This window comes from Cajanus cajan, chromosome 8, assembly GCF_000230855.2.
Source record: "Cajanus cajan strain Asha chromosome 8, NIPB_CcT2T_4, whole genome shotgun sequence".
NCBI lineage: Eukaryota > Viridiplantae > Streptophyta > Magnoliopsida > Fabales > Fabaceae > Cajanus > Cajanus cajan.
This window is the reverse complement of record NC_138524.1, coordinates 33,442,060-33,514,148: the sequence shown is the minus strand read 5'-3', so window position 1 is coordinate 33,514,148 and position 72,089 is coordinate 33,442,060. Positions and strand designations below refer to the sequence as shown.

Here is a 72,089-nt window from a genome sequence, read left to right as displayed (position 1 = left end):
ATGTAGATATCTTATTCATAGCCGTTTATAATAAATAGGGGTAATTTAGTAATTTTACACTGTTATTTATGAAATAATCCGTCATAGGGAACCCGAAAGGGGCGTTGTGGGGTGCTAACACCTTCCCCGCACGTAACCGACTCCCTTACCCGACTCTGGTTGTAATGGCCAAAGTTGATTTATGAAATCAATTGCCTTATATCTTTTTCCAATGTTTTGAGTAAAACATTGGTGGCGACTCCAAGAACCCTTCTTTTTGTGAAAACCACTAATCCATGGAGGGTCCCGCTTGGGATTAATATGGATTGGTGAATCATTTAAAATTGTTAGTTCGATGAGGTCTCAGTTTGAGAATAAGTCGTTCTAACAATCCACCACTTTTCAAAACTTAAAACGAGTCCGACCATCGTCGCGAATGCCAAGGTCCGTTTCGGCGGGTGGCGACAGATGGCGACTCCACTGGGGAAGTCTCGAGAGTCAGTCCCATTTAGTGATGGATTATTTCTAAAATAATAGTTTAAAATTACTTCATTACCCCTCGCTTGTATGATAACATGTTTTATTTATTTGGCTTTAATAACTGTTGTATGTTTAAATTTTTGCAATTGTTTGAAATAAAACTGCACACAAACCTTTGCACACAACAGTTCCCTCTATACCCGGGGGCATGAGTGGAAAGCCATAGGGAGTGGATGTTAGTACGGCCGGTTGTCGAATGGGTCTATAGGTGCCCGTAGACCGTTGTCGGAAAGCATCACTCAAGGTGATAACCATGAACTCAAGTCCGACAGTGCGTTGGAACTTTCCATCGACTTACGACGAGAGGAATTGGGTCCCTATAATGGGGGCACCTTGGGGGCCTCAGACCAGTGAGAACAGTTAGAACCTCCTTGAATATGCACTTTTCTGCAAGATACCCCTACCTCGTGATTCGCTCGTGACTGTTCGTGGATGAGTGAATTGTTTGTGTAAATGTTTATGTGACATTGTTTGTGCATTAACAATAAACCTCGTGATAAGGTCTAAGAATAATCCCCATGCATAAAAAAAATAATAATAATAATAATAATAATAATAAAAAAAAAGGTCATGACATGAGAGGAAAGACCATGTGTGAAAATATAATAAAAGTGAGAAGCATGTGCATCATTACTAATAAGACATCATGCATCCTCATTACCATTCATTTTAGGCCCACCAATACCTCTTGACATGAGTGAAAGAGACCCATAACTATTGAGACTCTCCGTTAGGGGAGAGATCATAGGTCGAGGAGGGTGGTAAACCTCCGTCTTAAAAAGGCAGCGCCTTAAAGATGGAAGAATACCAAGCTCGTGTCAAGAGTGTATTCATTCCATAAATAAACTAATTAGATTAAGCATTCATTTTAGAAAGTGGCTGGTCATCTCTCTGTCCTCACGCACGCGCAGAAACTCAAGAAGATGGAAGCGTTGGAGGAACAAAATAGGAAGCTTACAGCCGAGCTCTCACAGCTCAAGGAGCAAATGGCGCAAATGATGGAACTCATGCGTCACCACAACATACACGGGGCTGAGCACAGTAACCATGAGTCCCATCATGAGGAGGAACACGAGCAAGATCCTCCGCTAGCTGTACCCCTTGGGGCGGAGGTTACGATTAAAAAGCCCGAGATTTCAAAAGATCAAGACCACACTCTCGAGGACTGGCTGAGGGCTATGAAGGGGCATGTTGGAGGAAGAGTGGAACAAGGGCTGAAAAGTGGGAAGCTAGCTAAGCCTTCCCAATCATTTAAAGCTAAGAAGACCTTTGGGAAGAAGAAGGAGAGAGGAGTCAGCGCCATAACCATTTCCTCATCTTCCTCTGCTTCGAAGTCGGGAAAGTCGCAGTACAACCCTGTGAAGAAGTTTGATAAACTTCCGACCACATATAGCGACCTCCTACCGAAGCTAGTGCAAGATCATCTTCTAGCTTACATTCCACCAAGGAAAATTGATACACCTTACCCCGATTGGTACAATCCGCAAGACAAATGTCTATACCATTCGGGGGCACCGGGGCATTCAACGGAGAACTGTAAAGCTCTCAAATATAAGGTCCAAGACCTTATCGATGCTGGGTGGATCACCTTTGATTCGACAGCGCCCGACGTGAGTAAGAATCCTCGGCCAAAGCAGGAATAGAGAGAAGAACAAGCCATGATAGGGCCCCTCCACATTTTTCTTTTCTTTTGGGACTCATGATCAGTACCCGAGATCATGAGATCCTTTTCATGTAAATAAGGGTTTTTTGTACAGTTTTTATACATATCAATAAAGAGGCATTTTTCACGCATCATTCTCTCATTTATTCTTTTCTCTTTTTCTCTCATTAACATTAATAATTCTAAACCTAAACAGAACCAATAAAATAATTATGTCTGTAATTGTTCGCTCCGACCGGGATCCGAAAGTTGAGGATGGATGGGTTGAGTAAGACAGTGATAAGGAAACCATCTCTCCGGATCTGCAAAGACTGCTAGATCAAGAAGCTCGCCTACTCCAACCGTATTAAGAGAAATTGGAGACCGTGAATTTGGGGCAGGGCCAAGAGATAAAAGGGGTCAACATTGGGACCCATATCAGTGATAAAATAAGGGCACATGTTTCCGCTAGAATTATAATAAAATCATTCATTATTATTTCTTATTGCTTCTTTTCTTGCTTACAATAAACTTCTAGACCACATTATTCTAACCCTGTTTGAATAAGCACGAATGAGGTTAAAATCGTCTTGATAACAATAAACACGCATCATTTTTATGTGGAAGTGTGTGTGACAACTTGGAGCACCTTTCCTTGGCCTCGACAAGTGCCATCATGGATAAAAAAGAAATCCTTAAGAGCAAAGAACCCGCTAGGAATCCCACGAAAGGGTGACCTAGGCAAAAATTAGGGTTGCAAAAAAAAAAAACAAAAAAACAAAAAACAAAAAAAAAACAAAAAAAAACAAAAAAAAAACAAAAACAAAAACAAAAACAAAAACAAAGGTCCGCTGAGACGCCACAAAGGGGTGTTTTAGGCAAGAATAAGGACAATCAAAAAAGAAAAAAGCAAAAGAAATCCATGATGGTACCATGAGCTGAATTCGAAAAGAAGGGTTCAAGGGAAGCTATCTAAGTTGTCGAATCACAACGTCAAGACCTTCTTAACTCCATAAGTGTTTAATCAAACAAGCCTAAACACATGAGCCTACCTTGGCCATCCATTCTTACAAAAAAAAATGTTTTCAAAACAATAATAATCCCCTCTAAAACACAAACTTCTGAACAAAAATATCTTTCCTTTCTTTTCTCTCTTGTCCCAAACGATTTTAGAATAATCTAGTGGAAGCATGGAGAAATAAATCATCACTGATAATGGATCTAATCTGAATAACAAAAGGGTGGAAGAACTGTGCCAAGAATTCAAGATCCAACACCACAACTCTTCCCCATATTGGCCAAAAGATGAATGGGGCAGTCGAGGCAGCCAATAAAAACATCAAGAAAATAGTGCAAAAGATGGTTGTTTCATTTAAAGACTGGCATAAGATGTTACCCTTCGCTCCTCATGGCTATAGGACTTCAGTACGTACATCTACAGGAGCTACTCCATTCTCTCTCGTCTATGGGATGGAGGCAGTTCTACCCGTCGAAGTCGAGATACCTTCTCTAAGGGTAATCATGGAAGCAAAACTTTCCGAGGCAGAATGGGTTCAAAGCCGATACGACCAGTTGAACCTTATCAAAGAGAAACGGCTGAACGCCATATGCCATGGTCAAGCCTATCAGAGGAAGATCAAAAAAGGCTTTTGACAAGGAAGTCCACCCTCGAGTCTACCATGAGGGAGAGTTGGTAATGAAGAAGTTGCTACCAGTTCAAAAGGACAAAATCGGAAAGTGGGCCCCGAATTACGAAGGACCATACGTGGTGAAGCGAGCCTTCTCAGGAGGAGCATTGATCCTCACAGACATGGATGGAGAAGAACTTCGATACCTAGTCAACGCTGACGTGGTAAAGAAGTGCTACGCTTGAAGACGTTGCTTGCATAGGCCCGCTAGGATGAAAACTCGAAAAGGGCGTCCTAGGCAAAAGTTAGGGCAAAATAAAAAGCCCGCCAGTACAAGGGTGCTAGGCAAAACAAAGGCGAATTTATCCCCGCTAGGATACGTCCTAGGCAAAAATTAGGGGCAAAAGAATAAGACACAAAAACAAAGCAAGCAACGATCACTTGAACCGAAAACCGAAAGGCGGTTCAAGTGATTATCTTCTAGAAGCAAGCGTCTTGCAGAGTCTACACTCCTGGCTCAGGCATCTCACCCGAAGCAATTAGGGGAACGTAAGAGCAACAATTACAGATATAATTGTTAAGCCTGATGTATATAGCCTACCCTGGCCAGCCATTCTTCAGAAATTCCTTTTGTATATCTTTCTGTAAAAACATTTGTGAATATCAATAAAATATCTATTCATTTCTCTTCTCTCTTGACCATGTGATTATGCCTCTAAATTGGTGTTTCTTAAAAATTGTATGAAATTCCTTTAATAATCGGTCAATAAAGAAAGTTGGAGGGGTTCCTATAAAATCCGTAATCTCCTGCGAAAAAGGCTCACAAAAATCTTCCCTCACGTCGACGACAGAAATTCCTCCAAGAAAAGGAGGATAGGGAGAGCCATTCATCTTTCTAAAAACATTAACAAAATAATTAAACTTGCATTTTATGCATCACACACACATTAGTTGCACATTCAAAGACCTTATCATGAGGCAATCGCATAAAATAGAAAAATAGAAAAATTGCTTGTGTATGACAGCAGTCAACAGGAAAAGTCAAAAAAATCGACAGAAAAAGGCAAAGATTCAGAAAACCAACCGCATTATACAGAATAACTGAGCCTGGAGAGGCTTGCCGAAATAATACTCCCACAGAATAACTGAGCCTGGAGAGGCTTGCCGAAATAATACTCCCCAGAGATATCTCAGCTTCCACTCTTGGACCAAATTCCCCAGTGAAAGCTATTAAAGCAAGATCAGCAAGATCCCCAAAGGGAAGCTTGATCATCCAAATAAGAATATCTGAGTCAAAGGACTTTAATTTCCTCAGTGGAAGATAGCTTTCCAACTCAAGCGATGAGTGAAGCTAAGCCTGAAGAGGCTTTCTAAATAATACTCTGGGATACATAGGATCTTTCAAATCGCCATTTGCCTGTTCAGAGGCACCCTTTCAAAAAGGAAAATTATAAAGATCAATAAATCATTCCCCATGTGGAATTCGGCTTTCAGTCGATCATTGAACATCAAAGAAGATCTGCCTAACAGAAGAGGCTAATCAAAATCAATGACAAAATCCTCCAGCGGATAACAGCCTACATAGAGGCAACAAAATCAGAAAATCAAAAAGAGTCACCCGAACAAGGATAATCGGGATACTCCACCAACGTCGAAAGGACGTCAGCCAATCATAAGGCATCGCTCATCTCAGAAAGAGCATCTTTGTGTCTACACCCCAAGGAATCAGAAATTCCCCAATGGGCACCAACTACGCAATGGAAAGTTGGGACACAAGAACCTATGAGTAACTGCACATCCCCTAGACGAATCCCTGCGTTATCCAGCCCTCAGCGGCACCAAAATCAAAAACAAACCGTCGAAGCAGCATCGTGGACTGTGGAGACAAAATCATCACAAATCCCTGGAGAGGAGATACTCACGCTACCCCGTCGTCACAAACACGGAGGTATGCAGCTTCCGGCTCGAAGGCCGAGCGAAGCTAAGCCTGGAGAGGCGGTACTCACGCTACCCCGTCGTCACAAACACGGAGGTATGCAGCTTCCGGCTCGAAGGCCGAGCGAAGCTAAGCCTGGAGAGGCGGTACTCACGCTACCCCCGTCGTCACAAACACGGAGGTATGTAGCTTCCGGCTCGAAGGCCGAGCGAAGCTAAGCCTGGAGAGGCGGTACTCACGCTACCCCGTCGTCACAAACACGGAGGTATGCAGCTTCCGGCTCGAAGGCCGAGCGAAGCTAAGCCTGGAGAGGCGGTACTCAACTACCGAGGTTGTCAGAAGCATCGAGGTATGCACGAGCCTGGAGAGGCGAAGACTAATACTCTACCTGGAGAGGCTACTCAACAATTTTCCACCGGAAGACACTACAAGTCGGAAGGATGGCTTATTCCCCGGACAATTGGGTCAACTCCTTTACTTGTCAACCGGTACACCAAAAAGCCGTTTGACTAAGTAAAGGGGGGGCAGCTGTAGACCCCTAAAATTGTCCGGGTCGGAAATAAGACTCGAAGACTCTCAAAGACCGAAGGAAAGTCAACCAGAAGGACTCTTGGAAGACCCTAGGATGATTATCTGTAGGTTTAGAGGTCTTAGAGTAGCTTAAAATAAGGATGTGGGAGAATTGAAGCTCAATACGGCCTCTTAGAAGTTCAGTACGGCCGTACTAAATAATTTGAACTACAATACGGTCGTACTGAACCCAATACGGCCATACTGAAGTTTTTGAACTTCAGTACGGCCGTACTGAAACCAATACGGCCGTACTGAAGTTTTTGAAACTTCAGTACGGCCGTACTGAATTCAATACGGCCGTACTGTAGTTCAAATCTTCAGTACGGGCCGTATTGATGTCAGAGGCCGTACTGCGCCTCACTCCTATATATAGGACGTCATTTGGACGTCATTCTACACTTTTCCACACTTCTTGGACTCTCTTCTTGAGTATTCTGGGGTTTTTGAGCAGTGTTCTGCCCTAGAATTCTCTCCGAGAGCCGATTCGACGAAGTTCTTGAGTTCTGAGCATTTAGCTTGAGAATTCGAACTAGTCGAAGGGAAATCTTTTTGATTTCCATAGTAAAGATTAATTTTTAGGGAAGGAGCGAGCGAGCGTGTAGTGGGAGGGAGCGCCAAAAAGCCTCCTAACATTTGAATATATATAAAAGCACGCTTCAAAGGTTTCTTCTTCAAAATCCTTTCTTTTACTGCTTTCTGATTGTTGCATCGCATGTTTAATTTATTCATCATGTAGATATCTTATTCATAGCCGTTTATAATAAATAGGGGTAATTTAGTAATTTTACACTGTTATTTATGAAATAATCCGTCATAGGGAACCCGAAAGGGGCGTTGTGGGGTGCTAACACCTTCCCCGCACGTAACCGACTCCCTTACCCGACTCTGGTTGTAATGGCCAAAGTTGATTTATGAAATCAATTGCCTTATATCTTTTTCCAATGTTTTGAGTAAAACATTGGTGGCGACTCCAAGAACCCTTCTTTTTGTGAAAACCACTAATCCATGGAGGGTCCCGCTTGGGATTAATATGGATTGGTGAATCATTTAAAATTGTTAGTTCGATGAGGTCTCAGTTTGAGAATAAGTCGTTCTAACAATCCACCACTTTTCAAAACTTAAAACGAGTCCGACCATCGTCGCGAATGCCAAGGTCCGTTTCGGCGGGTGGCGACAAGGGTTTTTAAACAAATTGGTTTAATTTTGGCATCGTTGTCGGGGACTTGTGTCTCAATACAAGGCAATTGTGCAATTATAGTTATACTAGACTCCATTCTTTATTCTTGAATTTTCTTTCTTGTAAACCAATATTTTATTTTACTTTATCTTATTTGTGGGCTAACTTGTTGCTCTAGTATCTGGTGTGTTGTTGTGTATGCAGGGTACTATCCGAACAAGACTGGTTATTTCTTCGGAACCTTTGCTTAGTGATCTAGAGATTGAGAAAACAGCCAGGAGAAACAATAGCAACACAAGAAGACAATGGCTACTAAATCAACAAGTCACCCACCAAACTTCATCCTCTCAAACTATCACTACTCAACATTTTGATCTAGCTGTAGAAGGAGAAATGGATGAAGAAGAGCATCATAATCCATTTAATCAACCTCCAAGGAGAACTATTGGGGATTCTATTCTATATACCAGCCCCCGAAATTTCTCTAGCATGGTGAGGCCTGCTATGAATGAGAAGATTGCTGAAATGAAGCCAGGCCTCTTACAACTTATAAGCTCTCATCAGTTTGCCGGGTTGGATCATGAAGACCCACATACTCATTTGTACACCTTCTATGAGTTGTGTGGCTCAGTTGGAATTTCTGGGGATGACGAAGAGGCTTTGTTCATGAGGCTATTTCCATTCTCTCTCACTGGGAAGGCCAAGGCTTGGCTCCAATCACAGCCCAACCAAAGTCTAACCAGTTGGAGGGATGTGGAGATAAAATTTTTGGCTCGATTCTTCCCACCATCCAAGAATACGGAGGCCAAGGCCACTATTGCTACATTTGTGCAAGGAGTTGATGAACCCTTATGTGAGGCATGGGAGAGATAAAGCTTTGCTTAGGAAGTGTCCCAATCATGGTTTTGATATAGAGATGCAAGTTTAGAATTTTTGTAATGGTTTACAACCACAAACAAAGATGATTTTGGATGCTTCTTTTGGTGGCTCTGTTTTGTTCAAGACTGCCGATGAAGCTATCACAATCATTGAGTCTATGGCATCTACTGACTTGTGAAGCCAACATGGGAGGGGTCAAGCACAAAGGAGGGGGGTATTAGAATTAAGCACTCAAGACGCCCTCTTAGCTCAACATAAGCTTCTTACTCAACAAATCGAAACTCTCAATCAACAAATGGCTAAATTACCTCAACAACTCCAAGCCATGCATGCTAACCCTTGCCAAACTCAAAAAGTTATGCGGTGTTATTTTTGTGGAGGTGATCATTCCAATGGCTATTGTCAAGCTCCTAGTGGCTCCCAAGGTGAAGAAGTCAACTATATGGGGAACCAAGGACGTTAAAATTTATCTAGCAATCCTTATCCTAGCTCGTACAACCAAGGGTGGAGAAACAATAATGCTCAATTTGGAGGGAAACATGACATAGGTGCATCAAGTAGTAGACTTCACTCTCCACAACAACAACACCCACCGTTGTATGAAAGAACTACCAAGCTAGAAGATACCTTGGAGAAATTTATGCAATTATCCCTCCAAAACCAAAAGAATACAGATGCTTCAATTAAAAATTTGGAAGTGCAAGTGGGACAATTGGCCAAACAGTTAGCAGACCAGCAGAGTGGATCGTTCTCCGCTAATACACAAACAAATCCCAAGGAGCATTGTAAGGCTGTGTCTACAAGAAGTGGGAAGAAGTTTGGAGAGAATAAGCAAAATGATAGACAAGAAAATATGATGAAAGAAAATAGCAGGGCAGAAGACAATGAGGAGAGTGTAGTGGAAGAGGTGGAGAATAAGAGAGTGAGTGGAGAAATAGAGAAAAAGAAAAAAGAGATTAAGAAGGAAGTTGGGAAAGCCCCACCTGCAAAGAATCTTCCATACCCACATGCCCCTTCAAGAAAAGACAAAGAAAGGCAATTTGCAAGGTTTCTAGACATTTTTAAGAGGTTGCAAATTAATATTCCGTTTTTAGAAGCCTTAGAGAAAATGCCAACTTATGCTAAATTTATGAAGGAGTTATTATCAAAGAAAAGAAGATTCATTGAAGAAGAAACTATTGAGTTGGAGGCCGGTTGTAGCGCAATCATTCAGAAGTCCTTACCTTAGAAATCTAAGGATCCAGGCAATTTCACAATCTCTGTAACCATAGGTACACTACCTGTGGGTAAAGCCTTGTTGGACTTAGGGGCCAACATTAACTTGATGCCCTTGTCTATGATAAGAAGGATAGGAGATTTGGAGGCTAGACCTACTCGGATGACATTACAGTTAGCTGACAAATCAATTAAGTATCCTCATGGAGTGGTGGAGGACGTGTTGGTCAAGGTGGACAAGTTCATGTTCCTGGTGGATTTTGTGGTAATGGACATGGAAGAGGACATAGAGGTTCCTCTAATACTTGGTAGGCCTTTCATGAAAACCGCCAAGGTTATTATTGATGTGGATGATGGAAAGTTAAAAGTGAGAGTCCAAGATGAGGAAGTAAATTTCAATGTCTTTAAAGCCATGCAATACCCCAATGATAAAAATGATTGTATGAGGGTGGATATACTTGATGATGTGATCTTTGCCGCTTCAAGTCAAATACATAGTCAAAGCTCTTTGGAGAAATCCGTCATTGAAGCTTTCGAGTTTTTGAATGATGAAGAGGAGAAAGAAATTGAGGCCTGCTTAAGGAACTTGAACTCAACCAAAGAAGTTCTTGAAAGAAATATAAAATTTGAAGAATTTCATGAGAGTTTGAGGTCTGAAGAGAAAAAGTTAGAATTGAAAGTTCTGCCTTCACATCTTAAATATGTTTTTCTTGAAGAGGGTAACAATAAACCAGTCATCATCAGTAGCTCCCTTTCTGACAATGAGGAGAAGAGGTTAATTGAGGTGTTACAGCTGAACCGAGAAGCCATAGGTTGGACCCTATCTGATTTGAAAGGAATTAATCCCTCTTATTGCATGCACAAAATTCATATGGAGCAGGACTATAGGCCTGTGGCTCAACCTCAGAGGCGTTTGAACCCAACCATGAAAGAAGTTGTAAAGAAGGAGGTTCAAAAATTGTTGGAGGCAGGGATGATCTATCCTATCTCAGACAGTGCGTGGGTCAGTCCTGTGCAAGTAGTTCCCAAGAAGGGTGGAATGACTTTAATCCATAATGAAAAGAATGAATTGATCCCCACAAGGACTGTCACAGGTTGGAGGATGTGTATAGACTACAGGAAATTGAACAAGGCCACAAGAAAAGATCATTTCCCTTTGCCCTTCATGGATCAAATGTTGGAACGGTTAGCGGGGCAAGCATACTATTGTTTTTTGGATGGATATTCAGTTTATAATCAGATTGTAGTGGATCCAGAAGATCAAGAGAAAACAGCCTTCACATGCCCTTTTGGTGTTTTTGCTTACAGGAAAATGCCATTTGGGTTGTGTAATGCTCTAGCTACGTTTCAACGGTGCATGCTTGCTATCTTCTCTGACTTGGTGGAAAAATGCATTGAAGTTTTCATGGATGACTTCTCAGTTTTTGGGTCTTCTTTTGATACTTGCTTGGGAAATTTAGACACCGTACTGAAGCGGTGTGTGGAAACCAATTTGGTGCTCAATTGGGAGAAATGTCACTTCATGGTGACTGAAGGCATTGTCTTAGGCCACAAGATTTTTTGCAGGGGGATTAAGGTGGACAAAGCCAAAATTGAAGTCATTGAGAAATTACCCCTACCAGTCAATGTTAAAGGAATCAGAAGCTTCTTAGGACATGCTGGGTTCTACAGAAGATTCATCAAGGATTTCTCCAAGATTGCAAAACCATTGAGCAACTTGCTAAATAAGGATACCCCGTTTAATTTGATGCAAACTGTTTATATGCTTTTGAGACCTTGAAAAATAAACTCACTTCTGCACTAGTGATCACTGCTCCTAACTGGCAATTTGGTTTTGAACTTATGTGTGATGCCAGTGAATATGCTATAGGAGCAGTGCTAGGTCAAAGAAAATAGAAAGTTTTCCATGTGATACACTATGCAAGTAAAGTTTTAAATGACACTTAAGCTAATTATGCTACAACTGAAAAAGAACTTCTTGCCATAGTATATGCACTGGAAAAATTTAGAGCGTATCTGATTGGTTCAAAAATTATTGTTTTCACTGATCATGCTGCAATTAAATATTTGTTAACTAAGTCTGACTCCAAACCTAGGCTAATAAGGTGGATACTGTTGTTGCAGGAGTTCGATTTAGAAATCAAGGACAAGAAAGGCTGTGAAAACAATGTAGCAGACCATCTCTCCCGACTAGTGAATAATGAGGTGACTACACTAGAACTAGAGCTATTAGAGGAATTCCCGGATGAAAAACTCCTGTCAATCCAAGAAAGGCCATGGTTTGCAGACATGGCTAATTTTAAAGCTGCTGAAGTCATCCCTGAAGATCTAAATTGGCACCAAAGAAAAAAATGATTAATGATGCCAAGTTGTATGTGTGGGATGATCCTCATTTGTTCAAGATTGGGGCTGACAATTTGTTGAGACGGTGTGTTACAAAAAAGGAGGCCAAAGACATTCTATGGCATTGCCACAACTCACAATACGGAGGTCATTTTAATGGTGAAAGGACAACAATTAAGTTCCTCCAGTCTGGGTTCTTTTGACCTACCTTATTCAAGGATGCCTATGGATATGTACAAAGATGTGATAGCTGTCAAAGGAGTGGAAATATCTCCAAGAGACATGAGATGCCATTGCAGAACATTCAAGAAGTGGAAGTCTTTGATTGCTGGGGGATTGACTTTATAGGCCCTTTAGCAACTTTATTTTCCAATGAGTACATCCTTCTGGCAGTGGAATATGTATCTAGATGGGTAGAGGCTATCCCAACATAAAAAACGGATGCTAAAATAGTAATCAAATTCCTTAAGAAGAATATTTTCTACAGGTTTGGTACGCCCAGAGTTCTGATCAGTGATGGAGTATCTCATTTTTGCAATGCTCAACTCAAGAAGGCCTTAGAAAATTATGGGGTGAGACATAAAGTGGCAACAACTTACCATCCTTAGACCAATGGGCAAGCAGAAGTGTCTAACAGAGAAATCAAGAGAATTCTAGAAAAGACAGTTGCCACTTCTAGAAAAGATTGGGCTAGCAAACTTGACGAGGCTTTATGGGCATATAGAACAACTTTTAAGACACCAACATCTGTATCACCATTCTAGTTGGTGTATGGTGAGGCATGTCACCTTCCGGTGGAGCTAGAACACAAAGCCTTCTAGGCATTGAAACTACTGAATTTTGACCCGAGGTCTTGTGGGGAGAAAAGGAAGTCACAGCTTCATGAATTAGAGGAAATGAGACTCAATGCTTATCAGTCCTCAAGGCAGTACAAAGAAAGGGTGAAAGCTTATCATGATAAGAAAATCTTAAAAAGGGATTTCCGACCAGGCCAATCTGTGCTTTTATTTAACTCCAGGTTGAAATTGTTCCTTGGAAAACTTCAATCTAAGTGGTCCGGACCCTTTGTTATCAAGGAGGTTAAGCCCTATGGAGCAGTTGAAATTGAAGACCCTGCTTCCAAAAGAAGTTGGATGGTTAATGGGAAGCGATTGAAGCCTTATCTTTGTGGAGATTTTGAAAGGTTGATTTCTAAGCGTGAGCTTAGCGACCCGTAGTAGACCAAAAAGGTCGTCAAGCTCGTGACGTTAAACAAGCGCTTCCTAGAAGGCAATCCAGATGATCTGAACTTTTATGTGTTTAAGTTTTCTTTTAGTTGCATGTCTGATAGTGTGTATGTTTATGTTTTGACTGCTGTTTTGCATTGTTAGGATGGTAGGTGTTAGTTAGATCGAGAAACTAATTATAGGTAGTTTGAGAGTAGGATTCAATTTTTCACAAAGAGAAAGGATGAGAAACTCAGTTTTGGGGACAGGGAAATTGGGCTAACCTAATTATATATGTTTCTTCTATTATTTTTCCTATATTTAAATATAAATGTGTAATTTGAGATCTCTATGGGTTCTTGTGGCTAACCCTAAGGGAATGCATTGGTAATTGTAAGAGACAAATTTTAAATGTTTCTATTTTACCTTCTGAGTTTTCTGTTGTGTTCCTTGATGTTTACTGAGTGTAAATATGTGTCTAATTTTGAAAATAAACAAGTTTTGATATGAATTAGAGTGCTCTGTGGGTTTCTGTGGAAACCTTACGAGAAATAGACATATTTTTAATATTTTCTGTTTTACCTTCTGATTGTTCTATTGTATTTCTTGTTGTAGGAGATGTATGAATATGTATTAATTTCGCAAATAAATGTTTTGATATGAATTAAAGTTCTCTGTGAAAATTGTGAATATGATGTGATAATGTGATATGATAATGAGATGTGATAATGTGATAATGTGAATATGATGATGAGATAGGACCATGTGATGTGATAATGAGACATGACAATGTGATATGAGAATGAAACATGATAACAAGATATGAGAAAAGCATCGAGTCTTGATTGACATGCATAATGTGCATAAATGTTTTTAAGGGTACGATATGGAATACACCGCCAAAGAATGCCCCCTAGTGTAAAAGCTTTGGGAATTATTCCTTCGGGATAGCTCAATTTGTAAGTCCCAGTCTCACCCATTGTGTGCATGGGATGTATCTTGCGCAGCTTAGCTATCCCGATGAGACTCTGGTAGTATGTCCTTCTAGTGAGAGTGCGTAGAGGGTGTGACCCGACATGTACTCCTAGCCTACTCTTTATGTATTGCTAGCGACAATATGCCATGTGATATGTTACTGGCGCCACATGCATGATAAAATGTAGTCTGTGTCCATACATGTGCATTTTAATGTTATATGAAAAATTGATGTCTTGGATGAGTGAGTTGTGATGTTCTTATTAATTTATCTATGTTATACCTGTTTTGTTTGTGTTTGGCTATCCGACATATATTTCTACACTGTGAGCCAGAGTGAGATGTTTCTCACTCCCTTTTTTTCTTGTGTTGTTTTCTTTGACTGTCATACAAGTGATTATCAGAATGAGGCTGAGGATGTTGATGATGAAGCTTGGGTTTCTATGTTGGGATTTGCTATGATAGGACATGTGACATCGGGGCGTAGATAGGATTAAATTAGAATGTTGTTTCTGTTAAATTATTTTGAAAACCTTAACCTTATTTCTTTTATAACTACCACTGATTATGTTATTTGTTTAAGTTATGAATGTGGTGCTCTCTGTCTGAACATGTTTAGTATTTTAAAAATGAAAGACTGTGGTATTCCAAATTTTATTATTTGTATTATGATATGCGGGGTAGAGGGTGTCACATCTTCTCCCAATGTTGCTAGGATTCAACAATATTTTTCATGGAAGTTAGGGAGATCCACTTTTACTTCTTTGGCTAAATTATACTTTTGGTCCCATTATTTGTTTTCAAAATTCAATTTGGTCACATTGTTTTTAAATGGTTAAATTTAGTCCTTTATATATTTTTTAAAAATATTCAACGTGATCTTTCTTTCTAAATTGAAACTAATGACATTAATGAATTAGACGAAAGGACAATCTTCAACGTTGTTTAAAAAGTAGATGATAAAATTTAATTATTTAAAAATAGTGGAACTAAATTGAACATTCATAAATAGAGGGATTAAATTGACAAAAAATTATCTAACATTTTTTTTGTCTAGACAAATTTGAATTTCCTTTTACCTTTATAATAATCACTTTTATTAGATAGCTCTTTCATTTTGTGATCATATTTCTTAATTCCAAGTACTCAATTTGTTGTCATTAATAATATTATTAGATAACACTTTCATTTTGTGATCATGTTTTAATTTTAAGGACTCAATTTGTTGTCATTCATGATACATAGTTTTTCATAAATAGGAATCTTACCTATATGATGCTGTATGTTTTTTTTTTTTATGATGGCTTAAACATGCATATAAGGGTATTGCTTAGCGTAACTCTAATTAACTACTATTTGTATTAACTCCAATTCAATCCTTCAAAAAAGATAAACAATACAAAAAAATAATAGACACATATGCTCAATCAACATACACTCACGAACATGAAGTTAGATGGAAAACACATAGAAGGCGGGGGTTGAATATGTGTGTGTATGAACAAAGGCATTTTAATTTATTTTCACAATAAGGCTCTCTTTCGTCTAGTAAAATGGTATAAGTGAATGCTAAATAGAAATTGCCCATGATTGGTTTGACAAAATCATTTTGCGATTGGGAGTTCCATTGTCTGCTTAGAGAAATTACTTCTTAAACGAAAGTCGTTCTTTTTAGGATAAACAGTTGAACAAGTATGATTTTCTTTTGAAGATAGTTTTAATAGACGATAAGCATTAGGCGAAGTTTTTAGTATATTAAATCTGTCAAATAAAAGTGCATCTGAAATATAAGGATAGTGCAAATATTTTTATACTAGTTCGCTCAAATTGAGCTATGTCCAGTCTCCTTCAGATGAAGGGTTCTATTAGATAAACAATAAAGTATAAGTATTGTTTGTTCAGCCTTTTCAGGCTCGCAATGAGTATTATAGACCACTCAGGTCACGACCACTCCTGGTCCCAAGTATTCTCAACCACTTTTGGCCCGTCTGCTTCACTCACAGATGCTAGTATTCTTAAACCACTTCTGGTTGTCCGAGTATTCGAGTATTCTCAACCACTCCTGGTTCGTCAACCTCTCTTACTGACACTAGTATTATTTGTTCAGCCACTTCTGGTTCTCAATGAGTATTATCGACCAACTCCTAACCCGTTGACTTCACTCATCAACGCTAGTATTCTTTACTTAGCCTCTTCTGGCTCTCAATGAGTATTATCGACCAACTCCTGACCTGTTGACTTCACTTATCAACACTAGTATTCTTTACTCAGCCACTTCTAACTTTACAAGTATTCTTTTCCTAGCCTTTTCAGGCTTTACATATATTGACTAGACAGGTTTAGTTTGAGTGTTTGGGTTACTCTCATAGAGAGGATACATAAGTTGGTACACTCACTAAGGTATACAACCTTAGTTTTTACAATGATTGAGTGTATGGTTTACTGTCACAGAGAGGATACATAGTTTGAATACACTCACTAAGGTTCATGTTTCTAAGATGTACAACTTGAAACTCCTTAGTCTATAGAGATAAATGCACTGTGGTATATTTGACTCTAGACACTCTATCTCTGGTTTCATTGTTGCATGGGATGAATATCACTTAGTGTTCGAATGCTCAAGCCCCACTTTCAAGATTTGAAGTAGTGATACATATATGATCTCGTAGATATTTGTCTGTTGCAAGTGTCTGTTTTAAGCAGATATAGTCGTTCATGACTAGTTCGATCTTCTTATTTAATGCCCAGGTTCTTGCATTAAATGTTGCTTCTCGTTCATGGACATTGTGTGTAGTTTTCTTCATTTGTTAGTTGCTGTGTCTGGCCTTAGCTAAGACCTAGGAACCTTTTGGTCCTTTTTTGGTCACGTAGCTGTAGAGTGTTATCCTTATATGAAAAAGTGATGTACTTTTTCTGACACATGCATGCTTTTGTTTCTGCGTGCTTTCCTTCTTCTTTTTCTTCTCTTCCCTTGATCACGCTATTACTTTGAGAGTACTTATGTGATTGTAGGCGATGCCTAAGTAGTCCTTTGAGACTTGATTCTTTAAGTGTTGGTATGGCAGTCTTCGTATGCACCTATTAATCTCATGCGTCTCACGTCTTGTTCTTTATCTGAGTATTTGACGTTGATTTTTTGACTTCTATTTTTGGTTATCATTTTGAATAAATAGAGTTGCTTTCGTCTAGAATGTCTTTTAGTTTGTGCTGTTCTTTGTCTGATTATGTGGTTGACTTTCTTCTGATCTTTGACCAACCTTCGTCTGATTTTCTTTTGATGTTGTCATTGATACACACCTTCGTCTTGATATTAGACTCATAGTCATCTAGTGCACACCTTATACTTTGTCTATTCTATTATCTCGAGTTGTGCCTTGCCTTGATTGTTCATTCGTTAGAGTTGACCATCTGGTTTTATCTGATGTTTAACCCATGTTTGCCTTGTTCCAGCTTTAGCTATTTTGGCTTTTCATCTTATACTTCAAGGTTTTGTCTTGTGGTAGGCCTCATCTAGTGTTTGTTAACCGTTCTTCTATTTTTTATCAGACCTAATCTTGATGCTTGATCAACCATTGTCTGATTTATTCAGTTTGTCCAGGCTTCATAGATCTTGTATTTAATGTATTTGATCTTGCATTAAATGTTTGCTTCGTGATTCTAGGTAATATGATGTCTTTTATATCGTTTGTTTACTTCTATGTCTGACTTTGGTCATAACCTAGGCATATATGTACTTTCCTGGCATTGTAGCTGTAGAGGCATTATCTTTTACTGACTTATAGGTGTACATGCTCCGACACATGTAGCCTTAACTTGTGTAAAAGCGCTAGTCCATTTTTATCTTTTTCTATTTTGATGATTTCATGTGTTCTTCTGAAGGTGTGGGTGATAGGTAGTTCTTCTTATTTTGACATAGTATACTTTAGACGCAATTCAACATTTCTTGTTTTTGTTTGGATATTTGAGTCTCCGTCTGAGAGATAGACTTTGAATTTTCTCTATGTCTGGTCAGCTGTGCGGCCTTTAATTCTGTCTAGGATGCTATTGTTCATCGTCTATAGTCTTGTATCATCTGAGGCTTCATTATCTTCTTTCTTATACTGGACTTGATTTTGTTTGATCTCCTCATCTATCATCTTGTTAGCTTTTACCCTTTATCTTGGTTGTTCGTGCTCTGTCTTTGTGGGTATGATGTATTTCCTTCTTTTGGTCACCCTTTATTCTTCAGCTTTCCGAAACTTATGTCTTTATCTAAAACACTAACACATTTGTTAGAGATAACAATATGCATTATATTTGTCTCATTCTAAACCTTACTGGGAATTGCTTCTTCTAACTTAAAAGAACAGTCACGTTCTTTCCATTTGTTGAGGTCCCTACAAAAAGGTGCATAGTATTTGGTAGTTCTAATTGTTCTCACCGGTCTCAAGCCCTTAAGATACCCCCATTATAGGGATCCAGTATCTCTTTCACCGTCAACTGGCAGATAGCAAGGTCCATCTAATACACTAGGCTAGAGTAATCAGTTAACATCTCAAACGAGGATTTTCGACAACGACCTGTGGGTAGCTAGACTCGTCTATGACTGGCCGCACGTCACCCACTCCCTATGGTTATCCCACTCTTGCCCTTGGGTATAAAGGGAATTGTTGTGTGCAATGGTTTGTGTGTAGTTTATATTTCAAACAATTGTGGAATTTAAACAAACAACAGTTATTAAAGCCAAACTAATAGTAGTTATTTACAAATATTTAAAAACAACGTAGGGTAAAAACGTTAATCAAGGCTTAGTTTTATTAATGAATACATCACTAAATGGACCTGACCTTGACATAAATCCCTAGTGGAGTCTCCATTTTTTGGAATCTGATTGAAGACGGTCAGACATCCAATTTAAAAATCTCACTAACGTTGGAATACCCGATGACTGGACTAAACCTCCATCGGTGGTTTTGAAGAGTTTATGGAGTCGCCACTGATATTTTGCTCAAAACATAAAAAAAAATCATTTTGAAACAGAGTTGGACATGAGGGTTGATTACACGTGGGGAAGGTGTTAGCCACCCCATAGCCCCTAGTATTAGTACCTTATGACGTATTCATTAGTAAAATTAAGCGAAGATTACCAGCTTTACCCTTCTTTTCACAGTTATATAATTATGTTATCTATATGATTTCTATTCTAAACATGCATTATTTAAAACAATAAATAAGAGAAATAATAGAGAAAAGAATCTTCGAAGAAAGCTTTTATATACATAAAATTTGAAGGTGCTTTGTGGAAGCCTCTTCAATCAATAGGACCTCCTTGACGCCCAAAAATTTAAACTAGAAACTTCAAAATCTTCGCCAAAGGGCTTAGAGATCTCTTAATCAGACACTGCACTGAGTTTATCTCACTCAAAGTAGTCTGAAGAGAGTAAGGGGGAGAAAGTGAAAGCTACGCAACTTGAGGTGTGTTCATTCCCTTGGCCAAATGGTTTCTTATATAGTCATCTAAGAGGCAAAAACATAAAAAAGTTGTCCAATGTTGAACTTAATCCTTTGGATTTCTTAAAAGTGGGACTAAATCTACAAAAAAGACAACCTTTTTTTAGTTGCAATGTTGGGCCTTTATAGAACTAGTTAATCGTTGGATCGCGCTGGTTATTTGGTGGTACCTTATCAATAGATATATCTTTAACTTCAATGGTCGGATCGTTGAAATTAGGTCTGTACCAAGAGATACTATCAAAACAAAAATGGTTTTCAGTATAAAGCTCCTCTTTTTTAGCTGTAGAACGGGGCTACTAAAGACTTTGTTAACCATTGGATCATGCTGAAATTTTAATGATATCTTCTAAATACATTGATCTTTAATTTCAATAATCAGATCGTTAAACTTAGGTCTGTAGCAAGAGATACAATTAGAACAAAATCGCTGTCCAATGAAGCTTCTCTCTTTATTTTCGGAAGGGGGGAACGACTGTTCCAAAGGGAGAACGATCATTCTCACCCAGTGTTTTTACGCATAATTTCATTTTAGGAATGACCATATTGGAATGGCCATACTCATTTTGCCATGAGTATGTCCATTTCCAATTGAGTATGCTCGTTCCAAGTGTCCAAAATCTTGATTTCTAGGTTGTTTTGACTCCTTGGAAAGTCTTTTACAGGTCCATTGAGGGTCACTTCCTTTGATTCCAAAGCTTCCTATCTCCGGTTTGCCTTGCTCGAATAGAAATTGGTTTCTACAAGTTCCACTATCTTAAAAATGATACAAGTATTGTTTCAACAAGCCACTTTTGGCTTAAACCTAATTGTTCTTTAAATTTCCTCTTCAAGAAATCTACCCAAGTATTCTTTTTCAGAAAAAGCCTCTCCAGGCTTCAACACAGAGTATTTTTTTACAATTAACCCTCTCTAGGCTCAAATAACAATTATTCTTTTATAGAAAAGTCTCTCCAATCTCAAACCTAATAACTTACAATTACTAAGGTTTACAAGGTTGTTTCATTTTCCTATCAAGATTCGATACAACAAATTAAGTACAAAAAGCTTTATGAAGAGATTATGTTTAATGAAATTCTTGCAAAAAGGTTCTTCTGTATTTCTTCTTCTTATTCTTGTGTATATTCTTTTTTTATCGAGGAACTTCTTTTATAGTAGCCTAGATGAAGATAATTGTTTCAAAAACCTTGAGGGTTCCTCACAAGCTTGCTTCATATGTCTTTGTTATAGGTTTCTTGAGGTGAGAAGTGTTCATTGATGCATTAAATGCATTTCACCAAATTGTCACTTCTTATCTAATAAAGGATGCTACTTATCAACTTTAGGATACCAGACGAACTATCTATAGTGTGTGTCGACAAGAAGCACGTCCTGTATCAACTTTTGATAACTTTCTCCATGATTTTAGGAATCTGTTTGTCCTTGGTTCTGGCGCAAAACATGGCTTCATTCTCTTTAACATATTTTTGAGATCCAAAGAGCTTTCTTAGTGTTATCTATTAAGGAATCACTTAGACATACAACAATTAATCTTGGTCATTATAAATGATAGGCATTAAAGACTTTATAGAGACAATCTGTATGCTTTATTTGATGACACATTATCTCTCTAACAAATTGTGTCTTATGTTTTGTCTAATGAGTATTTCACAAAAAACATTTTCTCTTGGAGAAAAATGTTCTATTTTTTATCATTAAAACTTTAGAGCTTGAGGGATCCAAGATTGTCTTTTGACTTAACATGTACCACTCTACGCACTATCACAAAAAAGGAACTAAAGTATAATACCATTTATAACATCCACGTATCAAATGTACTTTTTGAATGTTTGAATGAGTTTTAAGAGTGTGAAACATTCTGACAAGCATTGAACTTGTAAACACCTATAGGATACAGATGCTCGACACAATGCATTAGATGTTGGATGTAGATGCTAACTATCCTAATTACTATGTGTTACACTTGTCTCATTTTTGGATGCATACTTCCTGGAATGACTTAGTTAAATATTAGTTACTCAAGTTAATTAATTTGTTATCATTAAAACTAAGGTGTTGGATGTACATAAACAAATTTAGTCCAACAATCTCCCCCTTATTGACGATGACAAACTTATGACTTGATTCATTGAAATAAAGAAACATGTTTGTCATATGTATTCAAGATAAAGGAATATGTTGGTTATCATGTACGTATAAAAGCATCAAAGAATGTAGTACAACAAGAATATATATGTCAACAGAACATAATGAGCAACTCAAAGCATACAACTTTCTAAGCATATATATCAAAGCTTATTATTTCTATATGAAGATGCTCCCTGAGTCTATACATCATACAATCATACATTATGATCATAGTTTATTAGAGCATATGTTACCAAAAAGATCTTAGTAATGTGGTTAGTTATATCATAGCACAAAGCATCATATTATACAAGAGAAAAGGATAAGCATTAAAAGATTTAAAGTAATATCAAAATTATAGGAAAATAAAACATTGTACATATATTTGTGTGTGTGTATTAGATCAAATACATATTTATACAAATGAATAGAAATATTTCAACAATTTTTTTCTTTTCCTCCTTTTGTCATAACACTACAATAAATGAGCTAAACAGTGGAGGTTATTTTTACGTTTAGTGGAGGTTTTTACCCTCCGCAAAATAAATCGCAGAGGTTTCTAAAAACCTCCGCAGTTACATTCGCCGCAAACAATTAGCGGCGTTTTTTAGAAACCTCTGGTATTGTGAGTGTTTAGCGGATGTTTTTTTAGAGGCGATTTTAAACCTACACTAATAGTGGAGGTTTTTTAAAGGAGGTTTTAAAACTACACTAACTGCAGAGGTTTTTTAAAGGAGGTTTTAAAGCTATGCTAATTGCAGAGGTTTTTTAAAGGAGGTTTTAAAACTATGCTAACTGCAGAGGTTTTTTTACTGGAGGCTTTGAAGTGGAATAATAGTAACGATTATTTAGTGGAGGTTTTAAAGTAAATTAACTATTACAATCATTAATCAATATATTTTTGTGGAGTTTCTAATCCTCCCTATTTTCCTGTGTATATTTTATACTCATTTTAATTGCATAATCTACATGTATTACAATTTCCCATTTTCACTTTTGATATTTATAAGAAACTTAATGAAAAAAAAACACATAAAATGGATGAAGAAATTCCATTACTAATAACCAAAAACACAACATATAGTTCAAAGATTTATAATTCAAACTTCTATTATAAATCCAAGTACAACATAAAATCCATAACATTGTCAAATTAGCCTCATACTAAACTTTAATTCCAAAATACATTATATGCAAACTAAGGATTGCTAGCACCAGATGATCCTCTTGCATTCAAAGGTGTATTAGGAACACTTGAAGCACCGTTTGGCTGAAATAAGAAAAGAAAAAATACTCAGTCAAAAAAAAAATATATCACAAATATTATATGATAATGACAATTCCAAACACCTATGACTATATTAGCTAAGGACCAAAACAGACCAACCAGTCAATATATAACTAGCAACATAACCCATAGTTAAAACTAAAACTACATACCAACGACTCCATGAAGCCAAAACCATAATAGCAACACCAAACCAGAGATGTGTAGTAGCCAACTAGTTCCCAACCCAATAACCAAGGACTGAGAGTAGTCCATTCAGAGTCTAAACAACCAAAACTAGAATTGAACCAACAAAACATCCAACCAATCCAAAAATTGCAATAGAAATCATATTGCAAACCATGCAGCCAAATATTATAAACCAACAAAGAAACCAACCAAACCAGAAATTGCAGTAGCAATCATGCAACAAACCATGCATCCAAAGACCATGAATCAACAAAACAACCATTCTAACCAGAAACTATAGCAAAATCATGATATAAACCTTGCAACTAAAGAGTATGAACCAACAAAAAAGCCACCAATACCAAAAATTGCAGTAGAATCATGCTACAAACCATGTAGATAAAGATACCACACATTAGATAATAATGTATCGACATTAATTACTTACATGTGTTTCAGGAGTGAAATAACTAGCTAATTCTTCAGGGATCCTTCCTTCCTTCATTATCATGCAGGCCTTAAAAGCTGATTCTAAATTGTTGTATTTCTCTTGCCATTGGTTTAAAGATGGAAAGGCAACACCAGATGAAGAGGAGCTCAAGCTAGAAACGCGAAGTCTTGTATTCCTAAATGTATTAGAAGGAACAGCACCCAATCCCATGCATCGTACTCTCCCGGAGTGCTCTGGCCCTAACACTCTACCAACAACATCTAGAGGAGAAACTTCCGATTCATCAACTATGCTTTGAGTGAAACCTACTTCGATTTGTTCCTACAAACATGTAATAAAATCAAATATAAATTTTTTTTAAGATTAAACACAATCCTTGAAATGTGTAAATGATGATATCAAGTGAGATCATAGATGCACTTGTGTGCATGTTAGATTATAAATTATTATATTATTTAAATAAATAAAAAGTGTAAAAATATACAATGGTTTTGGTAAGCAAATATCCTTCTTAACATGATACATACCAAAATGTTTTTAAAAATAGGGTAAAATAATGAGTTTTAATACGCAAAATGTTATTATTTTTTAGAATTTAAAATTAAAATTCTTAATTTTTTATGTTTGATTTATCACATATATAATATATTTTATAAGAAATATAGTTTCTTAACACAGATAGTGCGTGAAAAATATTTCATTCAACAAATCTTATCAGAATCACTACTTTTTACTATACTACATTATAAATTTATAAGGCTATAAATCAATGATTTCTTTCAGAATTGTGATTTGTTCATTACTAGAGGGGGTTCTCTCTGTATATCTATTTAAGGTCCTATTGGTGAGTTATAATTAATGGATCAATGTATTGACTTATTTTATTTGGACCCAAAATTCTCTAAAGAGCTAGATATCTCAAACAATTAAGTTCTGGGACAAAATATGCTAAGAACCTCTTTAATTTCCTCTCACCAAATTCAGATTTTGGCATTGTCCGAAGCATCACGATGGCAGCACTGGTAATTAACAGATGGCAGCACTGGTAATTAACAGATGGCAGCTCCATCACACGTGCACACGTGGGATTTGGGCACGTTATAGTGACTAGAACATTTGCATTATTTTTAACAAAAGCACATTGTTGACGAGCATATATCTCATCAAGCTTGATCTTATAGTACTCATCGAAGGCCACGTCAAACCCTTCTTTTTGAAGTATTTTCTCTTTCTAGGAATCAAACTCGGCCAAAGTTTAAAATATGCTAACACACGATTCAGTTCTGGGATAAAATCTGAATCTTGTTCTTGGAAAAACAAGGATTCTGGAGAGTTGTTTGACTTGGTTGATTGGGGTTCTCTCTTACAAGGTCTTTCTTCATCCTCCTACTCTTTCATTCTTATTCCTGTTGTAAGTGTGCCTGTTCTTACACTTCTTCTCTCTCATCAATTTCAGGAAAGCAAAACGGTTTAAAAGGAGAAATAAGTGTTGGAGAAGAGATACTCTCTCTATTCTTTCTTTATTCCTCCGCCACACTCAAGTGAAAGGACTCATTCAACCACTTCTCCAATAGCATATTGTTTCTTCTTGCATGTGAGTGGTCACATCTGTTCCTTCGTAAAGAGTTAAAAATTTTAATGTTTTGAGTGGTGGAAAGAAACGGATCAGAATCTGGTTTCTTGGTCTTTTTCAAGTTTGGCAGATTGTGGCTTATTTTTTCCCTTCTCTCCTTACTATCTCCTATCTCCTATCTCCTATCTTGATAAGGATCCCACCGTGGACAATGATCATTCCTACCTATACTTGCATCACCAATCTAACAGGAACCAGCAGTAAGGTATTCATTTTTTTTTCCTTCATCCAATTGTAGAAATACATGTCTAAACTATTTAAAGCTCATACGAAAGTGGGGTACTATGATAGAAGAAAACACATCATATGCTGATGTTAAAGCTTTTATTATGATGCAGCATTCAAGGCTTGAATCAACACATGTGAAATTGTTTTAACTTAACTGTAAATTTTGAGTTTAAATCTTTGATATATAATTGTATTAAATATTCTAAAAAAACCTTTACTCTCAGTACTGATCTTATTCAACTAGGAGGTTTGTTTCTAGATAACCACATAAAAATCACTAATACCAACATAACCAAATGAAATAAGAAAATATCATAATGTCATTTTTCTCATGTACTTAAGAAACTTTAATTTTAAATGTTGTAAACTAAACTAGAAAGTAGGCACCATAATAAAAGAATCTAACAGATAACGTGGAAGTGACTTCATGTCCATCTTTAAGCCAAAAAACATTCATTGCATCTACTATTTGCTTCAGGCTAAAGCGGGGAAGATCCCATGAAAACAGGGAGACGGACGCAATGCATTGGGTTGTGCCATAGAAGGAGGATGGAAAGACATCCTTCTTCTATATATTGATGTACATTAGAGCATTGCTTAAGTCAATTGAATCAGTACAGGTTATTCAAGTAAAAACAGGGGTAGAGGATGAAATTAAAATAAAGACTTACTTATTCTCAGGATTTTTCACTTTCTTCCCATGCCTTCACATTAGACAACCTTTTCTCTTTCTCTATTTCAGCAAGAGCAATATCTATACACCATAGAAATATATCAGTCATTTGATATGAAAAATAGAGTTTTCTTAACACAAATCACCATGAGTACATATTCATGTTAAAAAAGAAAAATATAGTTAACTGTCAGCTAGAAATCCATGAATGTACATTTGCAATGTGTCTAGAGACTAGATGGTGCATTTCAAATTAACTAATTTAAGTATTATGAAACAAAAAGCTCAAAACATTAAGTGTAAATATTTTGATCAAGATCAAATATTAACAAGACAATGTAAACTGAACTATGAGATAAGTTTAACACTAATCTCTATCAAGGGATCCACCTGTGGCCTTCTTTTTTACAGGATCTGGTATCTCTGTAGAATAAAAGAAAATGGTTAAAAAATAAACAATGATCTCAGAGGTAAAATTGCATCAATGGTAAAAATGCAGGCTAGCTTTCATTGTCAAATTCTAAGAATGGAAAATCAAAAGAATCCCATAAAAATAAATCTTTGAAGAAAGAAAAAAGTATAACAGATTGAACATTACTAAAGTGATAACAGAAAAGAAAAAAGTATAAAAGAAAAGAAAAAAAAAACCAATACTAAAGTGCAAAAACCAAGAGCCATAGGTCTTTTTCTTTTCATTTCCCAACTTCTCAGAAACTAATGAAGATTCACAAAAATCACACTCAACACTCTACAGTAGTAACCAAAACCAGACATATGCTGGATGTTTTATATTCTCCAGGAAACCAAACAGCAATTAAAAAAGCACAAAGTAGTACATCAAGAAAATAGTAACTCAAGTAAAAACAGTAACTGCAAAATACAACTATTGGGGCAGCAGTACGAAATGCAACAGCAGTAGAAGAACTGGGCACCCAACTCAGTAGTACAACAAGGGCCCCACAAGCTTTTCCAATTTGCACAGCAGCAAGGCCCACACTTCTAGCAGCACCCAAAACCAGCAACACCTGCAACACAATTCCACAACAGAAAGTGACATTATACATTCAAATAGAAACTGACTTTACTTAACAGTTTATAATTTACATAGGATTTTAACGATTTATATATTAGATTAATATTTTTTATTAAATAGATCAAATTTAAACAAGCAGAAAATGCTTGGACAAAGTATCTGACATGAAGAGCATGTTATCTTTTATATCTTTGCAATCTCGAAATATTTACAATTACTATAGTTTCTAAATTGTTGCTAAAATAGCCAAATAATTAAGTTCTCAAATACTATAACAACCTTGTGAAACTTAAAAAAGTATTAAAATAAAGTACAAATTATTCTTAATCCACAAACCTTGTGGATAATTCAGAAATCATGTCAATTTACAAGATCTTTAACCTAGCTCTTACAATTCAATTGCAACAAAATGACATATATATCTTTCCTTTTGTTTTCTTCCACAAAACTATGATCAAGATCAAAATTTGTGACATTCATATGATCTTCTTGGGAACAATTGTTGTCAATTATTGTCATGGCCATGCGCGAGAAAACTTGAACACACAGGGCATGGTGGATCACGCAGTTCTTCAAATTTAGTTCTCTTCTCCAAACAATTTGCATGATAAACATGACCACATACTAAAAATGCCACAACTAAAAGCTCCCAGCAAGACATTGAACTCCCCATAAACAAGAAGAGAATCAAATTCAAAGTACAGATACACACCTGACCTCGGCGAAGGTACCTTGGCCGGCGAAGGCGCAAACGGGGACCAACGGCGTCGACGATGCTGGAAAAGTCGGAGCCGAGAATGAATGGCACTCAAACGTCGTTTAGGGTTTCTAATTTCACAAAAGAGAATTATGATGAGAGGTGTGTTGCGCGCGAGTTTAAGAGACAAAAATGTAGGTTTTCTAATTTCACAAAAGAGAATTTTGTGTTGCGCGCGGGTTTAAGAGAGAAAAATGATATATAAGCGGGAAAATATTATTTAATTAGAAGAGGTTAAAAACCTCCGTAAATTAACTAAAAAAATTGCAGTATTTTCACCTCATTTAATTATTTAAGGAGGTTTTTAAAATCTCTGCAAAATAACCTCTATTATTTAACATTTTTTTTGTAGTGTAATTAAAAGGCAAATAAGTCTTCATTGTCCAGGTGGGTTAGTCCTTTTTGGTGAGTTTTCAGAGCATGGAAAAAAGTTGTTCAAATAACTCTAGAAATTGTAAGATTTTGCATAAGTAAAGGTTGCTTCTATAATCACTAAAAAGGCATAACATCTACCACATTCTCCTTTATAGAGGTTAATACCACATGAAAGTTTTCTATTTTGCTTCCAAAATTAGTTTATGACTTGACATTAAATACGTGGCCTTCTATTACTATATAGTAATGTATGAAAAACAACCAAGTGTGCATAGTAAGCGGGTGGAGCTATTGAATTTAATTGGGTACACCCTGCATAGGTATGGCGTAAACTTCGCACAATTAGTTCCTTGAATCCTAGTAAGACTACTGTAGATATCTCCAAATCCAAGGTGAGCTTGTTGTACACTAGTTTCATCTAGGACTTAGAACCCATCAAGAAGAGATGATGGTTTCCCAACTTGTATCCTAACCAACAACATCTTCTTATGACTTTTTGCAATAAAAATTCCTAATGAGTTCTAGGTATATCACCTTGTTGAGGTTGAAATAACCCAAAATCCCACATCCTTTGATGTTCTCCAAAATGGCGACCCTAATGTAGTTCATGTAGGGACATTGAACTTGTACTTAATGTGCAAGCTCACTTCATCCATGTCTCTAGCATGTACTATTGCTTGGCCACATGAAACTCTTCTTGGGATGCCATGGAAGTTGTTGCGGTAGAAAGGTTGAAGGTAAAGGTGTTTAGGGTTTAGAGAAAAAATGTTAGGGTTGATTCATCGGTTGAGATTGTAAGAGTTTAGGTTTTGGGAAGATTGTAGGTTAAGAAAAAATTGGGTTCTTCGTGAAAGCCCAAAAGAAGCACTTTGTGTTTTGTTGACATGGAAAATATAGAGTGAAGGGAATCTTCTGACGTTTATAATGAGCTCAGAGGCATTTAATGAGGGGTTTTCTGATTTAACATGATTTCCTGCTTAGATTGAAATCAACAATCATTATAACATTTAAATCATTAGACATAATTATGCGAATGAATGTTGTGCATCCTTAAGTGTCCATATACTAGATGAACATGTGATAACTACATGATGAATAAACACTATTGTTCGTCTGATTGGACAATGAGTCCTTGGATGCATATTGAATTTAATCATTCCTTTATAATGTCTAGACCAAGCCCTTTTCTTAGTTGGATAAACCTATTTTCAGCAAGGGATTTTGTAAAGAGGTAAACAAGTTGGTCCTTAGTGTTTATAAACTTTATGTTTATTAAATCCTTCTAAACATAGTCCCTTATAAAGTGATATTTAATTTCAATATGTTAGCCCTATAATGGGTTCTATGATTTTTGAGCAAACTTATAGTTGCAGCATCGTCACAAAGTATAAAAATGTTACTCTCTTAAATACTATAATCTTTGAGTTGATATTTGATCCAAAATAATTGTGAGCAATAGGACACTACTAAAATGTGAGGCATGTAAATCTAAAGCCCTTATGCAGATTGTTCCATTACTTGTTATTTAACACATTTATAATGTCTCTGGTGTAGATAGGTTCTGCTTGTAATACCTTAGTAAAACCTCAATTTGGGGGAAAAAATAAATTAACACAATTTGATTTATAATCATTGAAAGTCTTGTTTTAACCAGAGAGACCAGGAGAGGAGAAAAAGGGAACCCATTCCCTACGGAATGCTCTTCACAAAAGTGATTGAGAAGGCTAACATTGATGAAAAATAATGAAGGAGTGGTTGTAGTTTCTTCTCTTCTAGTCTCCATTAAGCTCCATGTTTTTTGGGTTGCATCAATTATCTCATAACGAAGGCCTGAGTGGATGAAGTCACGGTCAAGACACGTGGCACTTGGGCTACTACGGTTAAGTAGAAATAGTTTCACCCTAACTATCACCTATAGCTTTTGGCCTAATGGAAAGCTCTCGATCTAACAATTGGTACCAGAGCCAGGGTCACGTATTTGATTCTAGTGGTAACAATTGTTGAGGGCAAGATTGTTTGCTAGGTTGCATCAATTGTCCCATAGCAGAGGCCTAAGTGGGTCAAGTTACAGTTGAGACACGTGGCACTTGGGTTGCTACAATTAAGTAGAAAGAGTTGCACCTTGACTATCAACTATAACTTTTGGCCTAGTGGTAAGAGCTTGATCAAACACTCCCTATCTTCATCCATAGTTCCTTGAAGCTTCAAATAACTCAAAAATGGTGGAATAGGTTAGAGATGTATTCATCACTCCCTTATAGGAAGATAAGCAAGAGTGATGTTCTTGCCACAAGGAGGATTCCTTGATAAAATAACTTGAGGAGAAGTTTCTCCTCTAGAGAGAACTAAAGACTTTGAAAATTGAGAGAAATCTAAACTCTACTCATATAAATCTAAAAGTGACAAAAATACAAGGGATAACATGTTTATATAGGAGTTGGTAGCTTATGATGCAAGCTAAGCTAACCTAGGTTAAAAGTAATTTAGGTTAGGTTAATTTGAACTCAAACTACTAACCGTAACCTAATTAGGAGACATTCAACCAACAAAATCTAAAATGTCACTTTCTTAGATCTAGAATGGCCAATAAGAGCTTTCCATGTGGACAATTAAGGAAAGTATGAGTCATGTCACCATCCTAGATCTAAAAGAGCCATTAGGAGCTTGCCATGTAGCACATGTGTTTGGTGTGACTAGACAAGGCCATGTGGCATGTTAGATTATTTGGATGGACAAGGGAACGTGTTGTCCCCACATGTCTTGGACGTCCAAAGCACTTGAACAAGGGAAGTGGATGTCCAAACCATGGTAAAAAGGCCAAAATTGGCCCATCCAAACCCAACATCAACCATTTGACCCTTTCTAGTTATACCCCTTTTAAACTATTATTTACAACCTCAAATTAAAAATAATGCAAGGACAACACAAGTACCTATACTATTTGACTCGAATACAAGGTCCAAAAATAAGAAAGATATATACAATAAAAAAATACAACAAAAGAGAAATAGGCTAAGAGACAAACTTGTATCACAATAACAGATTACGCCTCTTATCTTCATCATGAACCCATTGCCCTTGTAATAGGTCTAGTGGTAGGCACTATGTAATAGGTCTAGTGGTAGGAACTATGTCATCAGGCATTGACAACAAGGACATGGAGAAAGTTCCTAATGTTGGAGATATATCTATCACCAGCCTTAAGTAGATGAGGATTACTCACGTGTTTTCTCAAGTGAAGAGGAACTTGTTGATAGTCAAAATTAAACAAGAAGAAGAGCCTCCACTGCAAAAACCTACAACTAACCACCAAATTACCACAAGCCGCCCTCAAACCCAAAAACAAGCTCTATCTCAATGACAAATACAAGCTCCTTAACCACCACCAAGAATGAAAACAAAATCCACCATCCCTACAACTCTCAGGATCCATGTTTTTGAGACTCCATTTGATTCAAATGATAAACCCTAATCTTTTGTCTCACTTGCCCTTCACCTACCCAGACCCCACAATCACCACCATCTACCCAAACAACACCTCCTCAATCTTAGTCACAACCAACCTATAAAAGTAGCCTTATGCGTAGGCTAAAGCCCCAACAACAATAAGTAGGGGAGAAGCAAGCTTTGAAGCATGCTAAATTTCTCTCTAAGGAAGAGCCATAAGAGCATAAGTATAAGGATGGTACTTTATTTGCTAAGGAGGCCAAGGAACTTGAGAAGGCCATCCATCTGTCTACCTAACAAGCAACTTTTTCATTTGTTGAAATGAGTCTTCCATTTGCCAAGATAAGAGCATCCAAGGCAAGGACTCAAGCTAGTGTAGGTGATGTTGAAACCACTCATATTGTTAAGTAAAAAGCATCAATTGAACTTATTGTCCTATTTTATCTACCCCTTTGACTGATATAGGGGCTTCTAATACAGTTAATAAGATTGCAACATTTTTTGTTGATGTAGTTGCAATTGAGGCCATTCCTATGAATGTAGAAACTTCCTTGGTGCAACCTGTGACACCTTCTACCCTACATACCATAACACATAAATAATAAAATTTGAATAACACAATCTTTCATAATTGAAATACCAAACATGTTTAGATAGAGAGTACCACATCCATGACTTAAAAAAATAACTTAATCAGCAGAAATTACAAAGAAATAATGCTAAGGTTTCCAAAATAATTTAATAAGAACAACATCCCAATCTAATCCTATCTACTCCCCGATATCACATGTCCTATTAGAGAAAAGGCCAACATAGAAGCCTAAGTTTCATCACCAACATCCTCAGCCTCATGTTGATGATCACCTGTATAACAATCAAAGGAAAACAACATAAAAGAAAAGGGAGTGAGAAACATCTCACTCTGGCTCATGGTGTAGGAATACATACCGGATAACCAAACACAAACAAGACATGTATATGTACATAGCATAGATAGATTAACAATAATATCACATCCCATTCATCCAAGACATAAAAATATCAAATTAACATACATTAAAAATGCACATGTAATGGAAATAGACTACATATTATCATGCATGTAGCGCTAATAACACATCACATGGTGTATTGCCGCTAGCAATACACGAGAGTAGTCTAGGAGTACATCTCGGACTAGAAGGACATACTACCAGGGTCTAGTCGGGATAACTAAGCAGTGCAAGATACATCCCATGCACACAATGGGCGAGACTAGGACTTACAAACCGAGCTATCTCTAAGGACTAATCCCCAAGCTTTTACACAAGGGGGCCTTCCCTGGTAGTGTATTCCATATCGTACCCTTAAAAACATTTATGCAAATGATGTATGTCAATCAAGACTCTATGCATTCTCATATCACATTATCATGTCTCATTATCATATCTCATTGTCATATAAGATTATCACATATCCTCATATCTCATGTCTCATATTCACATTTTACATTATCTAATCACATTCACATAGTCTCCACAGAGCACTTTAATTCATATTAAAACTTGTCTATTTGCGAAATTAAACACATATTCGTACATCTCATTCAACAAGGAATACAACAGAATAATCAAAAAGCAAAGCAGAAAACATTCATATTTTGCCTGTTTCTCATAGGATTCTCTCAAGAACTCACAGAGCACTCTAATTCATATAATAAAGATTTAAAATAATACAATTTACTCATATAATTGCCTCTTCAAACAATCTCCTTTTACAATCACCAATGCATTCCCTTAGGGTTTCCCATAGGAACCTATAGGAACACCAAAGTCTGCAATTATAATCCAAACACAAACACTACTCATACATACATACTAATTACATCAATTAGAACATTCAGTGAGAAACAGGGATGAAACAGATACAATTGGAAAACCCCCTCATACATGAGCACACAATAAACATAGGATTGGGGGCCAATCCCACTACCCAACATACATTCCCACACCTAGAGCGAGGTTTCTCACTCCCCCCTTACCTCGATAAGTAGGAGATGAAACTAAGGCAGGATCTTGCTGGTCTCCTCCTCTTGGTTCCCCTTGGTCTTTAGAGAGTGTAGAAGAAAAAGAAGTCAGAAGTGAAAAATATGTTTTTGGTAGTGCTAGAGTGTGCTATTTATAGGCGTCAAGAGTCGCTAGAATGACCCGTTTTGGATCTGGAACGGCCCATTCTAGACTGATTCATCATGTGTAAAATTTGCATCTAGAATGACCCATTCTTAAACCAGAACCGATCGTTCTAGGGTTGAGTTTAACCCACAACAGTCATGTTTGGAATGACCCGTTCTTAAACCAGAACGGTCCATTCCCAACTAGGGTTATAGGCCATTTTAGTAGTTTGGAACGGCCCGTTCCAGTTTGGGAACGGCCCATTCTAGGCTACTAAAATTCAAAATATTTAATAAAACCCATTTACTTAATTAAAATAATCATAAGAAAATAATCTCCATAAATATAAAAATAAATAATAATTAACCATTATATAGTAAAAAAAATTCGAGATGTTACAATTCTCCCTCCCTTTAGAAATTTCATCCCCGAAATTACCTAAAGAAAATAAAAATAGATATGTTTCCTTCATCTGACTTTCTAATTCCCACGTAGCACTTTCTTCAACATTTCCTCCCCAAACAACCTTGACTAAAGGAATTTCCTTACCTCTTAGTTGCTTCACCCTCTTATCCTTAATCCTCAAAGGTATAGTTTCATAAGAGAGGTTATCCTTCAAGTGAATGTTGTCGGATTCAACAATATGAGATGGGTCATAAATGTATTTCCTAAGTTGGGAAACATGAAAGACCCTATGAAGATTTGATAGGGATGGAGGTAACGCAATTTGGTAAGCTACATCACCAATTCTCTTAAGGACTTGGTAAGGACCAATGAATCGTGGAGTAAGCTTGTGAGATTTAAGTGCTCTACCAACTCCAGTCCAAGGAGTTACTTTAAGGAATACATGGTCTCCCTCTTTAAACTCAAGGTATTTCCTTCTTTTATCATGGTAGCTCTTCTGCCTACTCTGGGATGCTCTCATTTTATCCTGGATTATCCTAACCTTTTCAATAGTCTGTTGAACTATCTTAGGCCCTAATTAGCATTCTTTCCAGGATCTACCCAACATAAGGGTGTCCTACATCTTCTACCATACAAAGCCTCATAGGGGGCCATCCCAATACTGGAATGGTAGCTATAATTGTAGGTAAACTCTATCAAAGGTAAGAAGCTATCCCAACTACCCCCATGCTATAAGATGCAAGCCCTCAGCAAGTCTTCCAAAGATTGTATGGTTCTCTCAGTTTGGCCATATGTTTAGGGATGGAGTCTTTTATTTCATTTGACATTGTATTTTGGGTTAACTAGTGTAGGATTTTTGTTCCTTTTATTTTGGTGTAATTAGTAGTTTAGGGTAGGTGTAACTAAAGACCATGGGATTTTTTGGGCTTGCATGGCTAAAATGGATTTCTAAAACACACCAAGATTGGATGTCTAATCTTGGTGAGGAAGCCATCCAACGTCCAAAGCTTGTAGGAGAAGCTTTCACATGGCCTTGAAAGTGACATCTCAACTAAACTACTAGAAGTAATCATTAGGTTAGCTAATTGGAGTTAAATTAAGCTAACCTAAGTCATTTTTAAACTAATGTTAGCTTTGCTTTCTCCATAAGCCTCTAAGAAGGTAACTAGGGATAGTTAGCTTAAGTGTAAGAAGGCTAACTATGGTTCTATTTGAACAGCGATTAGACTAGCTTACACCATAAGCTACATATTCTTTATATAAGGTCTTTCCTTCACTTTTAAACACTTTTGGATGTTATATAAGAGCATTGCCGAGTTTTCTTTGAATTCTCTCTCCCTAAAATTCTTCATTCTCTTTGACTTGATCCGATTCTCTTATCCTCTTCATAAAGAGCATGGTGAGATTGAAGAGGTTCATCTTCCTCCAAGGAATGGCACCACTTGAAGAGTTTCCTTCACCTTCAAAGGTGAAAACCAAGGCTTCCTCAACCATTGGAGGCTTTGGAAAAGCTTAAGGAGTGTCAAGGAGTCAAAGGTCTAGGGAGAAACTTGGAGAAGAAGCCAACATCATTTTGGATTCTCCAAAAGGTTTCCATCAATAAGTGAAGCCTATCAATTCTTGGGAAGCTGCCCCATCTCTTGGGCAAGCAAGAAACATAACTTCATAGCGATTTCAACTGTTGAGGCAAGGTATATCTCATTAGTTGACTATTGCTCACAACTTGTATGAGTCAAGTATCAACTAGAAGACTATTTTAGTCTTGAAAACAATATACATGAATTTTATGATAACATCAGTGCTATTAATATATCCAAAATTCCCATACAGTATTCCAAGGCAAAGAACATTGAAATAAGATATCATTTCATTTGTGATTATGTATAAAAAATCATTTTTGACATAAAACTTATTGACATTGATCATCAATGGTGATGGAAAACTATTCTTGAACATCATTGTTAAGTCAAAAGATGATGTTGGATCCCTCAAATTTTAGTGATAACAAACAAAAAAATTTCTTTTAACCAAAGTTAGATATCTACAAAGATATTCTATATTAGATGAAAAGTGAAAAATATATATCGTCTATAAGATGTAGAAAATCAGACAAAGCATATAGTTTGTCTCTTTATGCACTAAACTTATACTTCTAAGTGATACTAACATTGAATTTCATTAAATTTTTTATTTCTTAACAAATAAAACTAGAAAGAAAGGTTGGAACTCTCAAAATCTATTAAAAAAGGAAAAGACAAATTATCCGTCAGAATCAAAAATGCAAATTCCTAGATATCACAGATAAAGCAAAAAAATCTCTACAAAAAACTACTTTATGTTGACTTTAATTGCTCTACATTGACATTACTTCTACCATGCCTATTTTAGAATGAAATGATTATAAGTACCTTACTAGATCATATAAGAGATACAAAATTAATATACATCTAAACATTTGTATAGAACATATAAAAATTTGTATAAAGAAACATACAAAAAATACACAGAGTTGAAATACTACAAAGAAGCATTATTGTAAATCTTATACATATTTTTTTATAGATTACTTATGCTTTAATTGTTGATTACACCATGTTTAGAAGAGATGAAACCATTTTGTAATCATTCATTACCTTGTTGTAAGGGTTGAGCCTGAAGATGCTTGGTCAAAAAAATACTTAGTGTTGAGCCTAGAGAGGCTAGGTTGAAAGAATACTTGGTGCTAAGCTTGGAGAGGCTTGTTGTTCAAAGAATACTTGAGTAGTTGCTTAAAGAGACAAATCAAAATCTACTTAAGATTCAACCAAAAGTGGCTTGGTAAGAGAATACTTGTAGCTTTGTAAAAGTTAGTGAAACTCAATCTACTTACGGTTTGGGCTATATTTAATAACATTTCAATAAAGAAGTGGTGTTATAGAATAGGTCTTTGATAACACTTTTAAAAATAAGTATTGTCACCTTTTTTAAAATAATAATAGACAACACCTTCAATAAAAAGTGGTGTTATAGAATAAGACTTTGATAACACTTTTTAAAATAAGTGTCGTCCGCTTTTTTAAAAATACACAACACCTTCAATAAAAAATGTTGTTATAGAATAAGTCTTTGATAGAACTTTTAAAAACAATTGATGTGCACTTTTTAAAAATAATAATAAGCAACACCTTCAATAAAAAGTAGTGTTATAAAACTAATATTTGATAACACTTTTAATAACAAGTTGTCCACCATTTTTAAAAATAATAATAAATATCAATAAAGAGTGCTGATATAATAAAAAAAAGTGGTGATATAGTATAAGTCTTTAAAATTATTTTTAATAATAAGTAGTGTCCAATTTTCAAAAAGGTTTAATTACATTTTTATTTTCTTAAATATTGCGATTATTTGATTTTAATAACCAACCCTTTTTATATTTGATGACATAGGAAAATTGCTCAAGGTACTCAACCCATTTTGCATGCCTCTTATTTAATTTATGTTGACCCTTCAAATATTTAAGTGATTCATGATCACTATGGATAACAAATTCCTTGGTCACAAGGTAATGTTCCCAAGTTTGAAGGGCACGAACTAAAGCATATAACTCTTTGTCATAGGTAGGGTAGTTCAAGGTAGCCCCATGAAGTTTTTCACTAAAATAAGCTATGGGGTGACCACCTTGTAACAACACAGCTCCTATGCCAAGTCCTGAGGCATCACATTCTAGCTCAAAGGTTTTAGAAAAATACTGCAAAGCTAGAACAGGTGCTTGAGTAAGTTTATGCTTAAGTTCTTGAAAAGCTAAGTTATGTTTTTCTTTCCATTCAAAGACCACATCCTTCTTCACCAACTCATTAAGAGGTGAAGCTAATGTAGAGAAATTAGGAACAAATCTTCTATAAAAGCTTGCCAAACCGTGGAAGCTCCTAACTTCACTAACATTAGTAGGAGTAGGCCATTCTTGGATGGCTTTGATTTTTTCGGGGTCCACATGAACCCCATTTTTGCTTACCACAAATCCTAGAAAAATAACATTATCCACACAAAAAGTGCACTTGTCCACATTGGCAAACAAGTGATTGTCTCTAAGAACAAGAAAGACTTGTCTTAGGTGATCTACATGATCACTTAGACTTTTGCTATATATTAAAATATCATCAAAATAAACAACTACAAACCTACCAATGCAATCCCTAAGGGCATGATTCATCAACCTCATGAATGTGCTAGGTGCATTAGTAAGCCCAAAAGGCATTACTAACCATTCATATAGTCCAAACTTAGTCTTAAAAGCGGTTTTCCACTCATCACCTTCCTTGATTCTAATTTGGTGATATCCACTCTTAAGATCTACCTTGGAAAATATGGATGACCCATGAAATTCATCAAGCATGTCATCAAGCCTAGGAATTGGGTGCCTATATTTTATGGTGATGTTGTTGATGGCCCTACAGTCACAACACATCCTCCATTTTCCATCTTTTTTTGGCACCAAGATGACAGGCACAACACAAGGGCTTAGACTCTTTTGAATCCAACCTTTCTCCAACAACTCTTGTACTTGCTTCTCTATCTCTTTGGTCTCTTGTGGGTTGGTCCTATAGGCTGGTCTATTTGGAAGACTAGCCCCAGGCACAAGATCTATTTGATGCTCTATTCCCCTAAAAGGTGGAAGTCCCACTGGGCCTTCACTAGGAAATATATCATCAAATTCTTTCAAAAGATTTTTAACCTCAAGAGGTAGAGAAATTTCCAAAGAAGATGTGGCAGTGCATGTGAGTGTTCCTCTACACATGAGGATATGAGATGATGGTTCAAGAAAGAGAGAGGTTTTGTGTAAAGGGTTTGAATCAAAAGTCTCTTCTTGAACTATCTCTAGAGAGGGAACAGTAGTCTCTCTAGAATCCTCTTTTTCACTAATTTTTAGGATTTTTTTTCTTTCAACTTTTTGTTTTCCTTTTTCTTGCTCACGTTTGGTCTTCATTTGTACTTGATCTTCCATCACTTGTGAAGGTGATAGAGGATGAAGCACAAACTTCTTACCCTTATGAGTGAAAGTTATTTTATTAGTTAGGCCATCATGATGAGTTTGTTTATCAAATTGCCATGGCCTACCCAATAAAATATGACAAGCTTCAATGGGAACTACATCACATTTAACTTTATCTTGATAGTTCCCAATAGAAAACTCTACTTCCACTTGTTGGTTGACCACCATATCCCCATCATCATTAAGCCAATGAAGTTGATAAGGTTTGGGATGAGGTGTGGTAGTCAAGCCCATCTTCTCAACCATCCTAGTGCTACAACAATTGCACCAAGATCCACTATCCACTATGAGAGAACAAGCCTTGTTTGAAATGTTACATATTGTATGAAAGATGTTCTCTCTTTGGGATTGTGTATCACTAGGTTGGTTGTTGAGGACCCTTCTCATCATAAGAAGTTCCCCATTGTAAGGATAAGTGACCTCACATGATTCTCCCTCACTTGCTTCTTCTTCATCCTCACTAGAAGATGAAGAAGTAGTAGCTTCATCATGGCTACTATAAATGTCTTGGCCCCTCAAAATCATCACTTTCTTGTTAGGGCATTGAGAAGCAATGTGGCCTCTCCCAAGACACTTAAAGCACTTTATATCACTAGACTTGGTGCTAGTGTGTGAGGTGTTTGTTTTTTTATCTTTTTCTTTTTCTTTACCCTTGTCTAGATTTTTGGAGGGAAAAGTATTTTTCTTTTCAAAATCATTTTTCTTGCCCTCCCTCTTGTAGTCAACCTTAGAGTAAGAAGATGAGTATGAGCTTGTTTTGAAACCTTTTCTCAAATTTTTTTGTTCAACCTTGATGCAAAGTTGAACCAAATCATTTAAATCCCTATAAGGGAGAAGCTCAACCTTATCTCTTATCTCAAAAGTTAAACCACTCAAAAACCTAGCAATGGTAATGTTTTCTTCCTCCCTAATGCTAGCCCTCATCAAATATAACTCTATCGTTTGTCTATACTCTTCCACAGTCATATTTTTTTTATGGAGTCTTTGGAGCTTGTTGATAAGCTCCCTAGTGTAATAAGAGGGAATATGCCTCATCCTCAAGGCACTGCTTAATTCATTCCAATATTGAATTGGAGGGTCATTATGGAGACACCTATCTCTCACAAGAGAAGTCCACCAATACATGGCGTGACCTTGGAAGCTTAGAGTGGCTAAGGAGACTTTTCTTTCTTCACTCACTTGGTGGCAAGTGAAGATTTGTTCCTGTCGCCACCGGCCCGAAACGGGCTTTCAGCATTCGCGAAGGATGGTTGGACTCTTTTATTTGTTTAAACATATGGATTGCCAGAATGACTTATTCTCAAACTGAGACCTTGTCAAACGAGCAATTTTATTAAAAGGCTCACCAATCCATGTTAATCCCAAGCGGGACCCTCCATGGATTAGCGGTTTTCATGAAAGGAGGGTTCTTTGGAGTCACCACCAATGTTTTACTCAAAACATTGGAAAAAGGGATAAGGCAATCGATTCAAAAATCGACTTCGGCCATTACAACCAGAGTCGGGTAAGGGAGTCGGTTATGCGTGAGGAAGGTGTTAGCACCTCACAGCGCCCCTTTCGGGTTCCCTATGACAGATTATTTCTAAAATAATAGCGTAAAATTACTAAATTACCCCTATTTATTATAAGCGATTATAAATTAACTATCTACATGATGACAGTTAAATATGCACACAGAAAGCAGTAAAAGGAAGGATTTAAGAAGAAACCTTTGAAGCGTGCTTTTATATATTAAAGTAAAACTGGGAAGCTTTTTGGCGTTCCCTCGCTCTACAAGCCCGCTCGCTCCCTCCTATAAAATTTTGACTATGGAAATCCGGAGGATTTCCCTTCGACTAGGTTCGATCCTCAAGCAAAATGGCTCGGGGCTCAAGAACTTCGTCGGATCAACTCTCCGAGTGATTTCTAGGGCAGAACACTGCTCAAAAACCCCAGAATACTCAAGGAGAGGGTTAAAACTGTGTGTGAAAGTGTCAAATGACGTCCAATTGACGTCATATTTATAGGGAACAGGCCCAATACGGGCCCTGGAGCCAATACGGCCGTATTGAAATTTTTGAACTTCAATACGGCCGTATTGAGTTCAATACGGCCGTATTGAAATTCAGAAATTTCAATACGGCCGTATTGAGTTCACTGCGGCTGTATTGAAGCTTCAATACGGCCGTATTGATTTCAGTACGGCCGTATTGAAGTTTCAAAAACTTCAATACGCCGTATTGAGTTCACTGCGGCCGTATTGAAGCTTCAATACGGCCGTATTAAGTTCAGTACGGCCGTATTGGGCTTCATTCCCTCCACTTTCTTATTTTGAGCTATTCTAAGACCTCTAGACCTACAGAGAACCCTCCTAGGGCCTTCCAGGAGTCCTTCTGGCTGATCTTCCTTCAGTCTTCGAGAGTCTTCAAGCTTTATTTCCGACCCGGACAATTTTAGGGGTCTACAGCTGCCCCCCCTTTACTTAGTCGGACGGCCTTTTGGTGTACCGGCTGACAAGTAAAGGAGTTGACCCAATTGTCCGGGTGATGTGCCGACCTTCTGACTTGTAATGTCTTCCGGTGGAAAATTGTTGAGTAGCCTCTCCAGGTTGAGTATTAGTCGTCGCCTCTCCAGGCTCATGCATACCTCGGTGCTCTCGACAACTGGGTAGCTGAGTACTGCCTCTCCAGGCCTGTGCATACCTCGGTGCTCTCGACAACTGGGCAGCTGAGTATTGCCTCTCCAGGCTTGTGCATACCTCGGTGCTCTCGACAACTGGGTAGCTGAGTATTGCCTCTCAGGCTTGTGCATACCTCGGTGCTCTCAACAACTAGGTAGCAGAGTATTGCCTCTCAGGCTTGTGCATACCTCGGTGCTCTCGACAACTGGGTAGCTGGGTATTGCCTCTCAGGCTTGTGCATACCTCGGTGCTCTCGACAACTGGGCAGCTGAGTATTGCCTCTCCAGGCTGGTGCATACCTCGGTGCTCTCGACAACTGGGTAGCTGGGTATTGCCTCTCAGGCTTGTGCATACCTCGGTGCTCTCGACAACTGGGTAGCAGAGTATTGCCTCTCCAGGCTTGTGCATACCTCGGTGCTCTCGACAACTGGGTAGCTGGGTATTGCCTCTCAGGCTTGTGCATACCTCGGTGCTCTCGACAACTGGGTAGCAGAGTATTGCCTCTCCAGGCTTGTGCATACCTCGGTGCTCTCGACAACTGGGTAGCAGAGTATTGCCTCTCCAGGCTTGTGCATACCTCGGTGCTCTCGACAACTGGGTAGCAGAGTATTGCCTCTCCAGGCTGGTGCATACCTCGGTGCTCTCGACAACTGGGCAGCTGAGTATTGCCTCTCCAGGCTGGTGCATACCTCGGTGCTCTCGACAACTGGGCAGCTGAGTATTGCCTCTCCAGGCTGGTGCATACCTCGGTGCTCTCGACAACTGGGCAGCTGAGTATTGCCTCTCCAGGCTGGTGCATACCTCGGTGCTCTCGACAACTGGGCAGCTGAGTATTGCCTCTCCAGGCTGGTGCATACCTCGGTGCTCTCGACAACTGGGTAGCTGGGTATTGCCTCTCAGGCTTGTGCATACCTCGGTGCTCTCGACAACTGGGTAGCAGAGTATTGCCTCTCCAGGCTTGTGCATACCTCGGTGCTCTCGACAACTGGGTAGCAGAGTATTGCCTCTCCAGGCTTGTGCATACCTCGGTGCTCTCGACAACTGGGTAGCAGAGTATTGCCTCTCCAGGCTGGTGCATACCTCGGTGCTCTCGACAACTGGGTAGCAGAGTATTGCCTCTCCAGGCTGGTGCATACCTCGGTGCTCTCGACAACTGGGCAGCTGAGTATTGCCTCTCCAGGCTGGTGCATACCTCGGTGCTCTCGACAACTGGGCAGCTGAGTATTGCCTCTCAGGCTGGTGCATACCTCGGTGCTCTCGACAACTGGGCAGCTGAGTATTGCCTCTCCAGGCTGGTGCATACCTCGGTGCTCTCGACAACTGGGCAGCTGAGTAGTGCCTCTCCAGGCTGGTGCATACCTCGGTGCTCTCGACAACTGGGCAGCTGAGTATTGCCTCTCCAGGCTGGTGCATACCTCGGTGCTCTCGACAACTGGGTAGCAGAGTATTGCCTTTTAGGCTTTGAGATGATTTTGTCTCCACAGTCCACGATGCTGCTTCGACGGTTTTTCTGATTTTGTGCCGCTGAGGGTTGGATAACGCAGGGATCCGTCTAGGGGATGTGTAGTCATTCATAGGTTCCTGTGCCCCAACTTGCATTGCATTGTTGGTACCCATTGAGGAATTTCTGTTTCCTTGGGGTGTAGACACAGATGCTCTTCTTGAATTGAGCGATGCCTTATGTTTGGCTGACGTCCTTTGACGTTGGTGGAGTATCCCGGTTATCTTTATTCAGGTATCTCTTTTTGATTTTCTGATTTTTGCTGCCTCTGTATAGGCTATTATCTGCTGGGGATTCTGGATGTTGATTTTGTCTCCACAGTCCACGATGCTGCTTCAACGATTGTTTTTGATTTTTGTGCCACTGAGGGCTGGATAACGCAGGGATCCGTCTAGGGGATGTGCAGTTACTCATAGGTTCTTGTGTCCCAAATTTCCATTGAGTAGTTGGCGCCCATTGAGGAATTTCTGTTTCCTTGGGGTGTAGACACGAAGATGCTCTTTCTGAGATGAGCAGTGCCTTATGATTGGATGACGTCCTTTGGACGTTGGTGGAGTATCCCGGTTATCCTTATTCGGGTAACTCTTTTTAATTTTTGGATTTTGTTGCCTCTGTGTAGGCTGTTATCCGCCAGGGGATTTTGTCATTGGTTGTGATTGGCCTCTTCTGTTAGGCAGATCATCTTGATGTTCAATGATAGGCTGAGAGCCGGATTCCGCTTGGGGAATGATTATTGATCTTTTCGATTTTTGCTTTTTGAAGGAAGTGCCTCTGAGTAGGCGAATTATCTTGATGTTTGATGATTGGCTGAAAAAGCCAAATTCCGCTTGGGGAATTGTTATTGATTTCTTTTTTTGGGTTTTCCTTTTTGAAGGAGTGCCTCTTGAGTAGGCGACTGGGGATTTGAAGTTCAGTGTTCGGCTGAGTGCCGGATTCCGCTTGGGGAATATTTATTGATATTTTTGATTTTTTCTTTTTGTAGGAACGCCTCTTGAGTAGGCGACTGGGGATTTGGGGATCTTATGTATCCCAGAGTATTATTTAGGAAGCCTCTGCAGGCTTAGCCTCACTCAGCGCTTGAGTCAGAGAGCTATCTTCCACTGAGGAAGTTTTAAGTCCTTTGACTAGATATGTTGCTTGGGCGATCGTGCTTCCATTGGGAATTTTGTCGATTTTGCTTTGATAGTTCTCGCTGGGGATTTGTTTTGAGCGCGAGCTGAGGTTTCTTTGGGGGAGTATTATTTCTGCGAGCCTCTCCAGGCTCAGTTATTCTGAATGAGTATTGTTTCGACAAGCCTCTCCAGGCTCAATTATTCTGAAAGAGTATTCTTTCGGCGAGCCTCTCCAGGCTCAGTTATTCTGAAGGAGTATTATTTCGGCGAGCCTCTCCAGGCTCAATTATTCTGTGGGAGTATTATTTTAGCAAGCCTCTCCAGGCTCAATTATTCTGTATGAGGCGATTGATTTTCTAAATCTTTTGCCTTTTTTGTCGTTTTTTGGCTTTTTCTGTATTTTTGCCTTTTTTGTTAGTTTCGGCTTTTTCTGTATTTCGCCTTTTTTGTTGATTTTGGCTTTTTCTGTATTTTTGCCTTTTTTGTTAGTTTCGGCTTTTTCTGTACAGAAATGTCTCTGAGGAGTATTATTTTGGCGAGCCTCTCCAGGCTCAATTATTCTTTGATGAAGAAGAGTATTATTTCAGCGAGCCTCTCCAGGCTCAATTATTCTTTGATGAAGAAGAGTATTATTTCAGCGAGCCTCTCCAGGCTCAATTATTCTGCGAGAGTATTATTTCGGCGAGCCTCTCCAGGCTCAATTATTCTGCGAGAGTATTATTTCGGCGAGCCTCTCCAGGCTCAGTTATTCTGTGAGAGTATTATTTCAGCAAGCCTCTCCAGGCTCAGTTATTTTGTGAGAGTATTCTTTCGGCAAGCCTCTCCAGGCTCAATTATTCTGTTATGATGAGAGAGTATTATTTCGGCAAGCCTCTCCAGGCTCAATTATTCTGTATGGTTTCTGTTCAGCCCAAGAGTGCAAGCCGAGATGTCTCTTGGGGAGTATTATTTCGGCAAGCCTCTCCAGGCTCAGTTATTTCGTATGAGTATTATTTCGGCAAGCCTCTCCAGGCTCAGTTATTCTGTATGATGCGGAACCTCTGTCTTTTTTGTCGAATTTTCTGCTGTCATACACAAGCAATTTTCTATTTTTTCTATTTTATGTGATTGCCTCATGACGAGGTCTTTGAAAATTTCTTTATAGCCAATACGGCCGTATCCATTTCAATACGCCCGTGTTGAGTTGAAATTTTGTTCATAACCCTGATTTTAGCACGGGTGTACTGAACATGGTACGGGCGCATTGTTTTTCTGAAGTTTATATTTTTTTGTTTTTTTTTTTTTTTGTTTTTTTTTTTTTGTTTGTTTTTTCCAATAAACATAGAATAAGTGATCTTCCAGTACACCTATCATCTGTATGCATGTATGCAGTATGATGCACCTAATTCTATTTGATTCATTTTTCAAAAGAATTAACCGATGCGTTTTTGGTTTTTGCCATTCCTCCAGACGGGCTGTGCGCTGCCGATTTCTGTAACCGAGGAATGATGCGTGTTATATTGGGATTTGGTGTCATCAACCAAATGATCCTTCCCTTCCTTTAAAAGATATGTCAACCCTCCTATTGACCACTATATCTCCATGTTTCCACTAGATTATTCAAAAATCGTTGGGACAAGAGAGAAAAGAAGGAAAGGGTATATTTTCAAAAGTTTGTGTTTTAGAGGGGATTATTTTATTTTTGAAAAATGGATTTTGTAAGAATGGCTGGCCATGGTAGGCTTATTGTGTTTAGGTTTGTTCGATTAAACACTTATGAGGTTAAGCACATCTTTATTATTAATGATTGTGCTTTGACAACTTGGATAGCTTTTCTTGAGCCCCTTGTTGAATTCAATTGATGGTACCATCATGGATTTATTTTGTTTTTTCGATTGCCCTAACTTTTGCCTAAAACACCCATTTGTGGAGTTTTAGCGGGCTTTTGTTTTTGTTCATTATTTTGTAACCCTAACTTTTGCCTAGGTCACCCTTTTCGTGGGATTCCTAGCGGGTTTTTGTCTTCATTTTGTAACCCTAACTTTTGCCTAGGTCACCCTTTTGTGGGATTCCTAGCAGGTCTTTTGCTCTTATTTTTGCGCAGTCCCCTTTTTGGGTTTCCTGCCGAGCTTATTATCTTTAGGATTTCTTTTATCCATGATGGCACTTATTGATGCCAAGAAAAGGTGCTCCAAGCTGTCATGCACATTTCCACATAAAAATGATGCGGGTTTATTGTTATCAAGATGATTTTAACCTCATTTATGCTTATTCAAACAGGGTTAAATAATGTGGTTTAGAATTTTATTGCAAGCAAGAAAAGAAGCAATAAGAAATAATGAAGAATGATTTTATTATAATCATAGTGGAAACATGTGCCCTATCGAGGCTCGGGGGTCGGGCTGTCCCCGAGGAGTGATCTCTAATAGTCATCAGGTCTAAACATCCCTATTAGAAGGAGAAGAACACTTGATGACAACAACCGGCCTTGACATTTGTGAACCGGCCTTCCGAAAGATCTGGCTTAAAGAACGTCGAGTTGGATCTTGATTCCTCTTCGTCCTTTGATCTTTACTAGGGTTGTATCCTAACCCTTGTTTCCCCGGGTTCTCCTTGATAATGGGTAGCTCGGGAATTCCTTGGGAATACTTGCCAAGTCCTTGTCCAGGCAAGTATCCGTTCTTAGTGAGCATATGGGCTACCTTCTTCATTTCTCGGGGAAACATCTCAACATTGGCAATTTCCAATGCTTGGAAGGCGGTTTCTAGAGCTTCCTCTGCTGCATCCACGTAAGGTATGGTGGATGGCTTGCTGATGAGTATGTCATCTTCAGCTTGTACAGTCACCAGCTTGTCACCCACTGTGAACTTGACTTTCTGGTGGAGTGTAGAAGGAACAGCTCTTGCATCATGAATCCAAGGTCGGCCGAGGAGACAGCTGTATGCGGGAGTAATGTCCATCACTTGAAATTCGACGTTGAAGATGGTGGGTCCAATTTGGATTGGAAGATTGACTTCTCCCACCACTTCTCTTTTGGACCCGTCGAAAGCTCGAACGATCATGTTGCTCGGGCGCATTTGGACTCCCTTGATTGCCACTTGATCAAGCGTTCTTTTAGGCATCACATTCAAGGAAGATCCATTATCCACCAAGACTTTTGCGATGTGGTACTCCTTGCACTTTACAGAGATGTGCAAGGGCTTGTTGTGGTTTGATCCCTCGGCGGGGATTTCTTCATCGGTGAAAGTGAGGTGATCATTAGCCTTGATGTGACTAACAATCCTGATGGAGGAGGCCCATGGGCTAAGGGCCCAACTACTAGGGCTATGGCTAAGAGGATGCATGAAGAGTGGGCCCAAGCCCAAGAGAAGCCTGCCACTTTATTTTGTTGGGCTTTATCTCAAGCCCATTAGATTAGGGTTAGTATAGGATTGGGCCTTGGTGCCTTGTATTTTCTTTTGGCCTTGTATTTCCGGCCTTGTAGTGTAGGAATTACATTTAGAGGTCATGTGAATTTAGGGTGAATTAAGGTTACATGTGTAAGTTACATTAGCATGTAATTAGAAACACATTTGGAGTGCATTTCGGCCATGTGCAACACATGCACATGGTGTGATCCGAAATGCAACTCAAATGGCTTCCTAATTACATGCCAAATGAGCTAGCAAATGGAGGTTCCGGATTTGGCTCCTAGAATTTGAATTTTGAATTCAAATTCTAGGCGCCTAAGGTTAAGTAACCATACCATGGTTTTACTTAACCTTAGGCTAACCCAAGGTACCATTTAACCTAATTCTAACCTATATATTCTAAGTGGCCGGATATTGTAGACACTTTTGGAATTAATTGAATGAGTTTTCATTGCTTGAAAACCTCTCCATCCGAAAGTCACTTGGCTTCCTTCTCTACCCTCCTTGAGTGCTTCTCTTTGTAGAGCTAGGTTGCCTTACTTCTTTGGACCTTAGCTAGAAGCAAGCTTCGGCCACCTTGAGTCTCTTGGCACTTCCATCCTTGACCAACCTCCCAAGGATCCGTGGAGACTTGAAGATAGTTCTATGTGCATCCAAGTGGAAGCACATCAAGTGGTATCAAGAGCATCCGGTTTATGATCTTCAAGAGATAAGTCTTAGCTCTTATCTTTTGAATTCTTGTGATCCGTGGTTCTTTGTTCTTCATCTTGTGTTCATCATTTTAATTCATGTCACTTTAGAGTTTATTCCTTCCTAGATCTATTTTTTGTCTTAAAATTTGATGGATCTAGTTTCTTATGCTTGAATGATTCATTATGCGCCTATGTTATATGCTTCCATGAATCATGCTCCAATTTCTTTTACCTATTAGGAAAATTCTGCTTAAGAACGTTTTGAATTTTCTTTGAGTCATAATTGAAATTTTAATCGGTCAAATTGAATGATTGAGTCATTTTATTTTGAAATCCATGTCTAGTAGGATTGTGTAGTTCTTATATGTTCATCTATCTTAGCTATGCTTGTTGATCCTTGTTAATTTTTGATTTGCATCTTGAAACAATTTTCTGGATTTGGCCGAGATCCATTGCTTTTCTTTGGTATAAGCTCATGAATTTTGTGTCATGTTTGAGTTCATAAACTACTACTAGATCATTAGTAGTTTTCTTAGAATTTTAGGCTTCCAAAATTTTGTTGAAAATGTCTTACACAAAAATTTTGATTCCGTGAGGTTTGATCTTGTTTATTGAAAGGAGTGCTGAAAATTGTGTTTGTGATTCAAATTTGAATTTGAATTTGTGGAGCCAAAACCGTGCATGTGCTACCTAAACAACCAAGCAACAAAAGCATGTCACATGTTCATTACATTTTGACCTAATTTGTGTGGCATTTGGATTTCAATTTGAATTCGGTTTTGGTGTTCCTAGAAATAGTGACCGAGACTCATTGTGACACAATCATATAGAAAGGAAAAGGCAACTCCTATTTGATTAAAAAAATTTTAAGAAAGATCAAAAGAAAATTTAGAACAAAATTGTTAAAAAAAAATATACTAAATCAAAATTTGAAAAGCAAAAGCCAATTTAAGGAGTTTTTGATTTCTCATCTCTTGTTGATTCATTTCTTCTCGGTTTCTAGTAGCTTTGAAGTCAATAATTTTCAGCTATACAATTTTTGAGTGTTTTGGTTTTGAGTATCCAATCTAGAACTCATCATAGGACTATTCTTTCTTGTGCTAGTTTCTTGTTTGTTTGAAGTCATCTAAACTTGTCAACTACTAATCAACTCTTGTCCTTCTTTTTCCTCACTATTCTTTGCTGTCCATATATTTGTTTTAATCAAAGTGTGGCCTAAGTTTGACCTAGCCTATCTTCCTAGAAGCTAGTTCTACAAGGGTCATCAAAAGAAGCCTAAGGAAAGGAGGAGAAAGGAAGCTAGGAGGCATTCGGAATTGGATCCCTAAACACCAAAATACTACACATTTTTTTTGCTGGAATTTTATGCTTGCTGGCTGCACCAAACCGTGAAGACTTGGAAGAATTCTTTTGATTTGTAATTGCAAAATTTAAAAAAAAAAAAAAAAAAAAAACAGAGGATTAGTGACGGATTTAGAGACCAAGTTTTCATTACTAATTGACATTTTTTGTTGCAAAATTGGTCACTAATTCCTCACTAATTTTGGTGGCTGTTTTGGTTACAATTTTACGCCACTTTGTAGTTGTTGTTTAGCTTTGTTTATACCTTGTATTTGGCCATTTAAAGGAGTGTCTTGGGGGTGTCTTTGGTACACAACCATCTCTCCTTAGGGATAGAATTTTCGTTAGCACTTTGGTGGGAGTGGTCCTTGAATGATCTTTGGTATCTTTCAAGCTCTCACCTAGGAACCGTTTAGATAGTTTAAATTGTTGCTTAATACTTGTTTTACTTGCTTACACGACTAGTATGTTTTAGTTCATCAAACATCAACAAAACAATTTCATTGAAAAGAATTTGGTAGAGATTAACTACAAAGGGGATTAGTAATTTTTACTTGAAGAGGCTTGGTTTTTAAGTGGCTCTTAGTAGCTCACCTCCCTCCAAAGTTCAATTTGTATACATAATCCTCCTAGTACTTAGTCTTAACCTTGCACAAAAACAAAATTGCTTTTAAAAGTTCATTCATAAAAAAAGATCTTTCACCTATAATGGAAGAATTTTCTACTCCTCATAGTGATACTAATTCAAGTGACAACAAAAGTGTTTCTAGATTGTCACGTGAATTAAGATCATTAAAGTTATGGCAAGAGCAAGAATTACAAGCAAAACTTGAAAAAGAAGCTCAATTTGCTCTTTTGGAGGAAGAAATTCGTTTATTAAAGGAGAAAGACAAAAGAAAACACCATCATGGTCCACATAGTTCATACGCCCATAGTTCTACTTTAGGAGAGTCAATGCATGATAGCCTAGCTTTAGGAGATCACTATCAACCACCTCCTAGGAGAACTCATAGAACCTCTAAGCCAAGGGAATCTAGGGTAGATCTCCCTTATTTTCATGGTAAAGATGATGTGGAGGGGTATCTAGACTGGGAAATGAAAGTGGAACAAATTTTCACTTGCCATCAAGTGAGTGAGGAGAGAAAAGTACCCTTAGCTACCTTGAGTTTCCAAGGTCATGCCATGTATTGGTGGACCTCTCTTGTGAGAGATAGGCGTCTCCATAATGAACCTCCAATTCAATATTGGAATGAATTAAGGAGTGCCTTAAGAAGGAGACACATACCCTCTTATTATACTAGGGAGCTTATCAATAAGCTCCAACGACTCCAACAAAAAAATTTGACTGTTGAAGAATATAGACAAACAATGGAGTTGTATATCATGAGGGCGGGTATTAGGGAAGAAGAAAATCTTACCATTGCTAGATTTTTGAGTGGTTTATCTTTTGACATAAGAGATAAGGTTGAGCTACTCCCTTATAGGGATTTGGATGACTTGGTTCAACTTTGTATAAAGGTTGAACAACAAAATTTGAGAAAAGGTTATAAAACAAGCTCATACTCATCTTCTTTGTCTAAGGATAGCTACAAGAGGGAAGGTAGGAAAAATAATTTTGAAAAGAAAGATACTTTTCCCTCCAAAAATCTAGATAAAGGTAAAGAAAAAGAGACAAAAACAAACACTAGCACCAAGTCTAGTGACATCAAATGCTTTAAGTGTCTTGGGAGAGGCCACATTGCTTCTCAATGCCCTAACAAAAAAGTAATGATTTTAAGGGGTCAAGACATTTATAGTAGCCAAGATGAAGCTACTTCTTCTTCATCTTCAAGTGAAAATGAAGAAGAAGCAAGTGAAGAAGAGTCATGTGAGGTTACTTACCCTTATAATGGGGAACTTCTTATGATGAGAAGGGTCCTCAACAACCAACCTAGTGATACACAATCCCAAAGAGAGAACATCTTTCATACAAGATGTAACATTTCAAGCAAGGCTTGTTCTCTCATTGTGGATAGTGGATCTTGGTGCAACTGTTGTAGCACTAGGATGGTTGAGAAGTTAGGTTTGACTACCACACCACATCCAAAACCTTATCAACTTCATTGGCTTAATGATGATGGGGATATGGTAGTCAATCAACAAGTGGAAGTTGAGTTTTCTATTGGGAACTATAAGGATAAAGTTAAATGTGATGTAGTTCCCATGGAAGCTTGTCATATTCTATTAGGAAGGCCATGGCAATTTGACAAACAAACACACCATGATGGCCTCACTAATAAAATTACTTTCACTCATAAGGGTAAAAAGTTTGTACTCCATCCTCTATCACCTTCACAAGTGAAGGAGGACCAAGTACAAATGAAAACCAAACGTGACCAAGAAAAAGAAAAACAAAAAAAAAGGAAAAAAAAAAAACATTCTAAAAATTGATGAAAAAGAGGATCCTAGAGAGACTAGTGTTCCCTCTCTAGAGATAGTTCAAGAAGAGAATTTTGACACAAAACCTTTACATAAAACTTCTCTCTTTATTGAACCATCTTCTCATATCCTCATGTGTAGAGGAACACTAACTTGCACTGCCACATCTTTGGAAACTTCTCTCCCTCTTGTGGTTAAAAATCTTTTACAAGAATTTGATGATATATTTCCCAAGGAAGGCCCAATTGGACTTCCTCCTTTTAGGGGAATAGAGCATCAAATAGATCTTGTGCCTGGGGCTAGTCTTCCAAATAGACCAGCCTATAGGACCAATCCACAAGAAACCAAAGAGATAGAGAAGCAAGTCCATGAGTTGTTGGAGAAGGGCTGGATTCAAAAGAGTCTAAGTCCTTGTGCTGTACCAGTCATCTTGGTGCCAAAAAAAGATGGAAAATGGAGGATGTGTTGTGACTGTAGAGCCATCAACAACATCACCATAAAATATAGGCACCCAATTCCTAGGCTTGATGACATGCTTGATGAATTGCATGGGTCATCCATATTTTCCAAAGTAGATCTTAAGAGTGGTTATCACCAAATTCGAATCAAAGAAGGTGATGAGTGGAAAACTGCTTTTAAAACTAAATTTGGACTATATGAATGGTTAGTAATGCCTTTTGGGCTTACTAATGCACCTAGCACATTCATGAGGCTCATGAATCATGCCCTTAGGGATTGCATTGGTAGATTTGTAGTTGTTTATTTTGATGATATTTTAATCTATAGCAAAAGTCTAAGTGATCATGTTGATCACCTAAGACAAGTTTTCCTTGTCCTTAGGGACAATCACTTGTTTGCCAATGTGGACAAGTGCACTTTTTGTGTGGATAATGTTATATTCTTAGGGTTTGTGGTTAGCAAAAATGGGGTTCATGTGGATCCCGAGAAAATTAAAGCCATCCAAGAATGGCCTATTCCTACTAGTGTTAGTGAAGTTAGGAGCTTCCATGGATTGGCAAGCTTTTATAGGAGATTTGTTCCTAACTTCTCTACATTAGCTTCACCCCTCAATGAGTTGGTGAAGAAGGATGTGGTCTTTGAATGGAAGGATAAACATAATTTAGCTTTTCAAGAACTTAAGCAAAAACTTACTCAAGCACCTGTTCTAGCTTTGCCTAATTTTTCTCAAACTTTTGAGCTAGAATGTGATGCTTCAGGTCTTGGCATAGGGGCTGTGTTGTTACAAGGTGGTCATCCCATAGCTTATTTCAGTGAAAAACTTCATGGGGCTGCCTTGAACTACCCTACCTATGACAAGGAGTTATATGCTTTAGTTCGTGCTCTTCAAACTTGGGAGCATTACCTTGTCACCAAGGAATTTGTTATCCACAGTGACCATGAGTCACTCAAATACTTGAAGGGTCAACATAAATTAAATAAGAGGCATGCAAAATGGGTTGAGTATTTAGAACAATTTCCTTATGTCATCAAATATAAAAAAGGCTCTACAAATGTAGTAGCTGATGCTTTGTCTCGAAGACATGTGCTTTTGAACATCCTAGGTTCTCAAATACTAGGGTTTGATGACATCAAGGAGTTGTATGAGAAAGACCTTAATTTTGCTAACTTTTATTCTTTATGTATTCAAAAACCTTACCAAGGTTACTATATTTCTGAGGGGTTTCTTTTTAAAGAAAATAAACTTTGCATCCCCCAAGGATCTATTAGGAAACTCTTGGTTAAGGAGAGCCATGAGGGTGGGCTCATGGGGCATTTTGGAATTGAGAAGACTCTTTCTCTTTTGAAGGAGAAATTCTTTTGGCCTCATATGAAGAGAGATGTTCAAAGATTTTGTAGTAGTTGCATTGCTTGTTTACAAGCAAAGTCTACTACAAAACCTCATGGACTTTACACCCCCTTGCCTATATCCTCTTCTCTTTGGGTAGACATTTCCATGGATTTTATCCTTGGTTTGCCTCGAACCCAAAGAGGAAAGGATTCCATATTTGTGGTTGTGGACCGTTTTAGCAAAATGGCACACTTTATTCCATGCCACAAAGTGGATGATGCAAGTAATATTGCTAAGTTATTCTTTCAAGAGATTGTGAGACTACATGGGTTACCCAAAACTATAGTCTCTGATAGAGATGTTAAGTTCTTAAGCCACTTTTGGAAAACTCTTTGGGCAAGGCTTGGAACTAAACTTCTATTTTCTACCACATGTCATCCTCAAACTGATGGCCAAACTGAGGTAGTCAATAGGTCTCTAGGGACTATGTTGAGGGCAATCCTCAAGGGCAACAAAAAGTCATGGGATGACTACCTCCCTCATGTGGAGTTTGCCTATAATAGAGTGGTTCATAAAACCACCAACATGTCTCCTTTTGAGTTTGTCTATGGCTTTAATCCTCTTACTCCTTTGGATTTATTACCTCTCCCTGATGTGGCTTCTTTTATCCATAAAGAAGGCACAACCAGGGCTGAATTTGTTAAGAAGTTACATGAGAGGGTTAGAGATCATATTCAATCCCAAACTGAAAAATATCAAAAATATAATAATAAGGGTAGGAAAATCAATAATAATGCCTATGTCCTAGATCTTCCTTCGGAGTATGGTGTTAGTTCTAGTTTCAATGTCTCTGACTTATCTCTTTTTACAGGACTAACTCATTCTGAGGACAACGCTTTGGATTTGAGGACAAATCCTCTTCAAGAGGGAGGGGATGATGGAGGAGGCCCATGGGCTAAGGGCCCAACTACTAGGGCTATGGCTAAGAGGATGCATGAAGAGTGGGCCCAAGCCCAAGAGAAGCCTGCCACTTTATTTTGTTGGGCTTTATCTCAAGCCCATTAGATTAGGGTTAGTATAGGATTGGGCCTTGGTGCCTTGTATTTTCTTTTGGCCTTGTATTTCCGGCCTTGTAGTGTAGGAATTACATTTAGAGGTCATGTGAATTTAGGGTGAATTAAGGTTACATGTGTAAGTTACATTAGCATGTAATTAGAAACACATTTGGAGTGCATTTCGGCCATGTGCAACACATGCACATGGTGTGATCCGAAATGCAACTCAAATGGCTTCCTAATTACATGCCAAATGAGCTAGCACATGGAGGTTCCGGATTTGGCTCCTAGAATTTGAATTTTGAATTCAAATTCTAGGCGCCTAAGGTTAAGTAACCATACCATGGTTTTACTTAACCTTAGGCTAACCCAAGGTACCATTTAACCTAATTCTAACCTATATATTCTAAGTGGCCGGATATTGTAGACACTTTTGGAATTAATTGAATGAGTTTTCATTGCTTGAAAACCTCTCCATCCGAAAGTCACTTGGCTTCCTTCTCTACCCTCCTTGAGTGCTTCTCTTTGTAGAGCTAGGTTGCCTTACTTCTTTGGACCTTAGCTAGAAGCAAGCTTCGGCCACCTTGAGTCTCTTGGCACTTCCATCCTTGACCAACCTCCCAAGGATCCGTGGAGACTTGAAGATAGTTCTATGTGCATCCAAGTGGAAGCACATCAAATCCCCTCAAACTTGTCTTGGGAGATAGTGTGCGACACATATGCCTCGTTCAAGACTTTCAACAGAGCTTGCCGATGCGGTTCGGAGCATAGGATCAACGACAACAGCGTAATCGTTGCTGGCGTCCTATGAAGTTGATCCACGATGGAGTACTCGCTCTGTCGGATAAATTTTAACAGCTTGTCAGTCTCCTCCTCGGATTCTTTTTCCTCGGTTTTCTTTTCTTCTTTTTCTTTATTCTTGGGGGCTTTGTTATGAAGATCATCGGGAGTGTAGATCCTACCACTCCTAGTCATGCCCCCAAGTCCAGCGATGTTGGAGATATCGCTGTCGGCAGAAGAGTGGATGTCGTATATCCACGGCACAGCCTTATTTGATTTGTAAGGGAAAGGCCTTGGAACTGTGATCCTTAATGGTGTTGGACCTTCCCCTTTGTTTGTCTTGATTACCAACAACGGAGTTGACGTGTGCTCGCTTGGCGCGGTTGTTGGCTTACACTTGATAACGAACGGCGTGCGATCCATTCTTTGAACATACGCATCGATTTAATTCTTTCTTTTTATTAATGTTTATTAATGGATTACTAGGAGAGATGTATGAAATGAATGACTCCTAGATCTCTCCATGATCTATATGCATGATATGAGATGATGGAGATGAATATGCATGCATAGTGTTTATTCAACTAAGCATTATCATGTTTTTAGGATGTCCCTAAGATGATGCATGATATTGCTTGGTTTGGATAAATACATATTTTTCTTTTGGATATTTTGTATCTTTTTTGTATTTTTTGGGTGAAAAGGGAAACTACCTATATGAATGCAATGAAGGTAGATGTTAACACCATGTACTAGAAGATCTTTATTTCTATTTATTCTTATTATTTAAAAAAAGAATGTTGTATGTTTAAAAGTGCAATGTATGCTCATACAATGTCACATAAAAATGCACAAACAATTCACTCATCCACGAACAGTCACGAGCGAATCACGAGGTAGGGGTCTCCTGCAGAAAAGTGCATATTCAAGGAGGTGCTAACTGTTCTCACTTGGTCAAAGGCCCCCAAGGTGCCCCCATTATAGGGACCCAATTCCTCTCATCGTAGGTCGATGGAAAGCTCCAACGCACCGTCGGACTCAAGTTCATGGTTATCACCTTGAGTGATGTTTTCCGACAACGGTCTACGGGCACCTATAGACCCATTCGACAACCGGCCGTACTAACATCCACTCCCTATGGTTAATCACTCATGCCCCCGGGTATAGAGGGAACTGTTGTGTGCAAAGGTTTGTGTGCAGTTTTTATTTCAAACAATTGCGAAAATTTAAACAAACAACAGTTATTAAAAGCCATATAGATAAAACATGTTATTATACAAGCAAGGGGTAATGAAGTAATTTTAACTATTATTTGTTAAAATAATCTGTCACTAAATGGGATTGACTCTCGAAGCTTCCCCAGTGGAGTCGCCATCTGTCGCCACCGGCCCGAAACGGGCTTTCGGCATTCGCGAAGGATGGTTGGACTCTTTTATTTGTTTAAACATATGGATTGCCAGAATGACTTATTCTCAAACTGAGACCTTGTCAAACGAGCAATTTTATTAAAAGGCTCACCAATCCATGTTAATCCCAAGCGGGACCCTCCATGGATTAGCGGTTTTCATGAAAGGAGGGTTCTTTGGAGTCACCACCAATGTTTTACTCAAAACATTGGAAAAAGGGATAAGGCAATCGATTCAAAAATCGACTTCGGCCATTACAACCAGAGTCGGGTAAGGGAGTCGGTTACGCGTGAGGAAGGTGTTAGCACCTCACAGCGCCCCTTTCGGGTTCCCTATGACAGATTATTTCTAAAATAATAGCGTAAAATTACTAAATTACCCCTATTTATTATAAGCGATTATAAATTAACTATCTACATGATGACAGTTAAATATGCACACAGAAAGCAGTAAAAGGAAGGATTTAAGAAGAAACCTTTGAAGCGTGCTTTTATATATTAAAGTAAAACTGGGAAGCTTTTTGGCGTTCCCTCGCTCTACAAGCCCGCTCGCTCCCTCCTATAAAATTTTGACTATGGAAATCCGGAGGATTTCCCTTCGACTAGGTTCGATCCTCAAGCAAAATGGCTCGGGGCTCAAGAACTTCGTCGGATCAACTCTCCGAGTGATTTCTAGGGCAGAACACTGCTCAAAAACCCCAGAATACTCAAGGAGAGGGTTAAAACTGTGTGTGAAAGTGTCAAATGACGTCCAATTGACGTCATATTTATAGGGAACAGGCCCAATACGGGCCCTGGAGCCAATACGGCCGTATTGAAATTTTTGAACTTCAATACGGCCGTATTGAGTTCAATACGGCCGTATTGAAATTCAGAAATTTCAATACGGCCGTATTGAGTTCACTGCGGCTGTATTGAAGCTTCAATACGGCCGTATTGATTTCAGTACGGCCGTATTGAAGTTTCAAAAACTTCAATACGCCGTATTGAGTTCACTGCGGCCGTATTGAAGCTTCAATACGGCCGTATTAAGTTCAGTACGGCCGTATTGGGCTTCATTCCCTCCACTTTCTTATTTTGAGCTATTCTAAGACCTCTAGACCTACAGAGAACCCTCCTAGGGCCTTCCAGGAGTCCTTCTGGCTGATCTTCCTTCAGTCTTCGAGAGTCTTCAAGCTTTATTTCCGACCCGGACAATTTTAGGGGTCTACAGTTCCACCTTCATCTCCCAATCTAAGTACCCCTCCACATCATCCTTTCCATGAAAATAAGGGAGATCTACCCTAGATTCCCTTGGCTTGGGGGTCCTATGAACCCTTCTAGGAGGTTATTGATAATGATCTCCTAAAGCTAGGCTATCATCATGCATTGACTCTCCTAGGGTTAAACTATGTTGGGAGTTATGTCTACTACGGTGCTTGTGGTGTAATTTTTCTTCTTTCTCCTTTAATAAACGAATTTCTTCCTCTAAAAGAGCAAGTTGAGCCTTTCTTTCAAGTTTTTCTTTGAGTTTTTGTTTGGCCTCTTGCTTTTTCCAAATCTTAAGTGATCTTAATTCATGTGTTACTTTTGACATGTCATTGTAATCACTTGAATTACTATCACTTTGAGGAGTAGAAAATTCTTCCATTATAGGAGAAAGGTTCTTTTTGATGAATGAAGTTTGAAAATCAATTTTTGTGCAAGGTTAAGACTAAGTACTTGGAGGATTATGTATACAAATTGAACTTTTGAGGGAGGTGAGCTACTAAGAGCCACTTAAAAACTAAGCCTCTTCAAGTAAAAATTACTAATCCCCTTTGTAGTTAATCTCTACCAAATTCTTTTCAATGAAAAATTATTTTTGATGATTTTTGATTTACTAGAAGCTAGACGAATGAAAGCAAGTAAAACAAATATTTAAAGCAAGAATTAAACTACCTAACGTGTCCTATGTGAGAGCTTGAAAGATACCAAAGATCAATCAAGGACCACTCCCACCAAGTACTAACGAAAATTGAAAACCTAAGGAGAGATGGTTGTGTACCAAAGACACACCCAAGACACTCCTTTAAATGGCCAATTACAAGGTATAGACAAAGCTAAACAACAAAGAACAAGTGGCTTAAAAGAAATTAGAAAAACAGCCACCAATAATTAGTGATGGATTAGTGACCAAATTTGCAACAAAATTTTCAAATTAGTAAGGAAAATTGGTCTCCAAAATCCGTCACTAATGCTTATATATTTTTTTTAAATTCAATTACAAATTCAAATTTAAATCTCCAAAGGTCTTCACGGTTGATCCAGTCCAGCAATCACAATTTTTCTAGCCAAAAGTGTTTATGGTGTATGTTTTGGAGTAGCCAAATCCGAGAGCCACCTATGTCCTTTCCTCCTCCTTTTCTTAGGCCTCTTTTGATGACCCTTGTAGAACTAGCTTCTAGGAAGATAGGCTAGGTCAAACTTAGGCCACAATTGAGTTTAAACAATGATAAGAACAACAAAGAGAATTGAAGAAGTAAGGAAAATAGGAGTACAGTAGGAGATGACAATTTAGATGACACAAACAAGTAGTTGACTAGAACAAGAAGGAATTAATTGACCTAAGATTAGTTCTAGAATGGATGCACAAAACCAAAACACTCAAAGATATGTGAGCTGAAAATATTATGATTCAAGAACAAGTACAAACCGAGAAGAAACAAATGATAAACCAAACTCCTTAATTGGCTTTTGCTTTTCAAATTAGGTTTAGCATTTTTTTTAATCAATTTTGTTTTGAATTTCTTTTGATCTTTCTTCTAAATTTTTTTTTTTTTAAACTTAGGAGTTGCCTTTTTCTTTCAAGATTTATGTGTCATATAAGTCTCGGTCACCTTAGGTAGCACTAAAACTGGATTCAAAAATGATATGCCAAATGACAAGCAAATTAGGTTTAAATTCAAGTGAAATGTGACATGCTTTTGATGCTTGCTAGTTTGAATGGCACATGCACGGTTTTAGGCTCCAAATTCAAATTTCAAATTGAACTACTAGCACAAATTTTCAGCACACACAATTATAACAAGATCAAACACTCACAGATAGAAAATTTTTTGAAGACATTTTCAAAAATTGGAAACCTAAAAATTTTCTAAGAAAACTACTAATGGTCTAATAGTAGTTCATGAACTCAAAGTAAAACAAAACTTATGAGCTTATACCAATGACTATGGATCTCGGCCAAATCCAGAAAATGTACCAAGATTCACTTCAAAAAAATTTTAAACGGATCCACAAGCAAAGCTAAGAATGATGAACATATAAAGGACTACACAGACATAGATTCAAAACAAAAAAATAAGACTCAAGAATACAATGACCGAATTAAAATTTCAAGTAAGACTCAAATAAAGCAAAACGTTCATAGGCTTAAAATTTCCTAATAGGCACAAGAATAAAGCATGATTCATGGAAGCATATTATCTCAAACGCATAATGAATCATTCAAGCATAAGAAACTAGATCCATCAAATTTTAAGGCTAAAAATAGATCTAGGAAGGAAGCAACTCTCATGTGACAAGAACTCAAAACAATATGAACACAAGATGAAGAGAATTAACCATGGATCACAACATCAAAAGACAAGAACAAGACTTATCTCTTGAAGAAAACCGGATGCTCTTGATACCACTTGATGTGATTCCACTTGGAATGCATAAGGATTCTTCAAGCCTTCACGGATATCCTTGGATTAGCTTCAAGGATGGAGACGTTCCAAGGCTCAATGTGACCTAAGCTTGCATAGAAGCTAAGTCCGAAGAAGACTAAGGTTCCTAGCTCTACAAAGAGAAGCACTCAAGGAGGGTAGAGTTTAGGAGTCAAGGTGACTTCGGAGGAGATGAATTCAAGAGAGAAAAACTCATCAATATATTCCAAAGTGCTACAAGTCTCGGCCAAAGATGAATTTATAGGAGTAAATTAGGTTAAGGTGACCTTGGGTTAGCCTAAGGTTAAGTGGAACCAACGTAAGGTTCACTTAACCTTAGGCGCCCAAAATTTGAATTCAAAAATTCAAATTTTGGTGCCTAAAACCCGGATCACCCATGTGCTAGCTCATTTGGCATGTAATTAGAATTCCATTTGAGTTGCATTTCTGATCACACCATGTGCATGTGTTGCACATGGCCGAAATGCACATCAAATGTGTTTCTAATTACATGCTAATGCAACTTCACATGTAACCTAAATAACCCTAAATTCAAATGACCTCTAAATGCAAAGCCTAAGCTACATGGCCGGAAATACAAGGCCCAAAAAGAAATACAAGGCACTAAGGCCCAATCCTATACTAACCCTAATCTAGTTGGACTTGAGTCAAAGCCCAACAAAACAAAGAGATGGGCTTTCCTTGGGCTTGGGCCCACTCCGCATGTATCTTCCTTGCCATAGTCCTAGTAGTTGGGCCCTTAGCCCATGGGCCTCCTCCATCATTTAACAAGGAAAATGACACACGCAATCTTCATGAGTTATGCACTTACCAATAGCTAAGTTTCCATGTACTCTTTGACATTTTTCTTTACACGTGTTTTGTTGACAATCATAATCTATGTTGTTGTCTTTACATATTCTTGCCTCTATCACTTTCATTGGCCCTTCATTTTTTTTGCAATACAGAGACAATGGTCAATACAATGCCATAAATTAATCTCAAATTCAGAAACTTGTTAGAAATAATTGAATATAAATAATAAAAAAAACTAGAATCTTAAATTAGTGACCAAGTGAATAGCAAACCATACCAATTCCAACAGAAAACACGAGCATAATGATTAAAATTGAAATGATAATCTTCATCTTAATTTGGTTTTAGAACAAAGAACTCCTTTCTTCAATACAATTGTGTGTTTATATGAAGCTAAATAAAATATATATATATATATATATATATAATAATTAAAGATTTTAAGGATAATAACGTTATTTAATATCTAGTAGGTATGTTAAAGTTATTTAAAGATTTTAATTAATTTATAATATATTAAGTTAACTATTATTTTTTTTTCTTTTAAATTGTTGTTACTTTATATTTTTAATCTTTTTATGTAAGATTTAATGAATAATTTATTTTTAAAATACATTTTACATAATAATAAATATATTTAAAAATAAATTACCTTACTAGTTTCAAGTTTTAAAAGTATATTTTATTTTATATTTTAAAAGTATTTTTAACTTTATTTTACAAGAATGGAAAAAGTTGTTTACATGATATTTATAAATTAATGTATAATATATGTTAATATTATTATTATTATTATTATTATTATTATTATTATTATGATTATCATTATTATTATTATCATTATTATTATCATCATTATTATTATCATTATTATCATCATTATTATTATTATCATTATTATTATCATTCTCATTATTATCATCATTATTATGATCATTATTATTATCATTATTATTATCATTATTATTATCATTATTATCATTATCATTATTATCATTATCATTATTATTATTATTTTTATTATTATAATAATAATAATAATTATTATTATTATTATTATTATTATTATTGTTATTATTATTATTATTATTACTATTGTTATTATTGTTATTATTATTATTATTGTTATTATTATTATTATTATTGTTATTATTATTGTTATTATTATTATTATTATTATTACTATTATTATTATTATTATCTAGTAAATTTTGTTCACTCATACCATCTATATTCCATTCAACTATATCACTTCCTGAATAACAGTTTTGTACTAATTCTCCTCGTTCTTTGTAAAGAACATCTGCTAGAGAAGGCCTGGGATAATAAGTTCTTGTTTTTGGATAATGAGTTTTAATTTTATTAACTGAAAAATCATTTGTATCTATGGTATTAATTGAAGGTTTTCCTAATGTTAATTTAGATAATAAATCTTTTCACTACTACAAAAACAATATACTACGTCGGACTTTCTACATCGGTTATTGAATAACCGATGTAAAAAAAAGGACGGTGGCATTTTTGTAATTATTTAATCATTTTACATCAGTTATCTAAAGGACCGATGTAGTATTGCTTACAAAGTCACGATCTTCTCCCTTTCCTAACCCTATTTCCTTCAATCGTGACGCACAAAGGAAATTTCCTCCACCACCCTCACGTTGGCGCCGCCCAGCATCAGGTCTTGCAACGTTGCCGCAGCCTGGAGAAGATCATGCCCGTTCAGAAGTAGACCCGCGTCGGTCAGCGCACCCATTTCAAGGCCTTCGTTGTTGTCGGCGACAACAACAGCCACGTTGGCCTTGGTGTCAAGTGTAGCAAGGAGGTCACCACTGCCATTCGCGGCGCTGTCATCCTCGCTAAGCTCTTCGTCATCCCCGCCAAGAGAGCCCCACACCGTTCCCAGCACCGCTACGCGTCGTCGCCGTTGCGCGTCGCCGGCGCTGCGTGTTGCCGTTGCTACGCACCGCGGTGCAGTTCTTCTGGGCACCAACGCCGATTCATAAAACAGAAGAGGAATGGAGGCTTCTTCTCTCTCCTGATCAGTTTCAGATCCTTTGCCAGAAAATGACTGCGTTTAAGGTCTCAATCTCATTATTTCATCGTTTTTCATATGCAGCTTGCAAGGCTAGAGGCGCCGACTTTAGGGTTCATTTCAAGGTGTTGCGTTTAAGTTGTTGCTTGCAATCTCAGTCTAGAAGAAACGCATCTTGGTGTGCTTGCAATCTCAGTCTGAAGACCTGATGGAAGCACTCATGAATAAGGGAGTTCATTTGTCTCCTACAATGTGAGTGGAAGACTTTATTTTTTGCAAATTTTTAGTTTATGATATTTACTGTTTACCCATATGTGACTAATATGTTTAAAATATTTGTTTACTGACGACTATATAGATTTGAAGTGGGAGACTGGGTGAAGTTTAGAAGATCTATCACAACTCCAACACATGGATGGCAAGGTGCTAAACCAAAGAGTGTTGGTTTTGTGCAAAGTGTTCCAGATAGAGACAATCTCATTGTTTCATTTTGTTCTGGAGAGGTTCATGTTCTGGCAAATAAAGTTATAAAAGTGATTCCATTAGACAAGGGTCAACATGTTTAACTGAAAGAAGATGTAGAAGAGCCTAGGTAACAATTTTTCTTTTGTATGTAATGGATTTATGTTATGTCTAATGTTGGGGAGTTTCTTTGATCTTTGTTAATAGCAATTCTTTTGGTTTATCACATCTTCTTTTGACAAGAACATTGGGTAAACTAAAAACTCCTCCAAATAATACTCCCTCTCTCTCGCACACATAAGCATATCAGGTAAGAACTTGTATTTATTGTGAAAAATTTATTCTCTGCACCTTAATTGTATGCAGTACATTTAACTGTCAAACATGATGCATATAGCATGGTTATAAGTATCTGAATTTATATTTTGATTGAAAATACTCAATATGCATGCTGAATATAGTTTTGCTTCAAGGGTAATAAAAGAAAATATTTATTATTGAAATGTCAGTAACATTTTATAAATATAATAATGTTTGTTGTCATTCAGGTTGATACCGCCGGTTGGTTGCAGAGGACAAAACAGGATAAAGGAGCAGCATCCTTGAGCATTATGCAATCAAGGAAGAGTCTACTCCGGGCTCATATAATTGCTTTGGTACTAGATGCGGAAGAGGTATATATGTTTCATGCATCTTATGTTTTGGACAAGGCCAAACAACTATGATATAATTCAGGCGATTTTTTTAGCTCGTTAAATTGCAATTTCATAAAGTATACTGTTCCAATTTCTTTCACATTTTTCTATTTATAAATACAAATTTAAACCTATTAAAATATAATTGCTCTAGTAATTCATTTGTTGGTTGGAAATGTTGAATTTGGTGCTTAGTTTTTGTTGTTTTGGTTTGAAATACTTTTCATTGATGATTCCTTAGAGTATGTGTAATGTGTTTGTTCTAATGTGAGCAACATGTGTCCCATTTCATCCCCTTTTGTTTTGTGCAACCCTCAATTAGGATGGACTTAGTGCATGAATGACTGTGAAGTATGTGTATGTGTGCAGAATATTTTAATAGTATTGGGAGTTAAGATATTGTTCTAAAGTCGTTCCCGTACATGAGTTTTTATCTCATTCGGCATGCTAATTACTTTTACTTTGTTGTATTGTTGTTTCTCTAGATATGTATAAACTTGTGGCTTTTCTGACAAAAATGAACTTCCTTGACTAGAGATGTAAATATAACTTCCTTTGGTATGGAATATAAAATTTAAATAGACAGATTACTGTCTCTTCTTTCTTTCAAGAAAGTAGCAGACAATTTGAATTTTTGTTTCATCCTCAAGGGGTTTTATGTTTTATCCTGATTCTCTTCTCTTGTTCCTACTTCTGCACTTAGGATGCTGCCAAATCGTTAATAGAAGATGATTCGTTTTATACTATGAGTTTACTCAAGAAAGGGGCCAATTTGTTTATTTTCTTGTACTTGATTTTTTAATAAACTTTGTAATATCATGCAGTGAGTATACCCCAAGGCTTATAAAGGATCTTGAAGGAATCAAGGTGTGATGTTAAATGGATGGCCTTCTTGCTTCTAATTTAAGAGTTATATTACTTCAAACTTTTAACTATAATCTTTAATGTTTGGCTTTATTCTTGAATTTGTTTAGGTAAAATATGTAGCTGCTGGGTTGCTAAATTCAACTTGTACTGATGGTACTTGAATCTAATTAAATCTTTTATTTTTCTTTCTTGGGCGTAGTTATTTTATATATAAGTTATAGATAGATCTACTAACATTTCTCTTTCTCCAACATGATTTTCAAATCTCATAATTATTCTTGTAATTTTTTAAAAACCGAGATAACAAAACTGCATAATGGTGTTAAAATTAATATTTTATAAGAAATTTGTATTAAGCCACCTTTTAGTATTGGCAATTTATATAGAAAGTTATTGATGTTTAGTTTGAAACAGGGATTAGTGGGGAAATTATTGATACTTTTTGGTCTCTTTGTTTTTATTGGGTGCAGAGCATTGCGGAGTTGCTTCGACTGAATGTTCCTATGGCGATGAAACTGGCATTTAATGGTTTGAAGGGTTCAGGGTATAAAACAAGAGCCACTGCTTCTTTGCAATGATGAGTTTATTCGAAAACTTAATAAGGAATGGAGAGATGAAGATCATGCTGCATATGTTCTCTCAATGTCATAACATGTGCCTGGGCTTAAGATTCCTATTGTAAGAATTGCATTATCAAGCTGATTATAAGTTGTGTAGGGTGTTGTAGACAATAAAGTTTAGAACTTACATGTTGGAACTTACATGTTGGAATAAAAATAGTTACATCATAGGTCATGGGTTGACCCATAATCAATGAACAATTGGTTTGTGTTTTAAACCAGCTTCAAATAGGGAACTAAAGAGTATAGCTATTCATTTTTCTGCTGTTTAATTTAGTGGTTGAACCATATGACATCACGACTACATATTTATTTATTTTCAAGGCACATAGTTTGTAAACCAGTCATGAAAAATGGACTTAAATTCTTATTTACCCTTGTTTCTTCTACAGCTTGCTTGCTTTAACCATTGTTTATATTGCTGGGGGAGTTTTTGCTGCTGGTTGGATTGGTAAATTATTTATAAGGAATGTTTCTGGTAATCGATTACAGCAAGTGGTAATCGATTACCAGAGATTTTTTTTACTTGATTACGCAAATCTACATCGGTTCTCAGGAGAACCGATGTAAATTTAAGCTTAAATCTACATCGGTTCTCAAGAGAACCGATGTAGATTTAAACATAAATTTACATCGGTTTTCCAGAACTGATATAAAAATAAATACATTTTTTACGTCACTCTATTCTAAATCGGTTTTAGAACCGATGTAAATGACCTTATAGAACCGATGTAAAATATGCTTCTTGTAGTAGTGTTTATTTCTTCAATTATTGAATCACTTTCACTTCTTAATTTTAATGAATCTATATGTGTATTTAACTGATATATTGGTTTAACTAATGGTTTTGGACTACTGGAAACTATACTACTAGATGGAGTATCTCTATCTTCTATTCTTGTTAATTGTTTTAACATAGTTTCTAACATACTATTGGAAAAATTTATTTGATTATGAATTTTTTTAATGTCTTTTTTATTAACTTCCTATTCTGATCATTAATATTTTTGAAAGGACTTGCTTCTATTTGATGGAGGAGGCCCATGGGCTAAGGGCCCAACTACTAGAGCAATGGCAAGAAGGATGCATGAAGAGTGGGCCCAAGCCCAAGGAAAGCCCACCACTTTATTTTGTTGGGCTTTGTATCAAGCCCATTAGATTAGGGTTAGTATAGGAGTGGGCCTTAGTGCCATGTATTTCTTTTTGGCCTTGTATTTTCGGCCTAGTAGCATAGGAGTTTCATTTGAAGGTCATTTGAATTTAGGTTAATTAGAGTTACATGTGGAATTACATTAGCATTTAATTAGTAGCACATTTGGTGTGCATTTCGGCCATGTGCAACACATGCACATGGTGTGATCCGAAATGCAACTCAAATGGCTTCCTAATTACATGCCAAATGTGTGCACATGGGAGGGTGACCGGTTGGCACCAAAATTTGAATTTTAGAATTCAAATTTTGGCGCCTAGAGTTAAGATGACCATACCATGGTTATACTTAACTCTAGGTAAACCCAACTTAAACCCTTAACCTAATTTAGCCTATAAACTTCTTATGACCGAGTTTTGTAGACACTTTTGGAATTAATTGAATGAGTTTTTCATTGCTTGAAAACCTCTCCATCCGAAAGTCACTTGGCTACCTTCTCTACCCTCCTTGAGTGCTTCTCTTTGTAGAGCTAGGTTGCCTTACTTCCTTGGACCTTAGCTAGAAGCAAGCTTCGGCCACCTTGAGTCTCTTGGAACTTCCATCCTTGACCAATCTCCCAAGGATCCGTGGAGACTTGAAGATAGTTCTATGTGCATCCAAGTGGAAGCACATCAAGTGGTATCAAGAGCATCCGGTTTTTGATCTTCAAGAGATAAGTCTTAGCTCTTATCTTTTGAATTCTTGTGATCCGTGGTTCTTTGTCTTTCTATTTCATCTTGTGTTCATCATTTTAATTCATGTCACTTTAGAGTTTATTCCTTCCTAGATCTATTTTTTTTTGTCTTAAAATTTGATGGATCTAGTTTCTTATGCTTGAATGATTCATTATGCGCCTATGTTATATGCTTCCATGAATCATGCTCCAATTTCTTTTACCTATTAGGAAAATTCTGCCTAAGAACGTTTTGATTTTCTTTGAGTCATAATTGAAATTTTAATCGGTCAAATTGAATGTTTGAGTCATTTTATTTTGAAATCCATGTCTAGTAGGATTGTGTAGTTCTTTGTATGTTCATACACCTTAGCTATGCTTGTTGATACATTTTGAATTTTGTTTTGCATCTTGAAACAATTTTCTGGATTTGGCCGAGATCCATTTCTTTTCTTTGGTATAAGCTCATGAATTTTGTTTCATTTTTGAGTTCATAAACTACTACTAGATCATTAGTAGTTTTCTTAGAATTTTAGGCTTCCAAAATTTTGTTGAAAATGTCTTACACAAAAATTTTAATTCCGTGAGGTTTGATTTTGTTTCTTTAGTGTGTGCTGGAAAATTGTGTTTGGATTGTAATTTGAATTTGAAAATTGGAGCCAAAACCGTGCATGTGCTACATAAACCAACCAAGCATCAAAAGCATGTCACATGTTCATTACAATTTGACCTAATTTGTGTGGCATTTGAATTTCAATTTGAATTCGGTTTTGGTGTTCCTAGAAAAAGTGACCGAGACTTCTTGTGACACAATCATATTGAAAGAAAAAGGCAACTCCTATTTGATTAAAAAATTTTAAGAAAGATCAAAAGAAAATTTAGAACAAAAGTGTTAAAAAAAAAAATATATATATATATACAAAATCAAAATTTGCAAAGCAAAAGCCAATTAAGGAGTTTTTGATTTCTCATCTCTTGTTGCTTTATTTTCTTCTCGGTTTGTATTAGCTTTGAAGTCATTAATTTTTCAGCTATCCTATTCTTGAGTGTTTTGGTTTTGAGCATCCATTCTAGAACCAATTTTAGGTGCAATTCCTTCTTGTTCTAGTCATCTACTTAATTGTCATCTAAATTTGTCAATTCTAATCTACTCTTGTCCTTCTTTTTTTCCTCACTATTCTTTGCTGTCCATATATTTGTTTTAATCAAAGTGTGGCCTAAGTTTGACCTAGCCTATCTTCCTAGAAGCTAGTTCTACAAGGGTCATCAAAAGAAGCCTAAGGAAAGGAGGAAAAAGGAAGCTAAAGAGCTCTCGGATTTGACTACTTCAAAAACAAACACACTAAACACTTGGCTGGAATTTTTTTGGTGAAGTGCTGGAAATTTGGTGGTAGCTGGACTTGACAAACCGTGAAGCACCTTGGAGATTCATTTGAATTGTATTTGAATTTAAAAAAAAAAAAAAAAAAAAAACAGAGGATTAGTGACGGATTTAGAGACCAAAGTTTCATTACTAATTGACATTTTTGTTGCAAAATTGGTCACTAATTCATCACTAATTGTGGTGGCTGTTTTGATTTAATTTTTTAAGCCACTTTGTAGTTGTTGTTTAGCTTTGTTTATACCTTGTATTTGGCCATTTAAAGGAGTGTCTTGGGGGTGTCTTTGGTACACAACCATCTCTCCTTAGGGATAGAATTTTCGTTAGCACTTTGGTGGGAGTGGTCCTTGAATGATCTTTGGTATCTTTCAAGCTCTCACCTAGGAACCGTTTAGATAGTTTAAATTGTTGCTTAATACTTGTTTACTTGCTTACACGACTAGTATGTTTTAGTTCATCAAACATCAACAAAACAATTTCATTGAAAAGAATTTGGTAGAGATTAACTACAAAGGGGATTAGTAATTTTTACTTGAAGAGGCTTGGTTTTTAAGTGGCTCTTAGTAGCTCACCTCCCTCCAAAGTTCAATTTGTATACATAATCCTCCTAGTACTTAGTCTTAACCTTGCACAAAAAACAAAATTGCTTTTAAAAGTTCATTCATAAAAAAAGATCTTTCACCTATAATGGAAGAATTTTCTACTCCTCATAGTGATACTAATTCAAGTGACAACAAAAGTGTTTCTAGATTGTCACGTGAATTAAGATCATTAAAGTTATGGCAAGAGCAAGAATTACAAGCAAAACTTGAAAAAGAAGCTCAATTTGCTCTTTTGGAGGAAGAAATTCGTTTATTAAAGGAGAAAGACAAAAGAAAACACCATCATGGTCCACATAGTTCATACGCCCATAGTTCTACTTTAGGAGAGTCAATGCATGATAGCCTAGCTTTAGGAGATCACTATCAACCACCTCCTAGGAGAACTCATAGAACCTCTAAGCCAAGGGAATCTAGGGTAGATCTCCCTTATTTTCATGGTAAAGATGATGTGGAGGGGTATCTAGACTGGGAAATGAAAGTGGAACAAATTTTCACTTGCCATCAAGTGAGTGAGGAGAGAAAAGTACCCTTAGCTACCTTGAGTTTCCAAGGTCATGCCATGTATTGGTGGACCTCTCTTGTGAGAGATAGGCGTCTCCATAATGAACCTCCAATTCAATATTGGAATGAATTAAGGAGTGCCTTAAGAAGGAGACACATACCCTCTTATTATACTAGGGAGCTTATCAATAAGCTCCAACGACTCCAACAAAAAAATTTGACTGTTGAAGAATATAGACAAACAATGGAGTTGTATATCATGAGGGCGGGTATTAGGGAAGAAGAAAATCTTACCATTGCTAGATTTTTGAGTGGCTTATCTTTTGACATAAGAGATAAGGTTGAGCTACTCCCTTATAGGGATTTGGATGATTTGGTTCAACTTTGCATAAAGGTTGAACAACAAAATTTGAGAAAAGGTTATAAAGCAAGCTCATACTCATCTTTTTTGTCTAAAGATAGCTACAAGAGGGAGGGTAGGAAAAATAATTTTGAAAAGAAAGATACTTTTCCCTCCAAAAATCTAGATAAAGGTAAAGAAAAAGAGACAAAAACAAACACTAGCACCAAGTCTAGTGACATCAAATGCTTTAAGTGTCTTGGGAGAGGCCACATTGCTTCTCAATGCCCTAACAAAAAAGTAATGATTTTAAGGGGTCAAGACATTTATAGTAGTCAAGATGAAGCTACTTCTTCTTCATCTTCAAGTGAAAATGAAGAAGAAGCAAGTGAAGAAGAGTCATGTGAGGTTACTTACCCTTATAATGGGGAACTTCTTATGATGAGAAGGGTCCTCAACAACCAACCTAGTGATACACAATCCCAAAGAGAGAACATTTTTCATACAAGATGTAACATTTCAAGCAAGGCTTGTTCTCTCATTGTGGATAGTGGATCTTGGTGCAACTGTTGTAGCACTAGGATGGTTGAGAAGTTAGGTTTGACTACCACACCACATCCAAAACCTTATCAACTTCATTGGCTTAATGATGATGGGGATATGATAGTCAATCAACAAGTGGAAGTTGAGTTTTCTATTGGGAACTATAAAGATAAAGTTCAATGTGATGTAGTTCCCATGGAAGCT

General features: G+C 37.3%; 2 protein-coding genes and 3 long non-coding RNA genes across 5 annotated transcripts; 2 read left to right on the top strand and 3 right to left on the bottom strand.

Moving 5' to 3' along the window:
- The first annotated feature begins 8,436 nt into the window (after positions 1 to 8,436).
- On the top strand, positions 8,437 to 9,582 carry LOC145950432 (uncharacterized). The gene is made up of 2 exons (XM_083061520.1): positions 8,437 to 8,528; positions 8,829 to 9,582. The coding sequence occupies exons 1-2, from the start codon at positions 8,437 to 8,439 to the stop codon at positions 9,580 to 9,582; spliced, it is 846 nt and encodes a 281-aa protein (XP_082917646.1).
- A 13,165-nt stretch (positions 9,583 to 22,747) lies between these two features.
- Positions 22,748 to 23,909, bottom strand: LOC145950810 (uncharacterized). The gene is made up of 2 exons (XR_014428666.1): positions 23,614 to 23,909; positions 22,748 to 22,979 (listed from the first exon to the last, which is right to left on the bottom strand). It is a non-coding gene; the product is annotated as an uncharacterized LOC145950810 (long non-coding RNA).
- A 1,183-nt stretch (positions 23,910 to 25,092) lies between these two features.
- Positions 25,093 to 26,148, top strand: LOC145950904 (uncharacterized). Its single transcript, XR_014428734.1, has 3 exons — positions 25,093 to 25,210; positions 25,385 to 25,454; positions 25,956 to 26,148. It is a non-coding gene; the product is annotated as an uncharacterized LOC145950904 (long non-coding RNA).
- On the bottom strand, positions 26,149 to 28,060 carry LOC145950903 (uncharacterized). The gene is made up of 4 exons (XR_014428733.1): positions 27,896 to 28,060; positions 27,088 to 27,175; positions 26,541 to 26,573; positions 26,149 to 26,231 (listed from the first exon to the last, which is right to left on the bottom strand). It is a non-coding gene; the product is annotated as an uncharacterized LOC145950903 (long non-coding RNA).
- A 4,129-nt stretch (positions 28,061 to 32,189) lies between these two features.
- On the bottom strand, positions 32,190 to 34,837 carry LOC145950431 (uncharacterized). The gene is made up of 2 exons (XM_083061519.1): positions 34,404 to 34,837; positions 32,190 to 32,340 (listed from the first exon to the last, which is right to left on the bottom strand). Exons 1-2 carry the CDS (start codon positions 34,835 to 34,837, stop codon positions 32,190 to 32,192), a joined length of 585 nt encoding a protein of 194 aa, XP_082917645.1.
- Positions 34,838 to 72,089: the final 37,252 nt, after the last annotated feature.

Excerpts from the sequence above, each read along its gene's own strand:
- LOC145950432 (XM_083061520.1), top strand. The coding sequence starts at position 8,437 with ATGATTTTGGATGCTTCTTTTGGTGGCTCTGTTTTGTTCAAGACTGCC. Across the intron at positions 8,529-8,828 it reads TCTATGGCATCTACTGACTT|CAATCCTTATCCTAGCTCGT; the intron begins GTGAAGCCAACA and ends AAATTTATCTAG.
- LOC145950431 (XM_083061519.1), bottom strand. The coding sequence starts at position 34,837 with ATGAGAGCATCCCAGAGTAGGCAGAAGAGCTACCATGATAAAAGAAGG. Across the intron at positions 32,341-34,403 it reads AATGTTGAAGAAAGTGCTAC|GGTAGAAGGTGTCACAGGTT; the intron begins GTGGGAATTAGA and ends TATGGTATGTAG.